The following is a 72,089-nucleotide window of genomic DNA, read 5'->3' on the forward strand; positions in this document are numbered from 1 at the left end:
AAACAGTTTACAGTAAAACAGAAAGGAAGTACATAATGAAATATAACAGAAACTTGCATTAAATAAATACGGACCAGTCGTTCTACCAATACTCAGCTATAACCAATCCTTAAGGGAGTTTCAACATCATAGTAATGAACCTCAGCAGAAGTGAATACATAAATAACCACTGATGTGGCATGCATCCCGATCCTACCATATAAACAATAACAATATCAATATTCACCCTTATCACTCCTTGTTGCGGCATGAAACCCGATCCCACCAGTCCACCCTTATTACTCCTTAATATATATCACCCTTATTCCTCCTGTTGCGGCGTGCAACCCGATCCCACCTTTCCACACTTATTACTCCTTGTTGCAGCGTGCAACCCGATACCACCAACTATCACATTCACCCTTATTCCTCCTGTTGCGGCGTGCAACACGATCCCAATATATATAATAGCACAAATCAGAAGATAATGACAAGTGTTTCACAAATCAACTCAAATCCTCCACAACACGTATTCCTCAAACCAACACAATGTAATATCACTACAACTATAAAACTTTACCAGTTAGAACTACACAGCGAGACTAACCAAAGTTTACCATGAAGCACCGATAACCAACATAAACCAACAGTGTAATATAAAGGAACTATGGAATAATTAACAACACTGATAGAGAAACAACATTTAGCAAGAAACATTTAGACATGGAATCATCAATAAGAAAGTAGCAATTAAGGTAGGGAAGTAATATATGGGGAAACGGGGAAAGGAAACAGGCTAAACAGGTAATTTGGCGACGCATAGGTGCTGGTCACCACGCCTAAACTCCACACACATGGTATTTCACATAGCAAGCAAGTCACGGATCCCTAATTCCTCAAGTCAAGGTTAAACCAAACACTTACCTCAAGCCAACGGGTATTTCAAAGCTCAATCAGCGCTTTACCTCTCGATTCCACCACCAATTCACTCGTATCTAGTCATAATTAGCTTAATAACATCAATAAATGCTAAATAACTCAATTCCAATGCATAATTATAGGTTTCCCAACATTTTTCCCAAAAAGTCAAAAACCACCCCTGGGCCCACTAGGTCAAAACCCAAAATTTGGACCAAAACTCAATTACCCATTTACCCCCGAGCCCGGATGTACAATTGATTTTGGAATCCGACCTCAATTTGAGGTCTAAATCCCCAAATTTCGAAATTCCTAAATTCTACCCAAAAATACCTAATTCCACCATGAAAAAACCCTAGATTCAAGGATGAAATCTTGTAAATAGAAGAGATACATTGCAAGAAATGAGTTAGAGATCGTTTACCTATGATTTGGAAAAGAACTACTCTTTAGAAAATTGCCTCTTGAAGCTTAGGATTTGAAAATATGAGAAATGAATTGAAAATCCCGTCCCAAACTCATTTTGAACAGTTGCAGGTATCGCATTTGCGATCACAGGTTCGCAAATGCGAACTCGCAAATGCGACCAATGCTTCGCAAATGCGAAGCTTGGCCTGGCATGCTATCTTCGCAAATGCGAACAATTGTTCGCAAATGCGGCCACTGTTCAAGTCGCAATTGCGACGATGAACTTCGCAAATGTGAAGGTCTGATCGCATATGCGATGATTCTTCCCAAATGCGGTGCTCGCATTTGCGAGCCACACTTTGCAAATGTGAAGTTTGCAGATCTGCAACATACCAGAAGATTCCTTAAGTCTCAAAACACTCTGTAGCCTATCCAAAACTCACCCGAGCCCTCGGGGCTCCAAACCAAACATGCACACAAGTCTTAAAACATCAGCTAACTTGCTCATGCAATCAAATCGCCAAAATAACACCCGAAACAATGAATTCAACACCAAAACACATGAAATTTTCAAGATAGTTCAAACTTCTATTTTTTCTTCAACCAAAGGTCCGAATCACATCAAATTACTTCCGTCTTCCACCAATTTTCACTGATAAGGTTTAAATATTATAACGGACCTGTATCGGGCTTCAGAACCAAACTACGGGCCCAATACCAACAATATCAAACATTATTCAAATTCTAAAAACCATCATATTTTCAGTTAACAATTTTTCTTCAAAAGTTTATTTCTCGGGCTAGGGACCTCGGAATTCAATTCTGGGCATACGCTCAAGTCCCATATTTTAATACGGACCCTCTGGGACCGTCAGAACAAGGTTCCGAGTCCGTTTGCCCGAAACATTGACCAAAGTCAACAAAATCATCTTTTAACGCCAAAAATCATCTTTTCTTAAATTCTTCATATAAAAGCTTTCCGGATACACGCCCGAACTACGTACGCAAATCAAGAAGAAAGAAAATAAGGTTTTCAAGGCCTCGGAACATGGATTCGGATTCTAAAATAAAAGATGACCCTTTGGGTCATCACAATATATTTGTGTCTGTTGGGGGGGGGGGGGGGGGTGGGGGGGGGGGGGGGAGGGGGGAGGGGGGATGGTTTCATGCCGCAACTGAGAAGAATTATATCTATATAATTATGGATCAGGTTGCGTTTCGCATCGCAGAAGAATTGATACTTATATATATATATATATATATATATATATATATATATATATATATATATATATATATATATATATATATATATATATATATTTGGATCGGGTTGTGCGTCACAGCGGAGAAGACTTATTGTATTTTGTTTGACCGTTGTTACCGTATCGTGTTGTTTTGGAAAGTTGAGCAAAAGTGTTGTTTTGGGGCCCTCTGTTATGAAATATATGTTCCAGTTTTCATGTTATACTTGCCTTCTCTGTTTTGTTGTTATTTCATTATATTCGTATAGGTTTTTAATGAGTGGCTTGTTATAGCCTCGTCATTACCTCGTCAAGGTTAAGCTCGACATTTATAGAGTATATGGGGTCGGTTGTACTCATGCTAAACTTCTCCGCTTCTAGTGTAGATTGTGGAGTTGGTCCCAACAGCGGTTAGTGGATGCTTGCTCGGATTATATGATTATGGAGACTTGAGGTAATAGTTGCACGGTGTCCGCAACCCTGAAGTCCCCTTCCTTTTCCAGATCTATTGCTTATTTTTGTTTCAAACATTTGTACTTTTGTTCAGACTTTGGTTGTAGCACTGTTAGAGTGCTCATGTACTTGTGACACTAGATTTTGGGGTTTGATTAGCCAGCGTTTGGATTTAATATATCTGTTTTTAAATTCTACAGCTTTATTTCTTATTAAATTGCTTTCAAGTGGCTTTTAAAATGATTAGTTGTGTACTAATGTTGGCTTCCCTAGTAAGTGGACATTAAGCGTCATCACGATTCCGAGATTGAGATTCCGGGTCGTGACAATAGTAGTACTAGAACAATCAATAATATTAAAAGTAGCATCAGCAAGAGGTTTTTTTAATAAAACATAATCAACCTCTAATTGTTTAAACAAAATCAAAAGCTTATGGGACCAACACTTATAATTATGTTCATTCAAAGGCTCATGCTTTGACATGCCATCAAGTATTTTGTTCTGTGAAACGTCCATTGATCAGTACTATATTAAATCGCTTTTAAAATGTTCGTAAATAATTGAAAACATTGATCAAGAACAAAAGAAAGAGAAATAACTTACGGAAAAAATATTATGACGTGGCAATCCACTGCTTTGAAAATGATTTTTGCCCGACTGCATACAAATCGTTTAGATCGATCGCTCTTTAAATTTCCAAAGTACTCCAAAACATGTGCACTCATGGTTATAAGTCTGGAGTTTGCACAAACAATTGCCCAAAGATCATTAAAGAAGAAGGGAGGAAGAAGGTCTTTTTGTGGTAGATAACTTCGCAAAATAGCTCCTTTTTATAGGTGAGTTGCTGGAGTTGTTACAAAAAAGAGAATTAAGTAGGGGTCACAAAATAAAAAAGTTGTTACATAATCCATGTTGCAGTTATAAGGAATTAAAGAATAGTTGTTAATAAATCATTTGTTTATAATTCAATTTGAAGAGAATGAGTTTGTGGACGTATTCAGGTAAGTATGAATTTAGACACATTTCTAGTAAGCGAAAAAAAGTAAAAATTATTTTAGAAAAACCAAATTTGACATACGTCTCACATATATCTCGCGCGTAGGGAGGGGAATAAATCGGTCCGTTTTGCCTTCTGGCCAAACTTTTCTTGTGTACGAAGCCATTCCTTTTTGCTATCTCTTTACTAGCTCAATAATGAATTACTCAATATAAAGAGAAGAAAATATTTGTTCATAACCGATGACGGGCACTTTATCTTTCATAAAAGATAAAAAAATGAAAAACAAAAGTGACCATAAAAGAATCATGGACTTTGCATTACCTTTTGTTAGTAATACCAACACTACGTTTTGACCAAGCAGCATGCTAGAGAATGCATGGCACATAATATAAGAAATTCACCGTTTCTTTCTAGAAATTTCTAGTGTGACTCACATATAAGGTAATAAATTATTTACCTTGTCTTCCAAAGGAAATAATAATCAGATAATATTCTGTAGTTATGCCATTACTAAAAAACATCTGTTTACCGACGTAACAGTACCGACGGACTTTTCTCCGTCGGTATTTCGAAGGACTTTCTGACGGAATCTCTCGATACTTTTGAATTTTTTATTTTTTAATTTTTTTTAAAAAAGAACCGACGGAAGTCCGTCGGTATATAATGATATTTTGACCGGTCAAAATTTAAATGGGTGTACCGACGGATTCCGTCGGTAATTTACCGATGGACTCCCTCGGAACATTTTATATTTAAAATATATAATATTATTGTACATAATTATTTTGTTTATCTTTTATTACCGATGGACTTCCGTTGGTAATTTAAATATATAATATTATACATAATTATTTTTTTATTTTTTGTTGCACAATACCGAGGGAGGCCGTCGGTAAGTCCCTCGGTAAATATTTACTTAACTATCTTAGTGGTTCATTAGCCTATTTATTGAAATTTACACTAAGTGGAGGTAATTACACTACTTAAAAATATATTATTGGTAATTAGCTTAGTAATTTATAATTACACAAAGTAAAATTGAATTTGTAGTATCCTTAACTACATTGATTAACCTATACATTAATCAATACATACTAAGAAGAAGTGTACTAGTCGTTTTCATAAGAAATATTAGTGATGGTTTATCTTATAAATTGATAATTACTGTAAGCAGATGTGTATTAATAGTGTCCTTAAGTAATGTTAATAATTGATTATACATATTGATAATATACTAAGCAAATGTGTATTAGTTGTATTTAGCTTGTAGATTGATAATTACATGAAGTATAAGTTTATTAATAATATATCTATACGTAATGTTGGTGATTGATTAGCCTACATACATTGATAATAGCACTAAGTATTAGTGAACTAGTGGCATCCTTATAGAAGTAACGTTAGTGATTGATTAGCTTATACATTGATAACTATACACTAAATAGAAGTTTATTAATGCTATTTGTGAGAAATATTTGTGATTGTTTATCCTTAGTTTAGTTTGATAATTAAAGTAAGTAGAAGTTTATTAGTACTATCGTTAAGTAATATTAGTGCTATCGTGAAGCAACGCTAGTGATTCATTAGCCTATACATTGATAATTATGCTAATTAAGTAGAAGTGTATTAGTATAGTCTTTAGAACTATTACTGATTGATTAGCTTTATGCATTGAGAATTACACTAAGTATAAGTGTATTCGTAATATCAGTAAGAAATGTTAGCGATTGATTAGCTTATAAATTGATAATTACATAAAGTTGAAGTGTATTAGTGACAATTAGCTTATAAATTGATAATTACATTAAGTATAAGTGGATTGGCTGATGATCTATTCTAAATTGATAATTGATGATAGGCTATAATTACGTATTTTAGTCGCTTATTATACTCAAATTTACTGCACTTTAATTGAGTTTGAGCTTTAATCGCTAGTGTCTTGCACTAATTATGTGTTTTATGCCTTGTAGGAGTGATTCCGAGCTATGTAGATGTTATGGAATGAATTCAAGTGATTTGGAGCTTTGAAGTCTGAGTAAAAGCCCAATGAATTAAGGCGGGATCGTATTCGGGGATCAACAGATGATAGTTACATTGATAATACACTAAGTAGAAGTGTATTATTTGTAATTAGTAAGTGTATTAGTTGTAATTAGCTTATAGATTGACATTACGCTAAGGGGTCGTTTGGTAGGGTGTATAAGAATAATGCTATATGTGCTGTATTAGTAATGCATGGATTAGTAATGCATGTGTTAGTAATGCAAGCATTAGTTATGCAGAGATTATTTTTTATACATTGTTTGGTGTGGTCAAGTGACGAGGTAGCAACACTCGTAAGTTTACATAGCATGAGCAGGAGTTGAACGGCTTGTCAAGTGAGTTTACATAAGATTGTTTGAGAAAAATTGAGGTTTGACTTGGGAATTTTTGTTTCCGTATTAAGTTCAGAGGCTTATGTCCACTTTAGGTCTTTGCACCTCACTGATAGGTGTTGAATTATTCAATTCTAACTCTGTGTGTATTTTTTTCACTTCTCTTTTGTGGATTACAAGGTATTGGGACATCCGCCACCGTGCAAAATGAGGAGCTTGAGGAGATGCGGCGAACAATTCAACAACTTTCTAGGAATTGTGCGGATGAACGAGAAAAAAGAAAGCATGATTAGAAGATTAGAGACACACTTAGGAATGACATTGACTCCCTCAAGGCTCAAGTGAACCACTTAATCGGCTTGCCCCGCTCTCCGCCAAAAAGCCACATTTATGAAGAGGATGAAAGTGATGGAAATAATACAAATTATAAAAAAGAAGAGGGGGAACCCGAAGATGAGTGATTTTATGTTTGGTTGGATTGTTGCTTAGTTGGATGTTAACTTTGAATGTTACGTTTTGATGTTTTGGATAGTTTTGATGATTGATGGGATAATTTGGATATTCGGATGCTTGATGGGATAATTTGGATATAGTTTATAAAGTTTTTTGTTGTTAAGTTGAGTTTTTGTGTGGTTGCATTTTAGTTTGTATTGTAATATTCTGTTGGCAGGTGGTGCAACCAAATATAGGCAGTGCCTGCCAAAAATATACCAGAATTATCGAGGGACTTACCGACAGAGTCCGTCGGTATTCTTGAACCAAATTTTCAGATTTTGTTGAAAATACCGACGGATAGCCATCGGAATATGAATTTATTCATATTTTTATTTTTATATTACTAAATCAAAATTCTAAACTTACCGATGGTGTCCGTCGGTATTATTAAATTATTATTTTTAATGTACCGACGGATATTCGTCGGTATTGATATTATTATTATTATATTATTTTATAATATACCGACGGATATCCGTCGGTAAGTAAAATTATTTGACCAAATCCTGTAAGGAATGTACCGATGGCTTCCCGATGGGGTCCGTCGGTACTTACCGATGGATTCTGTCGGTACATTTTACCGAGGAAGGATTTACCTACCAACCACTTACCGACGGATTTCCGTCGGTAAAGCTTTGTTACCGACGGAAATCCGTCGGTAACTTGCGTCGGTAAACAGGTAATTTTTAGTAGTGTGCATATATGGTAGTTTCTTTGATGGAAAGAAATTACTATATATTAAGAGTCCCTAGGGCTAAAGTATTTGCCTAAGAGTCCCTAGCCTACCTATAAATACGCCTGTGACTCCATCGGTCTGGCATCCTACGATAGGCACAGGCTAGAAGGCTCCCCAGGTTTTCTGTCAAAGTTTTTACAAGGCGATTCCACAACACTTAAACAATTATGGCTGAAAGTACGTTCCTTGTTTAATTTCCGCTGCGTTAGCTCTGTGTTTGTATTGGAATTTCAACATGTGGTATCAGAGCCTGCCTTTTAGCTATGTTGTTCAGTGTCTGCTGATGATGATTACGAATATGATGTAACATCCAGTACCGTCATGTTTATGTAACTTGGATTTCTCTATTCTATAGGGAAAACCTTAGGTTTTTTGCTTTCCAGTATGTTGTCGTTGGAGTCGTTTGTGATTTTGTTAAGAAAGAGGCACTGAAAACTTAATAATTTTGTGTTTTACCTATGAAAAGAATCCATAATACATCGTCTTGTATTAACTGGTAGCCAGAAGCTTAATTTTGTCTATATTTGAAGTTGGCCAAGAACCTTTGTTAGGTGAGTGTTTTTGTCAGTTTATTTGAATGTTAGATCTATATATATATATATATATATATATATATATATATATATATATATATATATATATATATTGTGGCTTAAAGCTTTTCTCTTCTTTGTAATTTAGCAATTACTTGGCTATATTAAGTTTCCTGGAAGGCTAATATGTCTACTGTTTGGATATATGTTAATCCATTTAGTTCAAGTGAAAATATGCACCCAAACAGTATATATTGTGAGATTTTCTCACCTTGGATATGAACCAATTATTGTTTTCTCGGTTATATAGTATTATTGAACTGTCTCATTTCGGATCCTTGCTCGTTCAAAGTTTGGGTGAAAGCTTTAATTAGGAGAAAAGTATTTATGTGTAATCTGACATGAATATTTTTCTTGTGTTCATTCAAGTTTTAAAGCCACAAAATGTATTCTATAAACTTGTCTGTCACTTTGTTATTTGGCAGCTATGAATAGTTTTCTTATTATTTCAAGTGATTCTCATAAATTAAGATTTATTGTAACAAGAATTACTTTCTGTTAAAGGGACTTTGTAGGCATTATGCTTATATTCGGTGTGTCCATTGTGAAACCAATCAATATTTTCTTAAATTGATAATTGATGTTACTTATTCTGAGATGTCATTTTTAAGTTTTCTTTTATGTGATGTACTTAGGAGTAGCCACGGCATCTTGATATAAAAGAAATTAAGTTGTTTAATCATATAAAGTTTAGTGATTAAAATTATAATGACATCTACTTAGTCCAATTATCTCATTAAAATGGCAACTCGGCCCTACAGGGAGGTAACCATTTTGGTGGGATTAATTGGAATGAGATAGTAAACCTTTAAGTTGGAAATAATCTTATGCCCACAGGTACGGATTAATATTTGTATATCTTGGTTTACTAGTCTAATAAAGTAAAGTAAATTCTTTGCATGGGTTTCAACCTCTGCCCATAGGAAGGTTTAGAATTTACTTAGAATCGGTATTTTACGCTATTCACCTTTGATGGATTGTACTTCATAGCTTATGTATGTTATCCTTGTTTTGCAGTATTTACAGCTTTTCGTACCGCTATTTTTAATGAGAATGCTCGAATTCCAATGCTTTCTGGTGACAATTATACTGAATGGAAGGAGAAAGTCCTTCTCACTTTAGGGTGCTCGGATCTAGACCTGGCACTCCGTATGGATGAACCACCTATTCCCACAGAATCAAGTACGCCAGCTGTTAAGGCTAATTATGAGCGGTGGGAGCGATCTAATCGCTTAAGTTTAATGCTCATAAAAGCTCACATAAGCCAAAGCATTAGGGGTTCTATCCCTAACAACAATAAGGTCAAAGCTTACATGAAGGCAATTGATGAACAATTTGTAAGCTCTAACAAGGCATTGGCCAGCACCCTTATGAAGAGGCTCTCAAGTATGACTTTCGACAGAAGTCGTACAGTGCGTGAGCACATTATGGAGATGAGAGACATTGCTGCTAAACTCAAGTCCCTTGAGGTGGATATGTCTGAACCATTTCTTGTGCATTTCATTCTCAACTCCCTTCCTGCGGAATATGGTCCGTTCAAGATTTCTTATAACACACATAAGGATATATGGTCAATCAATGAACTTTTGACCATGTGTGTTCATGAAGAAGAGAGGTTGAAGCATGAGACGCCTGAAAGTGTTAATATGGTGACTCATGGTAAGAGAAATGCAAAGAAGGGCAAAGTGTTCCCATGAAGAAGAAAAGCACCTTTGACAAAGATGCTTGTCGTTTCTGTAAGAAGAAGGGACACTGGAAGAAGGATTGCCTGAAATACAAGAAATGGCTTGAGAAGAAAGGTAATTTTACCTTTGTATGTTATGAATCTAATCTTACTGAAGTTTCTGATAATACATGGTGGATTGATTCTGGTGCTACAATTCACATTGCCAAAATTATACAGGGCTTTCTAACTCAGAGGAAGCCGATAGGAAGTGAACAATACGTCTATTCTGGCAATAGGACGCGTTCACGTGTGGAAGGCGTGGGGACTTATAGGCTCATTTTGAAGGATGGTTTTCACTTAGATTTAGAAAATACTTTTTATGTTCCAGAATATTATAGAAATTTAATTTCTCTTTCAAGACTATCGATTAGTGGATATGATTTGAATTTTCATTATCCTTGTGTGAAACTTTTGAAAGATAATAAAGTTATTGGTTTTGGAAATTTGAATGGAAATTTATATAAACTTGAGCTAGACCCCACATTTGAATGCGGCATGATAAAGAAATTGGCACTAAACGATGTATTATCAATGAGAAATCATCTAGTCTTTGGCACAAGAGATTGGGACACATCTCTATTGATAGAGTCAAAAGGTTGGTTAATGATGGAGTTCTAAAAGCTCTTGATTTTTCTGACTTTGGGACTTGTGTGGACTGCATAAAGGGTAAGCAGACCAACAAATCAACTAAAGGTGCCAAAAGGAGTTCTCAATACTTGAGATCATACATACAGACATATGTGGGCCTTTTCCTACCCCTTGCTTGAATGGTGAGAGATATTTTATCTCGTTTATTGATGACCATTCAAGATATATGTATCTCTATTTTCTGTTTAACAAATCAGAAGAACTTGATGTTTTTGAAGTTTACAAAATAGAAGTAGAGAAACAAACTGATGATCAGATCAAAATTGTAAGATCTGATAGGGGTGGAGAGTATTATGGTAGGTACACAGATAAGGGACAAGTTAAGGGTCCATTTGCTGAGTTCCTTGAAAGTGAAGGTATAATTGCTCAATATACCATGCCAGGAACACCACAACAAAATGGTGTGGCAGAAAGAAGGAACCGGACATTAATGGACATGGTAAGAAGCATGATTAGCAGATCAAATTTACCTTTATCCTTATGGAGTGAAGCCTTAAAAACCGTTGTGTATTTTTTAAATAGGGTTCCATCCAAGGCTGTCTCCAAGACACCTTTCGAGTTATGGAAATGATGGAAACCTAGTTTAAATCATTTACACGTTTGGGGATGTCCAACTGAAGTGAGGGTTTATAACCCACAACTAAAGAAGTTGGATGAAAGAACAATAAACGGTTATTTTATAGGCTATGCAGTTAACACTAAAGGATTTAGGTTTTATTGTCCTTCTCATTCTCCTAAAATTTTTGAGGCTAGAAATGCTAAATCTCTTGAGGAACATGAAGAAAGTGGGAGTGGTTTAACTCAAAGGGTGGAATTGGAAGAAATAAGGGAACTACCTGTGGTACCTTTATGTATTGGAAACTTGAGTGTTGCTCAGAAAAATTCTCATGGATTATCTGAACAACAACAAGTTCAAGATCCACCACCACTTGAGGAGCCACATGAAGATCAACCCGCTTTACCTGAACCCACTGAAGAAGTGCCTGAACCAGTGGGAGTAAGAAAATCCTCAAGAGTTCGAAAATCAGCAATTTCTAGTGACTATATTGTGTATCTCCAAGAGTCTGATTATGATATTGGACTAAAAGATGATCCATGATCGTTTTCACAAGCCATGAGTGGAGAAAACTCCACACTTTGGTATGATGCCATGAAAGAAGAGTTAGAATCCATGGCTAAAAATAAAGTCTGGGATCTCGTCGAATTACCAATGGGATCCTCTACCATAGGTTCCAAGTGGGTCTTTAAAACTAAAAGAGACTCATCTGGTAATATCGAACGATATAAAGCCAGACTTGTAGCCAAGGGTTTTACTCAAAGGGAAGGCATTGATTACCATGAAACCTTCTCTCCAGTATCAAAGAAGGATTCGTTGAGAATAATCATGGCATTATTAGCTCATTTTGATTTAGAGCTACATCAAATGGATGTGAAAACAACTTTCTTGAATGGAGATCTTGAAGAGGAGGTATACATGCGTCAACCTGAAGTATTTTGTGATAAGGACAAAAGTCATCTTGTTTGCAAGTTGAATAAATCCATTTATGGGCTAAAACAGGCTTCCCGCCAATGGTATATTAAATTTCATAATGTTGTTTCTTCATTTGGATTTACGGAGAACATCATTTGCGAAGCTTCTAGCTCTAAATAATTGAAATTCTGGTATGGCAGGAATACTGTCGACCATTACGAGCGATAGCGAAGCCAAGCCGTATAAAGGCGAGCAGCCCTTATAGCAATAGCAAACGGCCTACTTATAGCCTATCAACATGTCAGTCAATATCAGTAGGGGTGATCAGTGTATATACCTTAAGATAAGTGGGAGCAAATATATTTTTCTAGTCCTATATGTGGATGATATTTTGCTTGCAAGTAGTGACTTCGGATTGTTGCACGAGACTAAACAGTTCCTTATCCAGAATTTTGAGATGAAGGATATGGGTGAAGCCTCTTATGTCATTGGCATAGAGATTCACAGAGACAGATCCCAAAGATTACTTGGACTGTCTCAAAAGGCCTACATTGAAAGAACTCTGGAAAGATTCGGGATGAAAAACTGTTCACCTATAGCAGCACCCATAATTAAAGGTGAAAAATTCTCGTTGAATCAATGTCCACAAAATGCATTGGAAAAGGAACAAATGAAAGACATTCCCTATGCTTCGCTTGTTGGGATCCTTATGTATGCACAGGTCTGTACTAGACCTGATATTGCTTTTGCGGTAGGAATGCTTGGCAGATATCAAAGTAACCCTGGTCTTGACCATTGGAAAGATGGTAAAAGGGTCTTGAGATATTTGCAAGGAACCAAGGATTTTAAGCTCACATACAAATACTCTAACTCATTGGAGGTGATTGGATATTCAGACTCTGATTTGGGTGGATGCAAAGACACTGGTAAATCCACTTCAGGATACATTTTCCTTCTTGCTTGAGGTGTTGTGTCTTGGAAAAGTGTCAAGCAGACCATTGTTGCAACATCCACAATGGAAGCTGAATTTATAGCATGCTATGAAGCTACATCACAGGCGTTATGGTTGAAAAACTTTATTTCCGGCCTTAGGATTGTCGATTCCATATCAAGGCCATTGAGAATCTTATTGTCACGACCCGGATTTCCCACCCTCGGGAGTCGTGATGGCGCCTACTAATGAGAGCTAGGCAAGCCAATTTTAATTACCTTTCCATTTATAACATAATTCCTTATAACCATTATCGGCAATAATACAAAGTAACGAAATTAAATAATAAGCGGAAGTCTCAATATTATAGAAAACTGAATAAAAATGCGGAAAATCCCAACAAAAGCCTCTACCCAAGACTGGTGTCACAGTTTCACAGACGGTCTAAGAATACTACACATAAAGGTCTGAAAGAAATAAACTCGACACTGTCTCCAGAAATACATGAAAGAAACAGGGATATAGATGAAAGGAGACGCCAGGGCCTGCGAACGCCTGCAAGTCTACCTCAGGTCTCGCTGGACTGAAGGTCTGCTCTTACACTACTGCTGCTGCCGTCCGAAGCCTGGATCTGTGCAAAATAGCACAGAGTGTAGTATCAGCACAACCAACCCCATGTGCTGGTAAGTGCCTAGCCTAACCCTGGCAAAGTAGTGACGAGGCTAGGACCAGACCACCAAATAAACCCGTGCAGATATATATATACAAGTACAATGGAGAAGTATCAAGAAAATAACAATTTAAGCTGGGGAAGGGAGCATGCTTCAGGGGCAACAGTTAGAAATAAAATATCAGGATTAATAAAGAGTACATCTCAATTTAACTTCTAGCAATAAATGGAGAGATAAGGCAACTTTCATATCCAACTCATCTTGTTGCAGGCATGCAACCGATCCCATTTCTCAACATCTCGTGGTAGGCGTACCACCCGCTCCCATTTCAATTAAAAATCAACAGTTCCTCCACAAGAAATTTACTCTAACAAACGTAACAAGTAATAGGTGTTCATAAGACAACAAGTACACGAAACTTATGATTCACTAAGGAAAACAATTAATGACAAGTAACACGATAAAGGGAAATGTCAACGTAAAAAATCATGAAAATAATGGAATAAGACAAGTAAACAATATGAGAGGGGGAGCATGCTGTGGGGAGGAAACCATATTAATAGTAAATCCAGAATAACAATCTAAGGGCAGCTTGGAATTTACAGCGGACGAGAAACTAATCCCCAAAATAAACACACTTGTATCAATAATTATTGCGGCGCGCAACCCGATCCCAATATATAACAACACTGTTGCGCGCGTGCAACCCGATCCATAAATATCATTGTTGCGGCGTGCAACCCAATCCGTAAATATCATTGTTGCGGCGTGCAACCCAATCCATAAATATCATTATTGTGGCGTGCAACCCGATCCATATCATTTAACATTCAATGCACGGCATCACCCTTCGTGCTTTAACACTCTTCCTCACCCAATCAACAATCACAAACAAGGGTAAGGGAAATAATAAAACAAGAATAGAAGCCCCGGCAAGGGTACACAAACCAACAAATAAAAACCCGGCAAGGGTACAACATCAATAACCACAATGTCCCGGCAAGGGAATAAATTATTAACCCTTCTCTTTCTTTCACTTTCATCTCATATTTCACATTATCACTTGAGCCCACGCTCCATGGAGTTACTTATCTCATATACCTTCACAATTAGTATTTCAAGCCGAGCCAATGCTCCACGAAGTTCCAAGATTACAATTTCTTTCACAAGGTCTTTACAACATATATAGAAGTCATCAATTAAGCATGGAAGGCATAACAACAACCAAACTATCCGCAAATAAGGACCCACGGTCATGCTAGACACCAATGTCACCATGCCTATACATCGTACTTGACAATTAGCAAGTTACAAGTAAGACTCAACTCCTATTCCCTCAAGCTAGGGTTAAACCAAACACTTACCTCGATGCCTTGAACTCAAACTCAAGCCTCAACTATGGCTTTACCCCGTGATTCCACCTCCAATCCGCTTGAATCTAGCCACAAATTACTTAATTGCTTTAATAAACGCTAAATGAATCAATTTGAATGCATAAAAATGAATTTCCCAAAGTTTTTCCCAAAAATTCCAAAATCGCCCTCGGGCCCACGTGGTCAAAACCCGAGGTTCGAACCAAAACCCGTTTACCCATTCCCCCAGAAACTCAAATATGCAATTTGTTTTAAAATCGGACCTCAAATTGAGGTCCAAATCCCCAATTTTTAGAAAACCTAGGTTCTACCCAAAACCCCCAATTTCACCCATGGAAATCATTGATTTTAAGTTGAAAACATGTTAAATGATGTTAAAGATTGAAAATGAGTAAATACCAACTTACAAATGATTTGGAAGAAGTCTTGTTCTTGGAAAATCGCCCAAAGAGGTTTGTGTTTTGGAAGAATGTTAAAATGACTCAAAAATTCGGCTAAGTGTAAAATATGCAGGTCGCAGATGTGGAAAATGTGAACTTGGGTTCGCAATTGCGAACCCTGCAGGCATGGGAAATGCGACACCTCTGTTCGCATTTGCGAACTCAGGCCTGTCAGGGACCCTTTGCATTTGCGAATAAGGTCTCGCATTTGCGAGCCCTTGACCTTCGCAATTGCGAGGTATGGCTTCGCATTTGCGAACATTGGAAGGCCTGGGCTGGTTTCGCATTTGCGATCCAGCCTTCGCATTTGCGTGAGCTGGACCTTCGCATTTACAAAGACTGGCTTCGCAAATGCGAAGCCTGCAGATCAGAGATACCAGATTTTTCAAAAATGCAAAAATGCAATCCGACACCTATCCAAAACTCACCCGAGCCCTCGGGGCTCCAAACCAAATACGCACACAACCTCAATAACATCCTACGGACTTACTCGTGCGATCAAATCGCCAAAATAACATCAAAAACAACGAATCAAACCTCAAAATCACAAATTTTTCCTCAAACCTCATAAACTTTCAAATTTAGAGTTTTAAGTCCGAAACACGTCAAACGACATCCGATTTCAACCAAACTTTACAGAAAGCGCTTAAACCATATATAAGTCTTGTACCGGGCGCCGGAACCAAAATACGGGCCCGATACCACAGTCTTTTAATCAAATTTCATTTTCATTTTCCTTAATCATTTCCAGAAAATAATTTCACACAAAAATTCATTTCTCAGGCTTGGGACCTCGGAATTCGATTCCAGGCATACGCCCAAGTCCTATATTTTCCTACGGACCCTCCGGGACCGTCAAATTACGGGTCCGGGTCCGTTTGCCTAAAATGTTGACCGAAGTCAAATTTAATCAATTTAATATCAAAATTTAGCATTTTTATCACAGAATTCATATTTAAGCTTTCCGGCTACGCGCCCGGACTGCACACGCAAATCGAGGCAACCCTAAATAAGATTTTCAAGGCCTCGGAAGCACGGAATGAGTAAGAAAACAGGTGATGACCCTTTGGGTCGTCACACTTATGTGACAATTCAACTACAGTGTTCTTCTCTAAGAACAATAAAAGTGGCAGCCGAAGCAAGCACATCGACATAAAGTACTTGATGGTTAGAGACTATGTGAAGAAGCAAGATGTGAATTTGGAGCATGTTAGTACTACCTTGATGATTGCTGATCCTATGACTAAAGGTTTGCCGGCTAATATTTTCAAGGATCATGTAACCCATATGGGGCTTGGTAACTCAATTTAGTTTGCTTTGCTCTCTAACAGTTTGTTTAGACATTATGTTTATTTTGATATACATGACAGTGCACACTTTTGGTTTCTCATTTATTATTTGTGATCATTGGATCAATAAAGTTGGACTCTGAATGACTTCTATTAAGTTCATTCATAAAGTTGTTAGACACTTTGCTAGAATATATTGTGTATTGTAATACATGGAAGGAAGTGTTTGTTTGAAAGCATGACCGCCATGATTCGTGTAATAATGTATTCTAGTTAAAGTGATTGTTGCATAACTTTTAGTTGAGTGATAAAGTTTATGGCCATATTTTATGTTTATCTCTCATAAAGGATTATCTGATTTTAAATATGTGGGCCAAGTGAGATAATGTAAGAAATTTACCGTCTCTTTTTAGAGATTTCTAGTGTGGCCCACATATAAGGTAATAAATTATTTACCTTGTCTCCCAAAGGAAATAATATATCAGATAATATTCTGTAGTTATGCATATATGGTAATTTCTTTGATGGAAAGAAATTACTATATATTAAGAGTCCCTAGGGTAATTATAATTTATGGAGAAATCCCTAGGGCTAAAGTATTTGCCTAAGAGTCCCTAGCCTACCTATAAATACGCCTGTGACTCCATCAGTCTGGCATCCTACGATAGGCACAGGCTAGAAGGCTCCCCAGGTTTTCTGTCAAAGTTTTTACAAGGCGATTCCACAACACTTAAACAACTGTGGCTGAAGGTACGTTCCTTGTTTAATTTCCGCTGCGTTGGCTCTGTGTTTGTATTGGAATTTCAACACAAAATACTAGAGACAAATTTATGCACTTGTGCTCACATAACAAAACAATATTCCTTCATGCACTTGTTCACCCAAACGTCACGTGATTCGCTCATGATGGAGGGTGTGCTGATGACTGCAAGTCAAAAAATAAAAAGACTGATGCTTCTAAGTTAGCAAGTTTTTGAAAGCGTTATATGTTTCACATAGTACAAGCACTTTTAGACGATATTGGCATTGCCCAAGAAATTAATTTGAAAGATCTTTGGGACCATTACTGACAATATATACTTGTTATAATTTGGGCTGTGATAATTTAACACAATTTAACACCGATCACTTCGATCCTGAATTTTGGGTGTGTTGGTTTTTTAAAAGATGGGGCAGCAAAAGGATTTAAAGTATTGATTGAAAAATGTCTCTCAATAATTTTAATTAACCAAGAGGGCTTTAAATAGCCAATTAGGAACATAATCTGCAGAAAAAATCTGCATAAGAGGAATTTAAAAATCCCAAAATCTCAATAAACCTAAAAAATCTAACCGAAATTTAAAATCAAAAAAATAAATTTATCATAAAACTAAGTAACTTATTATGCTAAAAAAGTTATTGCAGTAACTGAAAGCAACAAAATTTCAACACTCCTCCTTTGCTTCAGTTGCTGTAATTAAAAAAGTTGCTCCTCCTCAATTCTTGCTTCGGTTGTTTGTCCTTGAGGATTGTTTTGAGCATCGCTGAAATTGCACACTTTTGTAGTGCAGTTCTTTTTCTTTTTTTCTTCTTTCTTTTTCGTCTTATGGTTCTGTGCATGAAGAACACCCTTAGTGACCTTGTCTTATCTAAAATCTCTTTTGAAAGTATTTGATTCTGGACAATGATAGGATTTTCAGAGATTGTTGGTAAGCATTGTTCTTCCTTTACAACATTCAACAAATCATAGGTTTTAAGATATGATTTTATTTTCACTGAGCAAATTCGATAGTAACCGCTAGTGAAAGTTTGTGGGGCATTCAAAGAGAGACCGCTGCTTGCCATGTTTGAAAATGGGTTTAAAAATTGATATTGGTTAAAAATGATTTGAAAATGGTTCTTTGGAAGAACTCATAGATACCGTAAGACCAATGAAGCTCTGATACCACTGTTGGTTTTTTAAAAGATAGGGTAGTAAAAGGATTTAAAGTATTGATTGAAAAATGTCTCTCAATAATTTTATTAACCAAGAGGGCTTTAAATAGCCAATTTAAAAACAGAATCTGCAAAAAATCATCAAAAACCTAAACTATCTCAACTAACTTATCCTATTAATTCAAATTTAAACAAAGACTCCTCCTTCTACTAAACCTACTTATTATTCTGGTAAATCAAATATGAGCAGTAACAAATGCAAAATCCAACAAGGTGTCTTCTTCCACAATATCCTGGCAATATTTGATTAATATGTATATGTGTTTGCTGAGCTTATGCTATCTGTCGAATATGTGGTCCTTGCTTAAAGCTGATGTTCCACTTATGGAATTCCAAATCTAAGGACCCTGATCACGCCCAACTATGCCTTCTAGAAAAGAACTCTGTGGACGTTGCAAATATAACCCGAGTATTACGCCCAGGGTCGAATCCACAGAGAGTTAACCTATCAACCGCTATCTTCAAACCCACCAAGTATTCAGCACCAGCTTCTCAAACATTCAAATTCTCAGTTGAGTGTTCTTTAACAACTAGCTTGCAAGTAACTAAATGGCTGTAACTAAATTAATAAGGTTGTAAACAATTATGAGGAAAAGCTAAGGCAATGATTTCCCCTATTGATGGAATCCCTTCTGTTTGTGCTCATACAAATTTACCCACACATCTCTATCAATCATGAACGCTAATCTTACCGCAAATCTCTCCCGAGTAATCACAGTAATCTACTATTGCACTCTCCCGAGATACACTAACTTGCTTTATTTAATCCCAATTCAATTTAGATTGCACCCAAGACTTCGTTATTCCTAATCCCGCCTTTAAACCCGCAATTATAGATTCCTCTAATAATCTAGGAGTGGTGTTGTTCAACAATACCCTAAATATGCACTCTTTTCCAAGTTATGCACACTAAATAGGTACAGCTAATTGAGGATCCTGTCAATTAACTACAACGAACACGAAGTTGAACAAATAAAGATTAAACTAGCAATTTGTATTCACATAAACAAGAAGTTCATCACCCAATAGGTTCCATCAAAGCCTTAGACAAGGAATTTAGCTACTCATAGATATGGGAGAATAAACTACACTTGAATTCATCATAAAAATCAAAAGAAAGGAAGAAAGATGTTTAGAGTACTTGCTCCCAATTGTATTCCTTGCTAAGAAACCTAAAAAATCAATACATGCCTCTCTTGGGCGAAGTCTAGTGTTTTAAATAGGGTTTAGGTCTAAAAATCCCGTGTTTTACACTTAAGTCCCTGAAGTTTACTGTGCCCACCGCGGTTCTACCGCGGTCGCGGTAGAACCGCGGCCAAACGCCCTCGCGGAATCTTCAACTTTCAGAAACTGTCTTCCACCGCGGTTTCACCGCGGTCGCGGTAGAACCGCGGTGGAACTTGTACCCGGAAATTTTGGCCTGTTTTGAATGGGATACTTGGAAAATTCAACAATTGGCTTTTTTCATCAATAGTTGACTCCAAAACCGCTCCTTAGCCTTCCTTACACCTATATCACCTGCAAATCATGAAAAGCACTAATAAGAGCATTTTGTTGTCATTTTTCCACATTAAAAGTTCACAAGAAGGTGATTATTTGGTGCGTGATTATAGTCAAATTCACCTATTATCATACCCCAAAAAAATGAAAGATTCATCCATACGTAGAATCAAGACATTCCTTACTAACAATTCACTGCGAGAACATGACATTCTCTATACAAATCTCTTTATATACCCCAACTTAAAGCATATAGATCTTTACGATCAAGTATAGTAGAAATAAACAACCATATATACAGATGGAACCTTCATATATCAACATTATTAGATGCTTCTTCATTTGGTTGGTCGATATTGAGATAAATTTTTTCCCCTTTATTTTCCAGCCTCATAATTTAACGATGTGACGCGCTCCTTTTCTCCTCGTGATCCATTATAGCTTCACCACTTTGTGATACAAAGATGCATGAGGTTGCCACGTGATCAGTTTACCATCAAAGTTAACTCTTTTATGGTACTATTGCTTTGTTATTTATATTATTGCCAGTTAACTTTTTTCATGCTGCTCTAGTTGTTATAAGAAAAGCCAGATGAATTCAGTGTGAACTTCTTCTTCCCTGTTGTGCATAAGATTTAGATCTTTAGTGGCGAATGAACTCAGATTCCAGACAAAATCTTGAGTCGCAATAATGCAGCTAGTGGAGTTCTTGTGAGAAGAGATGATTCAGACTCTATGGAGTATTATGTCGTATTAGAGGACATGTACGAGTTGTTCAATGTGGGAAATACGAAAGTTTATCTCTTCAATGTCATTGGTGGGATGTGGCTCACTTAGGAAAAGATATCGTTTCACAAATATGGTTTCAAAAGAGTGGATACTCGTTGTGCATTGAATACAAATGAACCATTTGTGTTCAACGGTCTCATTCTAATAGAAAACAAGTTACTTCTTCACTGGTCAAACGCCATACAAATCATAAGATGAAAATTTATCAATAGGTTTTGAATTGAAGAAAAGCCTACAACTTCAGACATATATCGGTTAGTTGCTTCGTCGTTCTAATTAATACTTAGAGACTGAAAAATGATGTTCTTCACGGTTTCCACATGCTCTGTTATGATTCTCAGTGGATGTAACAGCCAAAATAATGTCTTGGTAATCTTATCTTGCTTCACTAGAACCACTAAATCTGCATTTATCGTGTGCAGGTGGCATACTATCTATAATTTTCATTACTCTTTAATTCTTTCGATAGTTCTTGCGACCATGCGCGGGTTATTCTAAAATGTGAATCTATATTTATATTTTTATGTGATGTTACAGCATTAATTTGGAATCCAAATTCGAGATTCTCCTTGGCTGCTATCGGAAAGGATTTGGAATTGAGCATTCATCCATACTCTCGGTAAAATTTGAAATGACAGGATTTGGACGAGTTAAAGGTGAGGTGGGAAGAGCCATGGACGTGGCAATGTCGGAGGCAGTGGTAGTGGAAGAAAGGATTCCCGCTAAGGTGGTTCAAAATATTATACATAGAAGCACAAAATGAATTTTGCCTTATATGTAAATGAACTTTCCAGCCCTGTCGGAGGAATACGTGACAATTTTGCAGTGACGTCATCCTTTATACCTAATCCACCACTACGCCGAGCGCTTGAGCACACATCTCAGCCACATTCACAAGCATCTCTAAAGACAGGACAATCAAGAAACCCTCGTGAAGGACCTTAGAAAATGCGCATCTCTCACTCCGTAGATTGAAAATAGTGGTGCAGTTTAGTTCTCTGTTTATTGAAAATTTTCAGGTTTAGTTTCTGCTCTTATTTGAGTTAGTTTCATATGCATTTTCACTAAAGTATAGCTAACAACTAAATTGTACAAAACACAATTTGAGTGGCTCTTAATCAATACTGCAGTAGGAACTGTTTGTAAGTCTAGGGGTGGCAAATGGGCGGGTTGGGCTGAATTTGGGCGGGTCAAAGATGGGTTAGGTCAATAAATGAGTCATTGCCCAACCTAGCCCAAAGTGTACTTGGGCTAATATGGGCTGGGTCAAGATGGGCTAAACAATGGGTTATAGCCCAACCCACCCAACTTGACCCTTGTTTTATAATCATACTCATCTTACATAAAAAGTCTTTTACCTAAAACGTGAAAGTTGAAAAATATTTTGCGGGTGGGGTTGGGGTGGGTGGGTGGTGCAGAAAAACGAAAAAGCAGAAAACTGAAAATTAAAAATACAAAAAAAAAAAAGAAGTAAAATTGGGGCAACTAAATAACTTTCAAGAAAGTTGGGTTGAGATGCCTTTATTTTAGGTGAGTTTCATGAGTTGTATTTGGGCTGCTTAATGGGTCAGAATGAGCTATAAAAGATAATGGGTTAACTTGGGCTCAGCCCAAATAGATCCATGAGCTAAAATGTTTGTAGCCGAAACCATTAATCTCTAGACGAATTGAGCGGGTTGGATGAGTTTCGGCTCAAATTGCCACCCTGCATACAACTACTAGATAAACCCAAAAAAAATGGCTGAAAAAGAATGAGAATAGCACCCTGATAAATATATCCTCTTTGTTATAGGTAAAGATCACGCTTGCAAAATTCATAATATCTTATATATATTCACCATCGGAAATACATCAATACAAGGAGAGTGCATATATAATATATTCTTCAAACAAAACATTCTTTATTTCACACAGAGCTAGCTAGAACTAGCTAATATTGCCAAATACTCATTACACACACAAAGATATGTATATGTGTGTATTAACATACATGCATACATACATACATACACAAACACACACAACACACACACATATATATATATATATTACTTGAGAAGGTGACTCTCTATATCTTTGGTCACATGTAGAAGATAACCCAAGAAAACGAGAGGCTCTGGGGTGTCTTCAGTTTTCTTCTGGTACTCAAGTGTCCATGTAGTCCATTGTTGGTCATGGGATGTGGTAATAGTGAAGAAATTGTACAACTCTAACAGATCTCCTCCAATCACTTTCCAAGTGATTGATTTCTTCTGATAATCCGCGGCTTCGATAACTGATTTACAGATCTTATCATTTCCATCTATAATCAATAAAGTTCGAAAATACACGAGATGTTACTCCATGTTCAATTATCCAGTTCCTCATATAAAAGATATAAACATTCAGAATAACATATTTTCTCCTCTTCTTTTTTTTTTTCCCCGTTTTTTTAATTTTCATTTTCTCCTAAATTTATTTGTAGCTCACGGAGATTGGACGTGCTATATTTTTTCATGAATAGAACTATCGTTAAAAATCTCAAAAGAACATTTGGCATTTTAGAAAACATTGAATTAATAGGGGAAAAAAGCTTAAAATTGATTATATTGTGTTTGGTATGACAAAAGGAATTTTCTTTGACAAATACTTTTAAAAAAAATATTTGGTAAATTTTTTTCAGTACTTGGTAATTGGTGAGTGAAAAATATTTTACGTATATATTATATTGAATGCTAGTAATAATATTAGCAAATAGAGTGTTAAGAAGTTTTTGACTATTATCAATAATATGTCTAAGTATTAGCTGGAGCAAGTAATATGAAGTTAAATATTAAGATAGTTATTAGAAAAGTGAATTTCGTAAACAAGATTTTCCCCTTTTGATGTAAAACATTTTATGGTAACCAAAAACATCATCAAATAATGTTTTCACGAAAGCTATTTTTTTGAATAAAAGCTTCTTGACATACTAAATACACCCAAATGCGAAAATTTATACAAGTAAATAATATATATGTATAGAGAGAAGAAATATCAACTACATACCGTCGCTATATTTCCAGCTAACAATCGAACCAACTTTTATGGTTTCACCTTCATCAATTACAACTTTGTGGACCTTACCAGGACTTATATCAGATATATAATGAGTACTGGTGTGTAAAATGTCATGAATCGGGTGTCCTCCACACTTCACCTCTACTGAAGCAATCAACTTGCCTTTTACACCCATATTTTCTTCTTTGATATAGAAGAAACGTTTTGAAAAGGAAGTGGTGACAAAAAGTTGAGAGACTGTAGGTTTTATATAGATTGTATTCTTAGTTATTATTATTGTTATTAAATATATTATGTTCTAGTTAGCTGCATGAAAAGTTGGTATTAAACATGATCCATGACAACTCATGTTTTTATTAGTGGAGATGGAAGATTAATGTCAGCTCATTACGTGTACAATTAGGTCTTGCTAAGTTAGTGTTGTCCTTCACCATAAAATTTTAATCATTTGACTTATCTATCTATTTATATCTATATCTATATCTACCTATATTTATTATAAAAGCACGAATATTACACATTAAATGTTGAACGACAAAAATATCTCCGAAATATTACCGACTTTTTACCCTTCATATTTAAATATGTCTTCAACAATAATGTCCAAAAAATGTCAAAACAATTCATTAGTTGTAGAATTCAAGTATTTGTATACTAAAGCACTAAACTAACGGGCCTATTTGTATTATAAACAAACAAAAACTTCAGCTCTAGAGTTGAAGTTCGCCAGTTACAAAACAAAAACTTCAGCTCTAGAGCTGAAGTTCGCCAGTTACCGAACAATAACTTCAGCTCTTCGCCAGTTACAAAAACAATAACTTCAGCTCTAGAGCTGAACTTTTTGTTTGTTTATAATTTCATTTGCCACACCATCTTGACCAAACTGAAAGAAAATTAATTAGCAAGTGTTGATCATATTGATCGATCGGTCAGGTTTCTTCCTTTTGAGATTGTCAAGCAGCTCGCGAGATCAGGCATTAAGGTTATCTTAACAGCCAGAAACGAGAAGAGGGGAGTGGAAGCAACATCCTTGCTGAATTACAAAAGGTTTTTCAAATGTTGTTTTCCATCAGCTTGATGTTCAAGATGCTCTGAGCATTGAATCTAAGAACTGATGATAACAACAATTGCAGCAGCCACAGAAGTAGCAATAATAATAATAATAATAGTAATAGTCATAATGATGCTAGTAGTAACTGGTTAGGATTTTCTCTCTCACCCCACGTGAAAATGGAGGTTACTTCTTGTGAACCTCAACACCAACATCATCAGTTCAATAATCCTGCTGTTCCATTTAGAAGGATATCCAGTTGTAATGGCTCCAATATATTTTCTGCTTAGCTGAGATTCTCCTGTATATGATTCAAGAGAGTTGCAAAGCAAGGAGGAGGAGAAAGGGGGCTGAAGTTATTTAAAAGGTGGGTACAAGTTAAAAGTTTTTTAAAATAATGGGTAGAGGTTAAATGGGGGCGACCAAATAGGGCGCCCCGTGCAATTTTTAGCTCCAATGCCAGGGCCACAGCTTAAATGTTTGTTTACAGAAAGATTTTGCCTAAAATTTAAAAGAAATTGCCCTTTAGCTTACTTACGTTTTACATTGGCGTTGGCAAAAAGGAGTTACTTCAGTTTTTCCTTTACTGATAACCAGTAGCAATGTATTTTTTTCTAATTTGTCGAATTAACTGAAAACAAGAAATAATTAGGCTTACAGTAGGCATAAGGAAGTTGATGAAAATCAGGAAGATGAAAAGTGGATCATTGGACGCCATCTATTGTTTGTTAGTTGAGAGATAAACGTTTATATGTTAAATAGAGGCTTGGAGAGATTAGATAATTAGTAACTTATAATTGTGAAGCTCCAAAAGAAAAGTATCCAGGAAGGGTACTTTAATTTATTAAGAGTTATGAGATATTTGGGTGAAAAGTTCTAATGTTTACACACACAAAACAAATTGTAAACATGAGCAGGGAATTGTATGGGCATCACAATTCTTTTGGTTTTATCCGATAAGAGACATCGGTTTATACTATTAGAAACTAAAGCAAGTCTTTCAATATTACACTTAAAAAATTATTCAATGTAGTATAATCTACACTGTACCATGATGTTTATTAATATATTTTGGTCTATCGATATGTTGAACAGATTTGTAGTTGAAAGTTATTTTCAACAACGGTATAAATATTTTTGCAATATATACCCTATGAAAAATTTATTATTTAAAGATATTTTTTGAATATTTGGGAAGGGATTTCGCACGTATACAGAAACTAAGTAGCACATATTCTAAGACTAGTTTTTAAAAAGGGAAAGGTCTAAATTTTCCCCTAAAGTATTCGATTGGGAGCGGATTTGTCTTTCATAAACAAAGTAGCCTATTTGTACCCTGCCGTTATACAAATAGTTCAGATTTACCCTTTTCGTCTAACGAAGTTAATTAAATTAAATGCCACCTCGAATTTTAATTAACTCTTAATCTAACTAGTAGACCCACCCCTCCTCCCTTTCCTCCTTTTCTATCGGTAGCAACGTCAAAAAGACCACGATCTCATGATCAGCCATCGGAGTTATATTTCTATGTCGTGACCAACAAAATCAAGGTTGTCGTCGGTGAAAATATTTTCAATGATGGAACTCTCCTTTTTTAGTTATGATAAAGGGCTTCATGGGGTGATGAAGATGTGAAGCTGTGGCAATGAACTCTCCTTTTTTTGATTTTGACGGTGGTTGAAAGTTTGTGAGAACTAAATTGAGACGAGGAAGAGGTCCTCATTTACCCTGGGAAAATGAAGAGAAAAGTGGAAGGAAGAAGAGTGAAGGGAGTAAGGGAAAGAGGGGGCGGCTATGCGTTAAAAATTTTAAAAAGTGAGAGAGGATGATAAAATTAGTGTTTGATAGATATGAGGGATTTAACTGAATGTATTAGAATATTTTTAAGTAAAAAACTAATTTTAATTTGTCTAGTTCACTTGCGTTAGCCAAAAAGGTTAAATATGAGCCATTTGTGTAACGACAAGGTACGAATAAACCACTTTTTGTGGAAGGATAAATCTACTCTAAATAATACACTTTATGGGTAAATTTAGAAATTTTTCCTTTTAATAATGTGGAAGATAAAGTTTACGGCTTGCCATAAGGGATTCATCTTATAGTCAAGTTTGAGACTTTCAACTAAGAGATTCTTACTCAAGTCTCACAAAAGTATGAATTAGTTTTACTATTACTGTTATTTTAAAGTGGTAATTGCTCTTTATTTTTTATGTTCTTTTAGCTTTAACTTCATAAATATATTTTATATATTCAAGGTAGAAAAAGAGATGCAGATTTGAATTACATGGGACACGATGCATGATTCATGAGATAAGTCAAGTAGTCTATTAAGATTCTTTTTTCATGTTATTAAGCATGAGGAGTTAAGTGGGAGGTACAACTTTAAAACCAATCTACCTAATACCTTACTCAAAGCGAAAAAACGTGAAGAAAAGTCGTTTATAAGAAATTTTTTATCCTTAATGAATTACAATACTTAAAAAAATCTATTTAAGTAGAAAGAGATAGATACGTGATTTATAAGGGAAAATGATGCTTGTCCAATGAAACATTTTGTTCATGGTATTGATGGTAGTAATTGGTGAGGAACAAACGTTATATAGAAGAACCAATCTAGCTACTTACCTTACTCCAAGCAAAAACAAAGCACCGTTGTATTTGGCTATAAATATATATTTTTTTAGTACATTACATAATTACATTTTGATGTTTAATGTTAATATGTGCGACGTTTGAGCTTAATTAAGTAATTTTTATGATCCTACAATCACTGAAATATGAAGATGAGTGAAAGTAGCACACAAGGATGTCGTAAATATAAGAAAAGAGTACGAAAAGGCAAAAACTGGAAGAAGCATGGAACCATGCACCAGATCAAGCGACGTGGCTCCTGGCGACCAATATCTCGCGCTCAGGCTCGTGAGGCGAGGTTCCCAGTGTGCCACAGACTGGGCCTCGCGAGGTTTGGTGCCTAGTACTCCCCCAGTACGTGAATTAAATCATTCCTGCTTGGTTTTGGACTTGGAGACTCCGACTCTAACCTATAAATACTTCTTAAACATGCTTAGTGAAAGGTTGGACGATTTTTTAAGGCAAGCAGGGCTTAGGAACGCAACAGAGCATGGATTTCATTGTTTCTTCCATCCTCCATCTCGTACTCATAGCTTTTAACTTTAAAAAAAAATATTTTGATTGTTGCTACGAACATGAGTGGCTAGAGACCCCTTTGTCCTATAGTTATGGGTTGTTATTGACTATTATTGATTGACGGTTGATGATATTATACGATTCTATCATATTAACATTTTTATCTAATCTTGCGCTCAATTATTTTACTGCATAGCTAACAGTAGAATACTATCTACGAATTTATAGTTGAACTCGAAAGTGGAAACTAAAGATTGCATATAAGATTGAATTGACTATATTCTTGAATCCAGGCATCAGATAATGTATTCACGATTAGGATTGACGTATTTTAGTTGCCTTACTTGGTTATTTTTTGTCACAACACAAAATTTCCACCCTCGGGACTGAGCCTAACATTTCACTTGATAGACCAGCCAACGTTAGATATAACTATTAACCATTTTTAACAATACAAATCAATTTACCATAATAAAGCTGAATAGTCTGAAATAAGGTAAAAAACAATAAACAAAAAATCCAAATATAATTCTAAAACTGGTATCACGAATACATGAGTGTCTAGAGTACTACAAATAATAGTCGGAAAAAAACAACATAAGTGTCTAAATCAAGATAACAGCTAAAAGGATATAGAAGTGGACATCAGGGCTACGAACGCCATGCAGATATACCTCAAATCTCCGCTAGTAGTCAAATCTGGGCGACCTTACTGAACACTGCCGGGACAAACTCTGGTATATGCAAGAGAAGTGCAGCGTGTAGTATAAGGACAATCGATCCCATGTACTCTCTATGTGTCGAACCTAACCTCGACGAAGTAGTAACGAGGCTAAAGTGGGCCATTTACAATAACCTATACGCAGTTATAATAATAATAACAGGGAAAGAAAATAGGAAATGCAAGTAAAATAGTTAATTTATGGAAAACGAACTCAAACCTCACTATAAGAAAGCCCAGAATAACAAACCTCGTAATGTCATATAACATTTCTCGAACTAACACAAAATCAATAACAAGTTCAACACGCGCAAACTATTGTTGTGTGCAACCCAATCTCACTGTAACATCCTTTATCAATATTTGTGAAGATCTGATAGGTCATTTTGAGTTATAGCCCTTATTTCCGTATTCTGAGACCTTGAATATCTCCGTTTAGCATTCCTCAATTTACGTGCACAGTCCATGCCTTTTTTGCGAAAAACTTTTATGTGAAAAATTGAAGAAAATGTAAATTTTAGCTTTGAAAATGATTTGAGTTGACTACGGTTAAAGTTTTATGTAAACGAACTCAGATTAGTGTTTGATAGTCCCGGTATCTTAATTTAGGACTTTGGCGCATGCCCAGAATTGAATTTGAAAGTCCCTAACAAAATTTAACGTTATTTGTTGAAAACTAGTAATGTGAAAGTTTAAAGAATTCCTAAGTTTGACCTTAGGGTGACTTTGTTGCTACCGGATTCAGATTTCGGTTTCGGAACTCCGTATAGATTCACTTCACTATTTATGACTTGCCAGCAAAATTTGTGCAAAACAGAGTTGATTTGACGTGATTCGAATAGCAGTTGTAAATTTCAAACTTCTTAAGTTTCTTTGAAAATCTCATACAATTTGATGTCCGATTCATGGTTCTAGGTGTTATTTTGGTGCTTTAATCGTGTGAGCCAGCTCATATGATGTTGTTATACTTGAGTGCATATTTGGTTTGGAGCCCGAGCGGCTCGGGTGAGTTTACGACGTGTGTTAAATGAGTTTGGTTGAGGTTGGAATAGCTGGTGCACTTTTGGTGCTGGTGCTCTGCTGTAGATCTCGTATTTGAAAACTGTTCGCATATGCGAGCATGGGCTGGATTGGGTGGTTTCGCATTTGCGAGGATTATGTTCGCAATTACGAACTGTCAATGATCGCAATTGGGATCTCAAAGTCACATTTGCAACTCAGTAGTCCTTGAGATGTCTTCGCATTTGCGAAGGTTGGGAGTTCGCATTTTCGAACTAAGTGTCGTTGTTGCGACTCCTGTGGCCCCAGATAGGTTTTGCTTTTGTGACGCTTTTCACGCATTTGCGATTTTCGTAATTGCGAATAAGACATATCAATTGCGACATCCGCAGCTGGATAACGGAGGGGAAAACGGGACTTAGCTCATTTTTCACAATTTCTCAACCCTAAACACTTTAGAGGCGATTTTCCAAGAGATGTTTCTTCCCAAAATCATTGGTAAGTAACTTTAATCCATTTTCTTTCAATTACCCATTTAATTTCATGATATTTCAACATCAAAGCTAAGTCTTCCATTGTAGAAATTAGGAATTTGGGTAGAATTGAGGATTTTTATAAAATTGAGATTAAGACCTCGAATTTGGGTAGGATTTCAAAACAAATTACATAACCGGGCTCGTGGTGAATGGGTGATTGGGTTTTTGTCTGAATCTTGGATTTTAACCAAGTGGGCACCGCGTTAACTTTTGTTGATTTTTTTCAAAATCATTAAAGATTGAATTTTTTCACTCGTGGGTTGTTTCTAAAGTCTATTCTAAATTATTTGAACTATATTTGGTTCGATCACCTCCAATAGTAACCTGCTTGACATCATCGTGCCACACCATATCCTTAAGGACTAGCAAATGGGGGCTGTCATACTGACGCATTCTCATGCGCTCATACAAAGAAGACCGAGAGACCATGCAAGCTAGAACATGACTGGGCTCCAAAATATCTAACCTCATGAATTGATTGGCCACGACCTGAACATCTGATGTTAACGGCCCCTCACCAACTAGAATATATGCAGGGTTACCCATACTCACCGCCATTCTACTCAAGGCTTCGCCATATTGGCCATCCTGGTTGATACAAAATGGTTATATCATAGTCTTTTAACAGCTCCAGCCACCTCCGCTGCCTCAAATTGGGATCTTTTTGCTTGAACAAATACTGATCCGTGTTTACCTCACATGACAAGCCGTAGTGGTAATGCTTCCAAATCTTCAATGTTTGAACAATGAGTGCCAGCTCCAAGTTGTCAACAGGGTAATTCTTCTCGTGAACCTTCAATTTCCGCGACGTGTATGCAATCACCCTACCATCCTGCATCAATACTACACCAATCCCAATAAGAGATGCATCACAATACACTGTATAGGATCCTGAACTCGTAGGTAATACCAACACTGGAGTTGTTGACAACGCAGTCTTGAGTTTCAAAAAACTCAACTCACACTCATCGGACCACCTGAATTGAGCACCCTTCTGGGTCAATCTAGTAAATGGGGCTACTATGGATGAAAATCCCTCCACAAACCGGCGATAATAACCCGTTCCGAATCTCCATGACTGTAGTAGGTCTAGTGCAGTTCTAAACTACCTCAATCATCTAGTGTGAGCACGTGATTTTTGCCTGACCAAAAATACTCCTACAAAGTCACAAAATTGATTTTTCTAATTTATGTTAATTTTTATGAAATTTTTAGGAATATCTGTTAAATTGTTTGCATTTAGTTACAATTTGTGCGTATTTAGTATTTCAAAAATCATACCCTAAAAATGTTCAAATTTCATGAATTGCATCTTTAGATTGATATTTGCATTTAAGACTTAAGTTATTAATTAATTGCATTACTAAGTAAAATCGCAAATACGGTTCATTTTACATAATTAGCTGTAGTTTTAATTAAAAATTGGTAATTTTTCTTCCATTAGTTTTAGCTTAATTATTTATTTTAATTCTAGAAATAGATATTTGTTTTAATTCTACATATCAGATTTTATTTAGGATTTAGTTTAGGTTTTAATTTAATTTTATAAGTTAAAGTTAAGAGAAAGAAAAAGTCAAGAAAGGGAGAAGGGTTGTCTCCATGTTCAGGCCCAATTTGCCATAGCCCAGTTTTGTGTCAACCAGCCCCAGCCCAATCCCCCTACCCGGTCCAGCCCCCCCTCCCCAACTTAATAAAACGACGTCGTTCAGTAGCGTTCGTCTCGCCCGTTGATTCCATTAGATCGGAAGGCTCGAAACTAATCCTCCTCCCCTATGTAAGTGTCCTAAACACCCCCCAAATCCAGGGACCCTCGCTCATTCTGTCTCCCTCACCATAACCTAAAACCCTTAGCTGCCCAAATTCCCCATCCCCTCACTGCCAGCCGCTGCATAACAAAAATCGCCTCACGGCGGTGGCGACGCTCCAAACCTGTTCAAATTAACACCAGCCAACCCCCATCTCCTCATCTTTCTATATCTCATAACAGTTCCCTTCAAACAAACCCAGAAATCCCCAAATTTCAGATCTAAAGTCGAAACCCTAATTTTGTTCTGTCTCAAATTTTCCGTTCAATTTCGGTCTATTTGAACCCAAGACCTACATCAGACGATTGTTCTTGATGAGAGAAATCGATTGATGTTAGTCTCAGTTCATTTCACACCACTAGGATTTGTCCGAGTTTGCGACTGTCTAATTCAAATCAAGCTTTGGGTAATTTCTCTCTCCGTTTTTCTTTTTATTTTTCTTGTCTTCTTTCATAATTGTAATGACCCCACCGGCCGTTTTTAGAATTCACGCCCAGATCCCCTATTAACTGCTTCCCCTAAGTTTATTTTTGCTATTTTGGTTTGCCGGGACGTTCGGTGTTGAGTTTCGAAGAGTTTTGGGGCACTTAGTCCCTAAATGAGAGCTTAAGTGTTGAAAAGTATTCCGTAGTCAGAACAGTGTAAAGACAGCCTCGGAATGGAAATCCGATGGTTCCGTTATCTCCGTTAGGTGATTTTGGGGTTGGGTGCGTGTTCGGAATGTATTTTGGAGGTCCGTAGCTAATTTAGGCTTGAAATGCCGAAGTTCGAATGTTGGAAGTTTCCGGTCCGATAGTGAGTTTTTTATCCGAGGGTTGGACTGGAATTTCGAAAGTTGCAGTAGCTCCGTCGTGCCATTTGGGATGTGTGTGCAAAATTTCAGGTCATTCGGACGGGTTTTGGTTAGGTTTTTGATCGAAAGCGTATTTTGATGAAATTTGAAGTTCTTACGCTCAAATCCTTGATTAATTCGAGTTTCCGACGTTGTTGTAGGTGGTTTAAGGATTGGTACATGTTTGAATGAGGTTATGGGATTTGTCCGTAGGTTTAGTTGAGGTCCCGGGGCCCTCGGGTGTGTTTCGGATGCTCAACAGGTCATTTCCTCCTATTTTTTTGAACTGATGTTGCTGCTTCTGGTATGCCTTCATCGCGTTCGCGAGATGACCTTTGCGTTCGCGAAGGCTTGTCTTGGCCAGCTGGAATTTCCTTCTTCGTGTTCGTGACGCTATCCTCGCGTTCGCGTAGCTTTGGCCTTCTTCTTGTTCGCGTTCGCGTCCTCCTCCACGCGATCCGAGACGTTGGCCTGAGGGGCATTTTGGTCATTTTGCCTAATTTTGCGCTTTAGCTTTGAATTAAATAGTAGAATCAGTTGCTTCAGATGTTATTTACAATGTGTGATTTAATTGAATAGATTTGGGCCATTTGGAGTTGAGTACTCGTGGCAAGAACGTGGTTGCTAGTTGATTTTAGCCGGTTCGAGGTTAGTATCTTGCCTAACCTTGTGTGGGGGACTTCCCCTTAGGATTTGAGCCTTCTTTGTTGATTGTATTCCTTGTACGCGAGGCGACGAGTGCGTGCTCGGATTTATTTGTGGAAAATTGCCCCTTATAGGCTCTTAGATCCTTGTAATCACCGAATATGAAGTTGTTCCTGATACGATTGAGTTCCCTGTTATTAGTTTCACCTCTACATGACTTACTTGGAATTTATCTGCCCTTTTTGGTTATGCTTGTTTCCTAATCGACTTTTACTTGTTTAATTGTAGACATTTACCCTTCTATAGTCATATTATCATTCCTAACTACTTGTCTTTATTTGGAAAGCATTATTTCTATCTCTCGTGTAAATAATTGGTCTTAATTGGAAAGAAGTTAGATATCCTTTGTTTAGTTGATATTTTCCTTAATTGTAATTATTTGATTCATGTTGACTTCCTTGTTGTTGAACTGAGTATTATGGAATCGTTGTTTCGTATTATTTCTCCCTTGTTGAGTTGTTCTTATTGCGCTTAGTATTTCCCTGTTACGGTTATTCCTTGTGAGTTAGTTGTACCGTCTTTTGGTGAACGGAATTTTTTGAGTTGATTCTCTTGCTTTGTTCCTGTATATATTGTCATTTGTTGTGTTGTACTTGACATTGTGATGCATGTGTGGCGAAATAAGGCGGTGCTTATTATATTATTATTTGCACACGTGGCGAAATAAGGTGGGCTATGTCAGGGATTGACTGTAAAGAACTGTGACGACCTGTGGAGGCATTCCTATCTTGTTGATATTGTGATTGTGGGTTGCTTGCCTGTATGAGCTTTATCGCTTGGAAGTTGTGAGGAAACATCGTACGTGCGGTCCGTTCTCCTTTTCATGCTTTCTAGTTGGTAGAATTCTTGTTAAAAACAATTACACAAGCATACACGTAGTTGGGCACCCCATTAGAGGTGAATTCCTTCCGATTTTGCTAAGGGTGGAGATACGCCCTCGTTTATCCATTATATATGTGAGAGTGGCCCTAGTTAGCCAGTTAGTTGTCAGCATGACCATGAGATTGATGGGGCACAGGATGCCAAGTGTTAGGTTTCAGATGTCGGGTCTTCGTGAGTTATGGTTTGTCGGAGACTTGGTGAAATTGTGGAAAAAGTTGAATAAGACCTTTGTGAACATCATTGTAGGATATGAGCTATTGACTTGTTTTCCCCTTGCTGTGCTGTGACCTTAGGATTGGATTGTGATTTTTACCGTCATTTCGTATCATCAATTATTATATTCTCGTTGTTACTTGTTGTATTTTCCCTTATTGTGAATTGTAGTGTTCTTGGTCATTCATGCAGCCTTTACATATTTATATGTCGTTTCCATCATTCCTATGATTATACTATTTATTGACTGGTAGGTGCCTTGACTGTTCCTCGTCACTACTCCACCGAGGTTAGTCTTGATACTTATTGGGCACCGCCGTGGTGTGCTCATGCTACTCTTCTGCACATTTTTGTTGTGCAAATACAGGTACTCCCGCTCAGTTCTGTCAGCCTTGGAAGGAGGCGTATCGGTAGTGACTTCAAGGTATATCTGCTACGTCCGCAGACTGAGGAGTCCCTTTCCAGCTTTCTGTAATAAGTATAACTCTTCCAGTATTTCTCCTTTGTATAGATATTCTTGAGTCAGAGCCTCTTATGTATCCCTTAGCTTGTGATTTGTGAGTTTCCGGGTTTTGGGAGATTGTTAGCTTCGAGAATTGTTGTGGTGTGTGCCGAGCGGCACCTTAAATACCGTTTTATTTTACTAGATCGGTTTTATTTACTTTCTTCCGCAACTATGGTTTATCTTCCGCATTGTTAGGCTTACCTAGTCGTAGGGACTAGGTGCCATCACGACATGTTCACGGAGGGCGAACTGGGGTCGTGACAAGTTGGTATCAGAGCTCTAGGTTCATAGGAGTCACAGATCACAAGCCGGTTTATTAGAGTCTCGTGGATCGGTACGGAGACGTATGTACTTATCTGCAAGAGGCTATGTAACCGTTAGGAAAATTCCACTTCATTTGATTTCCCTGTCGTGCGAGATTTTTGACATCTACAATCCTAAACCTCTGTCTTCTACTCTCTCACAGATGGTGAGGACACGTACTACCCGAGGCGATCAGGCACCCGCGCCCCCTACTGCAGCCGTCGGAGGTCGGGGCCGGGGTAGAGTTCGAGGACACGCACGTGGTGCAGCGAGAGCACCTGCGCGAGCTACCGCCGAGGTACCACTAGCAGATCTAGTCGGAGTCCAGGCACCTGACACGCCTACTGCTACCACTACTCCAGCCCTTCAGGAGACTTTGGCACAGTTCATGAGTGTGTACACCACTTTGGCTCAGGCAGGATTGCTTCCCCTTGCTGCAGCCACATCCCAGGCCGGGGGAGGAGCACTGACTCCAGCCGCCCGTACTCCTGAGCAGCGAGCGCATGTTGAGCAGGTCCCAGAGATTATTCCCGCGCCGCCTACGGCACCAGTTCAGCCCGAGGGCATGGCAGTGACTTCCGAGTAGGAGCAGATGAGACTAGAGAGGTTCAAGAAGTATGATCCTCCGGTGTTCAGTGGATTAGCATCAGACGATGCCTTGGGGTTTCTTGATGAGTGTTATCGTATTCTCCTTACTATGGGTTTCTCTGGATCTAGCGGGGTTTCTTTCACTACTTTTCAGCTTCGAGGAGCCGCCTATGATTGGTGGCGCACCTATGAGTTAGATAGCCCAGACGAGGCAACTTGGACTTGGACCCAGTTTTCAGATATGTTTCTGAGTGAGTTTATTCCTCAGAGCCTCAGGGATGCATGGCGCACGGAGTTTGAGCATTTGCGCCAGGGTGCTATGACTGTCTCGGAGTATGCTGTCTGTTACACCAGTTTGGCTAGACATGCCCCAGCCTTGGTTTCTGCTGTTCGCGAGAAGGTTCGCCGGTTCATTGAGGGGCTTATTCCCAGCATCAGATCCAGCATGGCTCGTGAGTTAGAGATGGATATTCCATATCAGCAGGTGGTGAACATTGCTAGGAGGATAGAGGGTATGCATGCTAGAGAGAGAGAGGGAAGGCAGGGTCACGAGGGAGAGAGCAGGCGAGATAGGGAGAGAGAGTTGGAGGAGGCGAGGAGGCCTCGTAGACCGGGGAGGTATACCGGTCCTTATTTTGGAGGCAGGGTGCGTCATGGTAGAGGTTTTGCGGGTCAGCCAATTCAGTTCGCGCTTCAGGCTTTGCATGGTGACTTAGGTGTTCATGGGTCTCGGAGTACCCGTATCGCAAAGTTCCCACCGCCTCGTCAGCAGAGAGGGTGATTTGAGTATGGAGATACTAGCCACATGATGAGAGATTGTCCCAGACTTTGGACCGGTGTGTCCCAGCGAGGTACTCAGGCAGGTAGAGGGCGCCCAAGAGGGGGAGGCCCGGCTCGTTGATGTGTTTCATATAGTAGGCTTGAGGCCGGTGCGCCAGTTGAATGTCATTCAGGTACGGATTCGGTTGTTATAGGGGGGCGCTATCTGTAGTTCATCACAGTTCTGTTTATCGGGGTGAGTTCCCTTATTTTGTTGATTCCAGTTATGGGTGCATTTCATGATTTGCACTCTGTTTATGTGATTATCCCGTTGGTAGGTTTATGAGTGATAGCCGTGTCTATCGTCCGTTTCCAGCTGTTGTCGAGAGTTATGAGGCTAGTAGTAAATTCATGTTGTCTGTTTCGGTAGGTTTTATGTGATCTCTGAGTATTCTTGGTTGTGAGCTGTGATTACTATGCTCCACCGGTGTGGGAGCCAGCCTGTGTTGTAATCTGTAGACAGAATTGATAGTCTCTAGATGGGTTGATGTGTGCCCTACGTGTGATTCAGTGTTGAGGATGGGACCATCGTGATTCCAGGTGATTTTATAGGTTGAGACCGGGCTGTGTACTGCGGTGAGAAGTTATATCAGTATAAGATCATTGTGAGTCTTTTATATGCTTTCATTCTTTCTTGTTAGATGTTTTGTCGATTTGTGTTTTAGAAGAATCTGTGCTAGTTTGATTTGTTTGTTAGTCCCCTTATGTGTTTCCTTTCTCGTATGCAGTCATTTCAGTTTTATGCTTCTTGAGTTTTAGCTTGTGGGGTGTGTACCCGTTGGCGTTGGCTGAGACTTGGTTGTTCGAGTGCTTGTTATGCGGATTTCATGGTTATTGAATCACTGCCAGTGCTGTGGAGGTTTGAAAAGAGTTCCTATTGGATATGAGGCTTATGGCCGGTACGGATTTGATCTCAGGCAAGTATTGCTATCAGAAATGTTATTGTGGGCCTATGTGTGATGCGTCATGTTATGTGGTTGTACCCTGTATGTGTTGGTTGACAAATATCAGACATGGATTTAGGATCGGGTCTTTTGGAAACGGATGGAAGGTGAGAATTCTGGCTTGAAGGCCTATTGGTATTGCTAGAAAAGGTTAAATTTCAGTTGAGATGGTGTCGTCAGGCTTAAGTGGATTGGGGTGACGTAGGATCACCCGCGGGTGTATGTTGGAAGTGCGCACTCAGTGACTTGAAGACTTCAGGTATGTTCTCTATGCTCGTTCGAGGACGAACGGTTGTTTAAGTGTGGGAGGATGTAACGACCCGACCGGTCATTTTTAGAATTCACGCCCCGATCCCTATTAACTGCTTCCCCTAAGTTCATTTCTGTTATTTTGGTTTGCCGGGACGTTCGGTGTTGAGTTTCGGAGAGTTTTGGGGCACTTAGTCCCTAAATGAGAGCTTAAGTGTTGAAAAGTGGTCCGTAGTCGAAACAGTGTAATGACGGCCTCGAAATGGAAATCCGATGGTTCCGTTAGCTCCGTTAGGTGATTTTGGGGTTGGGTGCGTGTTCGGAATGTATTTTGGAGGTCCGTAGCTAATTTAGGCTTGAAATGCCGAAGTTTGAATGTTAGAAGTTTCCGGTCCGATAGTGAGTTTTTGATGCGAGGGTTGGAATGGAATTTCGGAAGTTGCAGCAGCTCCGTCATGTCATTTGGGATGTGTGTGCAAAATTTCAGGTCATTCAGACGGGTTTTGGTTAGGTTTTTGATCGAAAGCGTATTTTGATCAAATTTGAAGTTCTTAGGCTCAAATCCTTGATTAATTCGAGTTTCCGGCGTTGTTGTAGGCGGTTTAAGGATTGGTACAAGTTTGAATGAGGTTATGGGATTTGTCCGTAGGTTAGTTGAGGTCTCGGGGCCCTCGGGTGTGTTTCGGATGCTCAACGGGTCATTTCCTCCTATTTTTTTGAACTGCTGTTGCTGCTTCTGGTATGCCTTCATCGCGTTAGCGAGATGACCTTCGCGTTCGCGAAGGCTTGTCTTGGCCAGCTGGAATTTCCTTCTTCGCGTTCGCGACGCTAACCTCGCGTTCACGTAGCTTTGGCCTTCATCTTGTTCGCGTTCGCGTCCTCCTCCACGCGATCGCGTAGAGTAATTCTGGAGGAGGACCAGTTTCTTCATCGCGTTCGCGTGTAATCCTTCGCGTTAGCGAAGCTTCACGTTCCTCTTCATCGCGTTCGCATTGTCCAGTCGTGTTCGCGTAGCTGCATGACCCCAGGCCTTCGCATTCGCGTTCTGCCCCTCGCGATCGCGTAGGGCATTTTTGGCAACTTCAATTTTTCTTCTTCGCGAACGCGAGACTCCCTCCGCATTCGTGATGCATTAAATGTCTGGGCAGACAGATTTAATCCCAAATTCGAGGGTTCACCATTTTTATGCCATTTTGACTTCTAGAGCTCGGTTCTTGGCGATTTTTGAAGGGATTTTCACCTGGGCGATTTGGGTAAGTGATTCTCACTCGATTTAGACCAATTTCCATGAATCTCCTCTTAATTTCATCCTTTAATTTCGAATTTTGGTTAAAAATTGGGTAAAACTTCATAGATCAAATTATTGAATTTTGAGTGGGTATTTGACCTCCGATTTGAGAGATTTTTATATGGTTAGACTCGTGAGGGTACGAGGGTTCTGAAAATGTAAAATTTATCCGATTCCGAGACGTTGGCCTGAGGGGCATTTTGGTCATTTTGCCTAATTTCGCGCTTTAGCTTTGAATTAAATATTAGAATCAGTTGCTTGAGATGTTATTTACAATGTGTGATTTAATTGAATAGATTTGGGCCATTTGGAGTCGAGTACTCGTGGCAAGAACGTGGTTGCTAGTTGATTTTAGCCTGTTCGAGGTAAGTATCTTGCCTAACCTTGTGTGGGGGACTTCCCCTTAGGATTTCAGCCTTCTTTATTGATTGTATTCCTTGTACGCGAGGTGACGAGTGCGTGCTCGGATTTATTTATGGAAAATTGCCCCTTAGAGGCTCTTAGATCCTTGTAATCACCGAATATGAAGTTGTTCCTGATACGATTGAGTTCCCTGTTATTAGTTTCACCTCTACATGACTTACTTGGAATTTATCTGCCCCTTTTTGGTTATTCTTGTTGCCTAATCGACTTTTACTTGTTTAACTATAGACATTTACCCTTCTATAGTCATATTATCATTCCTAGCTTCTTGTCTTTATTTGGAAAGCATTATTTCTATCTCTCGTGTAAATAATTGGTCTTAATTAGAAAGTAGTTAGATATCCTATGTTTAGTTGATATATTCCTTAATTGTAATTATTTGATTCATGTTGACTTCCTTGTTGTTGAACTCAGTATTATGGAATCGTTGTTTTGTATTATTTCTCCCTTGTTGAGTTGTTCTTATTGCGCTTAGTATTTTCCTGTTACGGTTATTCCTTGTGAGTTAGTTGTACCGTCTTTTGGTGAACAGAATTTCTTGAGTTGATTCTCTTGCTTTGTTCCTGTATATATTGTCATTTGTTGTGTTGTACTTGACATTGTGATGCACGTGTGGCGAAATAAGGCGGTGCTTATTATATTATTATTTGCACACGTGGCGAAATAAGGTGGGCTATGTCAGGGATTGTCTGTAAAGAACTGTGACGGCCTGTGGAGGCATTCCTATCTTGTTGATATTGTGATTGTGGGTTGCTTACCTGTACGAGCTTTATCGCTTGGAAGTTGTGAGGAAATATCGTACGTGCGGTCCGTTCTCCTTTTCGTGTTTTCTAGTTGGTAGAATTCTTGTTAAAAACACTTACACAAGCATACATGTAGTTGGGCACCCCATTAGAGGTGAATTCCTTCCGATTTTGCTAAGGGTGGAGATACGCCCTCATTTATCCATTATATATGTGAGAGTGGCCCTAGTTAGCCAGTTAGTTGTCAGCATGACCATGAGATTGATTGGGCACAGGATGCCAAGTGTTAGGTTTCAGATGCCGGGTCTTCGTGAGTTATGGTTTGTCCGAGACTTTTTTGAAATTGTGGAAAGAGTTGAATAAGACCTCCGTGAACATCATTGTAGGATATGAGCTATTGACTTGTTTTCCCCTTGCTGTGCTGTGACCTTAGGATTGGATTGTGATTTTTGCCGTCATTTCGTATCATCAATTATTATATTCTCGTTGTTACTTGTTGTATTTTCCCTTATTGTGAATTGTAGTATTCTTGGTCATTCATGCAGCCTTTACATATTTATATTTTGTTTCCATCATTCCTATGATTATACTGTTTATTGACTGGTTGGTGCCTTGACTGTTCCTCGTCACTACTCCACCGAGGTTAGTCTTGATTCCTACTGGGCACCGCCGTGGTGTGCTCATGCTACTCTTCTGCACATTTTTGTTGTGCAGATACAGGTACTCCCGCTCAGTTCTGTCAGTCTTGGAAGGAGGCATATCGGTAGAGACTTCAAGGTATATCTACTACGTTCGCAGACCGAGGAGTCCCTTTGCAGCTTTCTGTAATAAGTATAGCTCTTCCAGAGGGAGAAATGAGATCGTGACAATAATCGTTTTCTTTTCTACTTAGCTTGCATGGTTTAGGTTAATTACATTGTGTTTTTCTTTGTTGTTTGTTTGTTTGTTTTGTTTTGTTTATGCTTATTTGAATCATATGAACATGTATGTTTAATGAGTTATAACAGTTTTCCTTGTATGAGAGTGGTTGATGGTAATAGGTTCTTGATGATTTCATTTTAAATATGGTTCATGCTAGGTTTAGGATTAGTCTAAGTTTTTAAATGCTTAGTACCCCAGGTTTAACTGCACACTGTCTTGTTGCTTTTCGATGTTTGATTTGATTCTGATTTTTTTTCTTTGACTTGTTTCTGTTTGTCCTAATTTGTAAACCATTAGAAACTTGTAGGAGTTAATTGAATTAAAAAATCTAGGAGGGTCTTAGAAGTTTTAGAAAGAAAAATATCTGGAAAGGGGAAGCTTCTAGAAGGGACAGCTGATTCTCTGATTTTATTATTTCTCACAAGGTCACACACCTCACACTCTATAAAAGGAGTAACATTCCCTCATTAGATAGGATTTGCATTTTCACTAAAAGAACAGAAACAGAAAAACAAAAAAAAAAAAAAATTTCCAGCCTCTATCCTTACCATTTTACTACTAATTTTACTTCAAGAACGATGGGATTTCTGATTTGAGTGGGTAGTTGCTGTGTTCTTCTGATTCTCTGCTATTGCTTAGTTGCTACTGCTTCTTCTTCATTAGCCAGAGCTTTATTTTCTTCTGTTTTTGCTATTTCAAGGTACTAATCTCAATCCTTGTTGATGTACCATCTATTTAAGTGTCATAATATCAAAAAGCTGCATTCCTGGTTTAGTTGTATGTGATAATGAGTTTCATTTCATGTTAGTCACTGATTTTATTGTTGTAGATCTAATTAGTATATAGTTTTGTGATTCCAAGTTGAAATGATCTAGTAGAAGTGTAGTGGAACAAACTTGGTTGGTACATTAATACTTGTAGCTTTCTTTTAAAAGATGGATATGTGAAGTGCTGACTTTAGGGGTGTTGTTTGAAGTTGTTTTTTTTAGTTAAAATCTTGTAGTGTCAGCATTAGTTCTAAACATACAGCTAATGTAACTTCTTTTCTTTTCTTTCCTGCATGTGTGATGAATAACATGGTGTCTATTTGAGGTCATTAAGGGCTGTTGTTGCTAATCATGGACTATAGTTTTTGGGTCTGGCCACTAGTTGGCCAAATCAGCAAGTTCTAAGCCAAGAGTTAGGATTCTGCTGTTAGTGTTGTGCTGAAATTAATGGCTCCATGTGGTGGGCTAAAGTTTTGGTGGATAGATCATATCCAAATTGGCAAATGTTCACTAGGCTAGCAATTTCATGGAAAAGTTGTTATAGAAGTAATTGGTATTTTCTCTTTGAAGCTTGGATTCTTGTATAATGATTTAGTTGTAATTCCCAAATGTTAAATATGCATGTCTTCCGGTTAAGGTAGTTTGTAATTGTTTTCATTTAGTATCAATTTGCTTTAAGTATATAGATATACTGTCTTGGATCCAAATTTAAGTGTTACTGGTTGTTTTAGACTTAATGAAGGTAGCTGGCGAATCTACTCACGTGGTTATTTACTTATATGCTGGAAATACAACTTGTAGTTCTAACTTTAATTGCTATTGATTTCAAAGCTGAAATTAGTTGAAACTTCCTCTCTTAGGCGTACTATATCATGATTCAAGGATGCATTATTCAATTAATTTTGTTCAAGTTAGCACCACTGTTTCAAACAGCGTGTTAATGCAACGAATTGGTCCTATAATATACTTATTCATCATGTTGATATTCAGAACTTAGTATAATGTTTGGTGGTTGTATATTTGGAAAACGTGAATGTCAAATGAGGCCTCAGTACATTAAGGGCCTTCATCTCAAAATAGTTGGGCCTGGTATTTAGTCCAAGTGAGACAGCCTGATCAAATATAAAGCCTGATGTGTCTCTGGTTCCTTGTTTCGCTTCTGGGCTCAGTTTTGTGCCCAATCAAGCATTAATAGCACCATTCTTAAAGGTGTAGTCAAAATAACGCATTGGGCTTGCTACTGGCCCATCTTTTCATAATAGCTAAAATCATACATATCTTTCTCCAATGTTATATCCATAATTGGTGGCCTCGCAATAATCTCAAATTAGTTTTAAGAATAACCATGAACATTCGTAGTTTGCTTTAGGCGCGTTTATAATAAAATTATCATAACTGCGGGTACGGTTCCCATGACGTAGTTGTGACACGTAATTCCCAAAATTCGGGTGCATATTTCATGTGACTTGACTAAAACTTCAAATAAATTAATATTAAAAATAAACATGCTGTAAACCGCGGGTGCATTTCATGTGACGTGATTCGCAATGTGTTCAAAAAAGACAAATTTACGACAATCATGCCTTGTTCCAGAAAATAATTCCATAAACACTAAAAGCAGTTTGAAAGTTAAAAATGCATGTAGGTTTAAATTGTGTAAAAATCAGATAATTAGGCCAATTGTTAATAGTTGAGCGATCGTGCTAAAACCACGGAACTCGGTAGTGCCTCACACCTTCTCCCAGGTTAACAAAATTCCTTACCTGGATTTCTGTGTTTCGCGGATTGTAAAACAGAGTCAAACTTCCTCGATTCGGGATTTTAAACCGATGACTTGGGACACCATAAATTATTCCAAGTGGAGACTCTGAATTTGAATGTAAATAATTCGGTTTCGATTATTGTCACTTAAATTGGAAAAACTCCCTATCCCCCTTGGGAAAAAGGAGGTGTGACAGCTCTGGCGACTCTGCTGGGGAACGAACCCAAAATCTCTGGTTCAAGGTTCAGAATTTGCTTAGAATAATTGTTATAGTTGGCTTTTGTTATTATTTGGATTTCACATGTTTGAGCCTAATGTGCTAAATGTCGCTTTTTACCGCTTTGATATTGCTTGAACTGTATATAAGCTGTTATGAAACCCTCTTCTCTGTGAGTCTTTTAAATCATTTGGGAAGCGTGCACTTCGTGTAGCTTCTTTTCTGTTAGAGTCATATCCCAATTTTAGAACGAGGTTCTGATTAGTTGCAAAGCCGGTGAAGCTTCTGTATTCCCGGTACGCTGTCCCCTCTCGGCTCGAGTTGTCCGCTCGGGTAAGCCAGGTCTAGAACAATACATCCAGGTTTTAAACCTAGAATAACATAGTCTCATGCCGGATCCCTAGTAGGAACGCTTATTTGCATCACGTGCATTTGACTTTAGGGACTCAACATAGGGGTTGGGTCCGTCTAGGACAAGTGTACCCGAAATAAAAAGACCATCCTGATGCATTTTACGTGCTACTTGTACATTTATTTGCTTCGGCTTGCATGTTGACGGGCTTTTAGAATAGAGAAGAAAAATCAAGGAAAACCAAGATTGAGGTAAAAGAGAGAAATCACCCATTTCTGAAAATCACGGTATCCAAAATACCCCGAAATTCTGTCCAAATTTTGAAAAAATAGAAAAAAAGAAAAAGAAAAGCCGTTTCCAGATAAATCATAATTTCCTGTTACGTTGAAATTTACCGAACTATGCGGGTTTGATTCTCACCGGATATGGGATACGTAGGCAACCCTCATCGGGTCCAGCCCCGCTATTGCAAAAAAAAATAAAAAAAATATGAGATAGCATGGCAATAAAAGAGGCAACAACTTCAGTTAAAGCTCATAAAAGTTTAATTGGCAATAAGGGTAGAACATGAATCAATTAATTACAATTAAGGCACGTAAGGGTGAATTTAGTAAATGGAGGATTTAACATGACAAAACAACTTCATATCTAACGAACATAAGAACCTAAGAGACCTAAACGGTAAAATTTCCACAATTTAGCCTGAGTACGTACTCGTCACCACGCGTACACGGCCTTCACATGACACAATTAACACAAATGACTCAAATTCTAAGGGGTAGTTCCCCCACAGAAAGTTAGGCAAGATACTTAGCTCAAAGAAGCTAGACCGATACTCTAAAATGACGTTCTCGAGTTAAACAACCTCCGGACGGCTCAAATCTAGCCAAAATAACTTCAAATCATAAATAAAACGCATAGGAAACAATTATGGATAACAAAGCTTCGATTTTTAGTTAAAACTAAATAGTCAACCCAAAATTCAACTCTCAGGCCTGCACCTTGGAACCCGATAAAATTTATAAAATTTGAACACCCATTCAATAACGGGCCCTACCATATAGGAATTACTCAAATCCGACCTCTAATCGCCTTTCAAATCCTCATTTTACATTTTTGAAAGATTATATAATTTTTCCCCAAATTTCCAACTGAATTCACTAACTAAATGATTAAAATTACAATGGATTCATGAAGTATAATAAGATTCAGATAAAGAACATTTACCCCAACGAATTGCTTGAAAACTCACGAAACATCGCCAAAATGTGAGGTCTACAACTCCAAAAATGAATAAATCCTCAATGCCTCAAAATACATGTGATGCTGAGGCTTGATCGCACCTGCGACACAACTAGCCGCTTCTGCGGCATCGCTTTCATGTCCAAAGAACCGCACCTACGAAGTCCACTGGCCAGCTGACCCCTCGCACCTGCGGGCTCTACTCCGCTTCCGCGCAATTGCTGGTGCGAAGCCAAAATCCGCCTCTGCAAAAGGCTTCACTTCTGCGCTCCAAGTCTCCGCACTTGCAATGTCGCAGGTGAGCAAAATCTCCCGCTTCTGCGACCTCACGCCAACCTCCCAATTCCGCTTCTGAGATCAAGGTTCCTCTTCTGCAGCGTCCCACCTGCGACCCAAAGTTTGGCAAGTGCAACCACACCAGGACTCTGCCCAAAACCAGCCTTAACCAACATGCTCCAAACGATCTGAAACCCATCTGAACCACTCGGGACCCTGTCCGAATATACCAACAAGCCTCATAACATAACACGGACTTACTCGAGGCCTGAAATCACATCAAACAATGTCGAAACTACGAATCCCACCTCGAATCAAACATATGAATTTTCAAATCTTCCAACTTCTGAAACTCGTGTCAAAATCTTACATGAATTTTTGTTTTAGTACTTTTCATTCACTTTGCTTAGGTTCACGAATTGCTTCAATAAGTTATATGTTAAGGTTTTATAATTTAGGTGTAACATTATTTGTTGATTTCATCATTATAGGCCATAAAATTTTTAAAATTCATGAAATTTGCTAGTGTTGTCATTTTTTTTGGGTATTAAAACTTGACCATTTACTATACTGAAGATAAATTTAATAATTATTATAATAAAGTAACCAAACTGATCATTGATCACTTAAAGTAATATTTTCTTTTGAAAAAAATTATTTTTGGCCACTTAAAACTTTCCTAGTTCTTTGTTAATTAAGCAAAAGAAAAACTAATCTTGTCATACTACATGCATATCAAAAATATAAATTCTAGTTGATATGGAAGGATAAATGAGCAATCTAAGTTTGGAAAATGGAGATTATAGTTAATATTTTTTTTACTTTTTTTAAATATTTAAATTTGAATTTTATTAATTTTTAGCCCACGGGCCGGCCAGGCCCAGCCTCGGTCAAGCCTCAAGGGCCAGCGGGCTGACTTGGGCCGGGCTTATAAGCCTCACTTTTAAACGGGCTAAAAATATCCCAAACCAGCCCTACCTAAGTAGCGGGCTGGGTTGGGCTGGCCTCACGGGCCAAGCCCATTTTGACGGCTCTACTCAAATCTCGCATGCAAGTCCCAAATGACATAGTGTAGTTAATTCAACTCTCAGAATCGAGGTCCGAGCCCGATATCATCAAAGTCAACTCTCAGTTAACCTTCTCAACCTTCCAAATCTTCAACTTTCCAATTTTCGCCAAAATGCATCAAATCAACATACGGACCTCCAAATCCAAGTACGGACATACGCTTAAGTCCAAAATCACCATACGAAGCTATTGAAATCATCGAAACACCCTTCCGGGGTCGCCTACACAAAAGTCAAACTCCGGTCAACTCTTACTACTTATGTCTCAAAAAGAAGAATCATTCTTCCAAACTGATCCCCAATCATCTGAAAACCAAACTCGACCAAACACACAAATCATAACACACAATATGATGCTGCTCGAGGTCTTAAACCACCGAACGGGATGCTACTTTTCAAAACGACCAGTTGGGTCATTACTTTTTGCTATCTCTTTACTAGCCCAATAATGGAATAACTCAATATAAAGAGAAGAAAATATTTCTTCATAACCGATAACGGGTACTTTATCTTTCATAACAGACAAAAAAGTAAAAAAATAGAAGTGTCTTTGACTTTGCTTATTAGTAACACCAACACTATGTCTTGACCTGTCACGACCCGAATTTTCCACCACTGGGACCGTGATTGCGCCTAACATTGTACTTTCTCGGCAAGCCAATATTATAGAATATTTCACCTTTTTCCTTTATCCTTTAAAAATTAAAACTTAACAAAAGTAAATCAGCGGAAATAAATGCGAAAGAACATAGTTTAAAAGATTATCTTTATGCTAACAACGAAAACTATAATAAATTCCACCCAAAACTGGTATCACAACTCATGAACAGTCTACAAATACTACAAATATTGGTTTCAAAGAAGATATACATCTGTCTTGGAGGAAAAGTAAAACAGAATGCAGTAAAGATAAAAGGGCATGATGCTAGGGCATGCAGACGCGTGCATGACTACCTTAGGTCTCCTATGGACTGAAGGCAGCAACCTCGAACTCTGATCAACCACTAGCTCCGTAATCTGCACAGGAAGTGCAGAGTGCAGTATCAGTACAACTGACCCCATGTACTGGCAAGTTCCGAGCCTAACCTCGACGAAGTAGTGACGAGATTATGGCGGTGCATCATAACATATACAACCCCCAACAGTTTATACTAAAGCGGAAAGGAAATAGGGAATGACACATAATAGAAATTTACACTAAATGAATACGGAAACAAGTCGTTCTACCAGTACTCAAGTATAACCAATCCTTAGCGTGTTTCAACATCTCAGTAATGAATTTCAACAGAAATGAATACTTAAAACAATAACTGATGCGGCGTGCATCTCGATCCCACCATATAAACAATAACAATATCAATATTCACCCTTATTACTCCTTGTTGCGGCGTGCAACCCGATCCCACCAGTCCACCCTTATTACTCCTCAACACATATCATGCTTATTCCTCCTGTTGCGGCGCGCAACTGCCACGACCCTAAAACCGACCCGGTTGTGATGGCGCTTATCGTGAAACTAGGCCGGCCGACACAACTCCCGAATTAACCATTTAATTAATAAAAATCATTTTTAAGCCTTTATTAATCAGATATCTCATAATGTAAGTCTAAATGAACAATGCGGAATAAATACACAAGCCCGACATCAGGGTGTCACAAGTCACGAACAACTACTAAGGTCTGAATACAATGAAGAGTCTGAAAATATACTGAAACAATCTAAGGAAGACAAGAGGGAGAAGAGCAGGGCTGCAAACGTCGGGCAGCTACCTTGCTAACTCCGATGATCTGCCACTGAGCAATCAACACCTGCTACCGGGTTCAAAAAAACCTGAATCTGCACACAAGGTGCAGGGAGTAATGTGAGTACGCCAACTCAGTAAGTAATAAAAGTAAAAGCAGCCGAGCAATAAGAAAACACATGAACCACGTCCTAACGCTACAACAACCAGTGTAAGTCCAAAACAATGCAGTAAAGAAATAAACTCGTAAAAACAGCTCAGTTTAGTAAAACATTTTTAAAACATCTTTTAACAGTTTCAAACGAGTGATAAAAACAGTGAGTAAAAATGATAGAAACGTAACAGCCCCTCGGGCAAATCATCTATCATAAACTGCCCATCGGGCATAATATCAACAGAACCAGCCCCTCGGGCTACCTCACAATCACTCGTAATCAGCCGCTCGAGCATCACATGAATCCAGAACCATCCCTCGGGCAACAAAATAAAACAACAACAGCCCCTCAGGCTACATCACATCACTCACACTAGGTACCCGCGCTCACTGAGGGTGTACAGACTCTAGGAGGGTCCCCTTACGTCCCAAGCACAATAACAAGCTATCTTGTGGCATAATCAAACAGGCTCTCGGACTCATATCAATCACAAGCCACCTCGTGGCATAATAAATCAGGCCTTCAGCCTCTAGTATATCACAAATCACTACCACATGTTGCGGCGCGCAACCCGATCCCATAGTATTCTCACAACATAGGCCCTCGGCCTTACTCAATCAGAGTCTCACAAGCCACACGGGCAACAGTAAAACATGATGCTCAACCCAAAGTATCATTTAAAATATCAAAAACGTGTAAAGATGGCTGAGATTGAAAACAATAGAATATAGCATGACTGAGTACAAATACGAAGTCAAAACAGTGAGGAATAGTAGTAGAATCCCCTAAGGGTCCAAACAGTTGGCACGAGGCCCAAATATGGCATTCAGCCCAAACATGATGATAGCAAACAATTTTCAATCAAATAGGCAGTTAAACAGTCATACGGGACGGATTAAGTCACAATCCCCAACGGTGCACGACCCCACGCTCGTCATCTAGCGTGTGCGTCACCTCAAAGTAGCACAACGATGTGATATCTGGGGTTTCATACCCTCAAGATAGCATTTACAATCATTACTTACCTCTATCCGGTCCAAACTCTAGCCCGCGATGCCTTTGCCTCTCGAATCGGCCTCCGGATGCTCCAAATCTATCCAAAACAGATTTATACCATCAAAATATGCTAAGGGAACAAAGCCAATTCGAAAATAACCAATTTACATCAAAAATCCCGAAATTGGCCAAACCTGACCCTCGAGCCCACGTCTCGGAATTTGACACATTTTACATCAATAGAACCCTTATTCCGCCACGAGTTCATGCATAACAAAAGTATTAAAATCGGGCCTGAAATGGCCCCTCAAATCACCACTCAAAGCTCTCCAATTAACCAATCCCTAACCCCCAAATCTACCACTGATTTTCCCTTAAATTTCATGCTAAACAACGATAAAAATCAACATAATAACAAGCTTAGGAACCAAGGACCTTATCTCATTGAATCCCTCTAAAAATATCCCTTGAAATTGCTCCCAAACGCTTCACCCTGAATGAAATATTAAGAAAATGGCCAAAAATCGCGAATGAAATCTTTTATACGTTCTGACCCAGGCTTCTCGCACCTACGGTCCCTATACCGCACCCGCGGTACTGCATCTGCGGCCAAAGCACCGCATCTGCAGTTTTCACTTAAAACTCCAAGGCCGCATTTGCGCAAAGAAATCCGCACCTGCGCAATTGCAGGTGAGACCAGGACCTCGCTTCAGCTGTCCCAGCCTATCCCTCTCCTGGCCACTTCTGCGGCTCCAAAATCTGCTTCTGCGAGTCCGCACCTGCGGTCTCCCAGCGCAGGTGCGGTTATGATAGCAACAGAGAACTTCAACTGCCAAACCCAACTCAAAATCACCTGTTAACCACCCGAAATCACCCCGAGGCCCCCGGGACCCCAAACAAAGCGCAAATAAGTCATATATCAATATCCAAACTTATACCAATCTACAAAACACCTCAAACTACATCGAATCAACCAAATAACATCGGATTCAAGCCTAAGGTTCCAAAATCTTCTGAATTCCACTTTTGATCAAAAAGTCTATCAAACCACCTCCGATTGACCTAAAATTTTGCACACACGTCACAAATGACACAACGGACCTACTCCAACTTCCAGAATTCCATTCAGGCCCATATATTAAAATCTCACCTATCAACCGAAAAATGCCAAAATTCCAATTTCGCCAATTCAAGCCTAAATCTACTCCGGACCTCCAAAACACATTCCGATCACACTGCTAAGTCCCAAATCACCTAACGGAGCTAACCAAATCATAAAAATTCAAATCCGAGATCATATACTAACAAGTCAAAACTTGATCAAACCTTTCAAATTTTAAGATTCAAATTGAGAACTGTCCTTCCAAAACCATCCCGATTACCCTGAAAACCAAAACAAACGGGGATAGTCATGCCCGAGAACTGGCGAGCAAAGTGCAAAAGCTCAAAACAACCGGTCGAGTCATTATAGCAACCCCATCCCACCTGTCCACCCTTATTACTCCTTGTTGCAGCGTGCAACCTGATCCCACCAGACAATCATATTTTACTTTCTTCCTCCTGTTGCGGTGTGCAACCCGATCCCGATATATATATCAGCACCAATCACAAAAGAATAAAGGCAAGTGTCACAAGTTAACTCAAATCCTCCACATTACTTATACCTCAATCCACACAATGGAATATCACTAAGATTATGAAACTTCACCAGTGAAAACTACTCAGCGAGACCAACCAAGGTGCACCATAAGGCACCAATAAACCAATACAAGCAAACTGGGTAATAAAACGAAACCATGAAACAATTAAATACTTCAATAAAGAGAACAACACTTAATATGAAGCAATTAGACATGGAAATATTTATGAGCAAGTAGTGATTAAGGCAGGAGAGCAATATATACGGAAACGGGGAAGGAACAGGCTAAAATGATAATTTGTTGGCGCATAGGTACTCGTCACCACACCTATACGCCACACACATGGAATTTCACATAGCAAATGAGTCGGGGATCCCTAATCCTTCAAGTCAAGGTTAGACCAAATACTTATCTCAAGCCAACGGGTATTTCAAAGCTCAATCACCGCTTTACCTCTCGATTCCACCACCAATTCACTCGTATCTGGCCATAATTAACTTAATAACATCAATAAATGCTAAAGAAAATAATTCCAATGCACAATCATAGATTTCCCAACATTTCCCCTAAAAAGTTAAAAATCGACCCCGGGCGCGCTTGGTCAAAACCCAAAATTCAGACCAAAACCCGATTACCCATTCACCCCCGAGCCCGGATATACAATTGGTTTTGGAATTCGACCTCAAATTTGAGGTCCAAATCCCCATGTTTCGAAATTCCTAAGTCCTACCCAAAACACCCAATTTTCCGATGAAAATCCCTAGATTTTGTGATGAAATATTGCAAAAAGATGAAATAGATTGAAAGAAATGAGTTAGAAATCACATACCTATGATTTGGAGAAGTTTGGGTCTTTGGAAAATCGCCTATGGGGGTTTAAGTTTCGAGAGAATTGAAAAATGGGTGAAAAATCCCGTCTAAGTCCCAACTTAACTGCTGCAGATGTCGCAATTGCGATTGGAGCTTCGCATTTGCAAAGTTTGCAAATGCGAGAAAGACATCGCAACTGCGAACCTTGCGCATTTCTGCTACTATCGCAAATGCGAACTATCTGGTTGCAAATGAGAAGTTCCCCCTGCCCGGAATTCTTCACGAATGCGAATAATAGTTCGCAATCCCGAACCTGACCAGGCCCAGCTTCCTTCGAATTTGCGATTGAAGCCTTGTGATTGCCAAGTCTGTGAAGCTCGCAAATGCGAAGCCTGATCTCGCAATTGCGAGATCAGAGGCCTGCAACTCAGCTGAAGCAAACCAGCAATTCCCTAAATTAAAAAATCATTCTGAAGCCTATCCAAAACTCACCCGAGCCCTCGGGGCTTCAAACCAAACATGCACACAAGTCTTAAAACATCATATGCAGTTGCTCGTGCGATCAAATCGCCAAAAGAACAACTAGAACTATGAATTCAACACCAAAACTCATGAAATTCTCAAGATAGTTCAAAATTTCTATTTTCTTGACAAAGGGTCCGGATTACATCAAATCTCTTCCGTTTCTCACCAAATTTTACAGATAAGGTCTAAATACCATAACAGACCCATACCGGGCTCCGGAACTAAATACGGGTCCGATACTAACATGATCAAATCTTATTAAAATTTTAAAAACTATTATATTTTCAGTTAAACAATTTTCTTCAAAAATTCATTTATCTGGCTAGGGACCTCAAAATTCACTTCCGGACAAACGCCCAAGTCTTATATTTTATTATAAACCCTAAGCGTCGGAACACGGGTCTGGGTCCGTTTACCCAAAATATTGACCGAAGTCAACTAAAATCATCTTTTTAAGCCCAAAAATCATTATTTCTTAAATTTTTCACACAAAAGCTTTCCGATATCGTGCCCGGATTACGCACACAAATCGAGAAGAGATAAAGGAGATTTTCACGGCCTCAGAACATGGAAACAGATTCTAAAACAAAAGATAACCTTTTGGGTCATCACATTCTCCACCTCTAAAACAACCGTTCGTCCTCGAACGGACATAGAAAAGTACCTGAGTCGGTGAAAAGATGGGGATATCGGCTTTGCATATCATACTCGAACTCCCAGGTAGCCGCCTCAACAGGTTAACCTCTCCACTGCACACGAACCGATGGGTAACTGTTCGATCTCAACTGACGAACATGCCGGTCTAGAATAGCTACCGGCTCCTCCTCATAGGTCAAATCCTTGTCCAACTAGACAGTGCTGAAGTCTAACACGTGGGATGGATCGCCGTGATACTTCCGAAGCATGGACACATGAAACACTGGATGCATAACTGATAAACCTGGCGGAAACGCAAGCCTGTAAGCCACCTCTCCCACTCGATCAAGGAACTCAAAAAGTCCGATGAACCTAGGGCTTAGCTTGCCTTTCTTCCCAAATCTCATCACACCCTTCATGGGCGACACTCGAAGCAACACTCACTCTCCGACCATGAATGCCACATCACGATCCTTACGATCAACATAACTCTTTTGCCTAGGCTGAGCTGTATGAAGCCTATCCTGAATAATCTTAACCTTATTCAAGGCATCCTACACTAGATCCGTACCCAACAACCGAGCCTCCCTTGGCTCAAACCACCCAAATGGCGATCGACACTGTCTAACATATAATGCCTCTTAAGGAGCCAACTGGATGCTCGACTGATAAATGTTGTTGTAGGCAAACTCCGCTAACAGTAAGAATTGATCCCAAGAACCTCCAAAGTCAATAACTCATGCTCGAAGCATATCCTCCAAAATCTGAATGGTACGCTCGAACTGTCCGTCCGTCTGAGGATGAAATGTTGTGCTCAATGCGACCCGCGTAACCAACACACATTGTACTGCCCTTCAAAAAATGCGAGGTAAACTGCGTACCTCGATCAGAAATGATAGACACGGGCACACTATGAAGACAAACGATCTCACGGATATAGATCTCTACCAACCGCTCCGAAGAATAGGAAACTGTCACAGGAATGAAATGTGCTGACTTACTCAGCCTATCCACAATAACCCATATTGCGTCGAACTTCCTCTGAGTCCGTGGGAGGCCAACAACGAAGTCCATAGTGATATGCTCCACTTCCACTCAGGAATATCAATCTTTTGAAGCAAACCACCAGGTCTCTGATGCTCGTACTTTACCTGCTGACAATTCAAACACCGAGCTACGTATGAAACAATATCCTTCTTCATCCTCCTCCCCCAATAATGTTGCCACAAATCTTGATGCATCTTAGCAGTGCCCGAGTGAATGGAATACCAGGAACTATGGGCCGCCTCTAGAATCAACTCACGAAGTCCATCCACATTAGGCACACAAACTCAACCCTGCATTCTCAAAACTCCATCATCTTTAACTGAAACCTGCTTGGCACCATCGTGCCGCACTGTGTCCCTAAGGACAAGCAAATGAGGATCATCATACCACCGCTCCCTGATATGCTCAAACAATGAAGACCGAGTGACAGTGCAACCTAGAACACGGCTGAGCTCTGAAACATCCAACCTCACAAACTGGCTAAAGCCTGAACATCCAAAGCAAGCGGTCTCTCACCGACCAGAATATACACAAGGCTGCCCATGCTGGTTGACTTCCTACTCAAAGCATCGGCCACTACACTGGCCTTCCCGGGATGATACAAGATGGTGATATCATAGTCTTTCAATAGCTTCAACCACCTTGTCTGCCTCAAATTGAGCTCCTTCTGCTTCAACAAATACTGCAAACTCTTATGATCCGTGAACACCTCACACAACACGCCATATAAATAATGCCCCAAATATTCAGCGCGTGAACAATCGCTGCTAGCTCCAAATCATGAACTAGATAATTCTTTTCGTGAATCTTCAACTGCCGCGAAACATATGCAATAACCTTTCCATTCTGCATCAATATCGCACCAAGTCCAATACGAGATGCGTCACAATAAACTGTATATGCCCTGAACATATGGGCAACACCAACACCGGCGCCGCGGTCAAAGCTGTCTTGAACATCTGAAAACTCGCCTCACACTCGTCCGACCACCTGAACTGGGCACCCTTCTGGTTCATCCTGGTCATCGAGGCTGCTATATATGAAAACCCCTCCACAAACCGACGGTAATAACCTGCCAAACCCAAGAAACTCCGGATCTCTGTAGCTGATGTGGGCCTAGGCCAGTCCTTGACTACATCTATCTTCTTCAGATCCACTTGAATACCCTCTGCGGATACAGCGTGACCCAAGAATGCAACCGAACTCAGCCAAAACTCACATTTCGAAAACTTAGCATATAACTGGCTGTCTCTCAGAGTCTAGAGGACGACTCGAAGATGCTGCTCATGCTCCTCTCGGCTGCGGAAGTAGATCAAGATATCATCAATGAAATCAATCACGAAGGAACCCAGATAGAGCTTGAACACCCCTTCTCGACTATACGCTGAGCCTTCATAGAAGAGATAACCCTGCTGGTAGAATGACTAGGAGTCCCTCTCCACTCCAATCGAGGCAACCCCGGCAATGCTAAGGTCATGGTCTTGGCGTGACAATCCAATATGGCATGATAAGGTGATAGCCAATCCATCGCCAAAATGACATTGAAATCCACCATATCGAGAAGTATGAGATATACACTAGTCTCAAGACCCCCAATAACAACCACACACGAACGATAGACACGATCTACAATAATAGAATCACCCACCGATGTGGACACATATACGGGTGCACTCAAAGAATCACGAGGCCCAACCAAATACGAAGAAAATAAGAAGACACGTTGGAGTATGTAGACCCTGGATCAAACAGAACTGAAGCATCTCTACTACAAACCATAACAGTACCTATGATAACTGCATCGGAGGACTCAGCCTTAGGCCTGGCTAGGAAGGCATAACATCGGGGCTGGGCCCAACCACTCTAAACCATATCCCTTGGATGGCCTCCTATTGGCTGACCTCCACCTCTAGCGGCCTGGCCTCCACCTCTAACAGCCTGACCTCCACCTCTAGCTGGCTGAACCCTACCTCTGGCTCTCTGACCCCTACCTCTAGTTGGCTGGGCAGGCGGTGCCGGAATCATGGCATGAGAACTCTGCTGTTGTGACTGAACAAGCACTAGTCTCGGACAAGTCCTCCGGACATGCTCATACTCACCAAACTTAAAGCATCCATCTCAATACTGCGGTTGAGGAAACTGATACTGACCCTGACGGGTCGGCTGACCACAATAATAACTCCGAAGAGGAGGTGCTCTGATAGAAGCTGGCAGTGCACTATAAGTTGGCTGTCCTAAAGAAGGTACATAAGGTCCACAACCCCCTGAAGCTCCATGAGATATCTGAAGTTCTTTACGAAACAGTCTAGGATGATGGCCTCTACCAAAAGTACCCCGACCTCCAGATGAGGCCCCACTGAATCCACAGGAGTGATGAGGTCTCTTGTCAGACCCCTGACCACTTCCCTGAGCTAAAACCATCTCAACTCATCTGGCCACAATGGTTGCATCCTGGAAAGAAATCTCGCTCCCTGTCTCCTTAGCCATCTGCAATTTGATAGGCTGAGCGAGTCCCTCAATAAACCTCGTCACCCTCGTGGTGGGAAGTATAAGAAGAGCATGACGGGCCAAATCCACAAATCTAGTCTCTACTAAGTGACGGTCATAGAACCCTGCTGAAGGCTCTCAAACTACCTCCGATAGTCCTCTCTCTAAGTGATAGGAAGATACTTCTCCAGGAATAGCTGCGAGAACTGGACCCAAGTGAGAGCTGGTGACCCGGTTGGTCTGGCCAAACAATAATCTCTCCACCATTTCTTGGCGGAACCTAACAAGTGAAAAACAACAAAGTCGACCCCATTGGTCTCCACTACCCTCATGTTCCGTAGAACCTCATGGCAACTGTCCAAATAGTCCTAGGGATCCTCTGAAGATGTACTGCCATAGGTAGTACTAAAAAGCTTGGTAAACCTGTCCAATCTCCACAAAGCATCAGAGGACATAGCTGATCCATCACCGGTGTGTGCTACAACACCCAACAGAACTACCCCTACTGGCTAAGTTGTTGGAGTCTGAAACTGGGGAGCCATCTGCTCCGATGTGTGAGTAGCAGGAGTCTATGCTCCTCCCCCAGCCCGAGAGATGGCTAGTGCTACAGGAAGTATACCCGGCCTGAGTAATACTCTCCATAAGGTCCACTAGACGGACCAAAGCATCCTAAAGTACCAGGGTAGCTATAAACCCCTTTGGAACCTGAGATGGCCCTGCTAGAACGGTCTGGGCCGGAACCTCATCATCAAACTCTACTTGAGGCCTCACCGCTGGTGCTGGTACTTGAGCTCTAGGCTGAGCCCTGCCCCTGCCTCGGCCTCTAGCACAACCTCGGCCTAGTCCTCTGCCCCTTGTAGGAGCTGCCATTGGGGGCTCGGGCTGCTGATCAGCTGACGAAGCGGTACGTGTTCTCGCCAGCGGCGAAACAACGGAGTAGAGAGTTTAGTTAGCATTGAGAGATCAAACCGCATGATAGAGATGAATAGAAGTGAAACTGTTCCCAACTTTGTAGCCTCTAGGATAAGCATAGACGTATCTGTACCGATCCCTTAGACTCTACCAAGCTTGTCTCTGAATTGTGAGACCTAAGCAACATAGAGCTCTGATACCAACTTATCACGACCCGAATTTCCCACCGTCGGGACCGTGATGGCGCCTAACATTGTACTCGCTAGGCAAGCCAACATTACAGAATATTTCACCTTTTTCCTTTATCCTTTAATAATTAAAACTTAACAAAAGTAAATCAGCGGAAATAAATACGGAAGAACACAGTTTAAAAGATTATCTTTATGCTAACAATGAAAACCGCAATAAATTCCACCCAGAACTGGTGTCACAACTCACACACAGTCTACGAATACTACAAATATTGGTTTGAAAGAAAATATACATCTTTCTCGGAGGAAAAGTAAAACAGAATGCAGTAAATATAGAAGGGGACGTCAGGGCCTGCGGACGCTTGCAGGACTACCTTGGGTCTCCTATGGACTGAAGGAAACAACCTTGAACTCTAATCAGCAACTAGTCAGTAATTTGCAAAGGAAGTGTAGAGTGCAGTATCACTATAACCAACCCCATGTACTAGTAAGTGCCGAGCCTAACCTCGACGAATTAGTGACGAGGCTACGGCGGGGCGTCACAACATATACAACCTGCAACAGTTTATACTAAAGCGGGAAGGAAATACGGAATGACACATAACATAAATTTACATTAAATGAATATAGAAACCAGTCGTTCTACCAGTACTCAGCTATAACCAATCCTTAGGGTGTTTCAACATCTCAGTAATGTATTTCAGTAGAAATGAATACTTAAAAAAATAACTGATACGGCGTGCATCCCAATCGCACCATATAAACAATAACAATATCAATATTCACCCTTATTAGTCCTTGTTGCGGCGTGCAACCCGATCCCACCAGTCCACCCTTATTACTCCTCAACACATATCACACTTATTCCTCCTGTTGCGGCGTGCAACCCCATCCCACCTGTACACCCTTATTACTCCTTCTTACGGCGTGCAACCCGATCCCACCAGACAATCATATTTCACCCTTATTCCTCCTGTTGAGGCGTGGCAACCCGATCCCACCAGTCCACCCTTATTACTCCTCAATACATATCATATTTATTCCTCCTATTGCAGCGCGCAACCCCATCCCACCTGTCCACCCTTATTACTCCTTGTTGCGGCGTGCAACCCGATCCCACCAGACAATCATACTACACCCATATTCCTCCTGTTGAGGTGTGCAACCCGATCCCGATATTTATATCAGCACCAATCACTAAAGAATAAAGACAAGGTTTCACAATTTAACTCAAATCCTCCACATTACTTATACCTCAATCCACACAATGGAATATCACTACGATTATGAAACTTCACCAGTGAAAACTACTTAGCGAGACCAACCAAGGTGCACCATAAGGCACCAATAAACCAATACAAGCCAACGGGGTAATAAAACGAAACCATGAAACAATAAAATACTACAATAAAGAGAACAAGAATTAATATGAAGCAACTAGACATGGAAAAATTTATGAGCAAGTAGCGATTAAGGCATGAGAGCAATATATAGGGAAACAGGGAAGGAACAGGCTAAAATGATAATTTGGTGGTGCATAGGTACTTTTCACCACACCTATACGCCACACACATGGAATTTCACATAGCAAATAAGCCGGGATCCCTAATCCTTCAAGTCAAGGTTAGACCAAACACTTACCTCAAGCCAATGGGTATTCCAAAGCTCAATCACCGCTTTACCTCTCGATTCAACCACCAATTCACTCGTATTTAGCCATAATTAACTTAATAACATCAATAAATGCTAAAGAAAACAATTCCAATGCAAAATCATAGATTTCCCAATACTTTCCCCAAAAAGTCAAAAATCGACACCGGGCCCGCTTGGTCAAAACCTGAAATTCGGACCAAAACCCGATTATCCATTCACCCCCTATCTCGGATATACAATTGGTTTTGGAATCCAACCTCAAATTGAGGTCCAAATCCCGAAGTTTCGAAATTCCAAAATCTTACCCAAAACACCCAATTTTTCCATGAAAATCCCTAGATTTTTGTGATGAAATCTTGCAAAAGATGAAATAGATTGAAAGAAATGAGTTAGAAATCACTTACCTTTGATTCAGAGAAGTTTGGGTCATTGGAAAATCGCCTATGGGGGTTTTGGGTTCGAGAGAATTGAAAAATGGGTGAAAAATTCCGTCAAAGTCCCTACTTAACTGCTATAAATGTTGCAATTGCGACTGGAGCTTCGCATTTGCGAAGCTCGCAAATGCAAGAAAGGCATCGCAAATGCGAACCTTCCGCATTTCTGCTTCTATCGCAAATGCGAACCATTTGGTCGCAAATGTGAAGTTCCCCCTACCTTGACTTCTTCACAAATGCGAATAATAGTTTGCAATTGCGAACATGCCCAGGCCCAGCTTCCTTAGAATTTGCGATTGAAGCCTCGCGATTTCCAAGTCTGTGAAGCTTGCAAATGCGAAGCCTGATCTCGAAATTGCGAGATCAGAAGCCTGCAACTCAGCTGAAGCAAACTAGCAATTCCCTAAGTTCAAAAATTACTCCGAAGCCTATTCAAAACTCACCTGAGCCCCTCGGGACTTCAAACCAAACATGCACACAAATCTTAAAATATCATATGCACTTGCTCGTGCGATCAAACCGCCAAAATAACATCTAGAATTATGAATTCAACACCAAAACTCATGAAATTCTCAAGATAATTCAAAATTTGTATTTTATCGACCAAGGGTCCGAATTACATCAAATCTCTTCCGCTTTTCACCAAATTTTAAAGATAAGGTCTAAATACCATAACGGACCCATAACGGGCTCCGGAACTAAAATACGGGCCTGATACTAACAAGATCACATCTTATTAAATTTCCAAAAACCTTTATAATTTCAGTTAAACAATTTTCTTCAAAAATTTATTTCTCGGGCTAGGGACCTCGAAATTCTATTTCGGACATACGCCCAAGTTCCATATTTTACTACGGTCCCTCCGAGACTGTCGGACACGGGCCGTATCCTTTTACCCAAAATGTTGACCGAAGTCAACTAAAATCATCTTTTTAAGCCCAAAAATCATTATTTCTTAATTTTTTCACACAAAAGATTCCTGGTATTGCGCCCAGACTGTGCACGCAAATTAAGGATAGATAAAAGGAGGTTTTCAAGGCCTCAGAACACCGAAACGGATTCTAAAATAATATATGACCTTTTGGGTCATCACACGACCAAGCAACATGCTAGAGAATGTATGGTACATAACACTAGAGACAAATTTATGCACTTGTGCTCACATGAAAATAATATTGCTTCATGCAGCGTGTGACAATTGATACCAATACTTGCCATAATATTTAGATAGTTATGATAGTTCACCCAAAATTCATGTGATTCACTCGTGATGGAGGGTGTACTGATGACTGCAAGTCGAAAAATAAAAAGACTGACATGATTATAAGCTATAAAGTTTTTAAAAAATGGGTGCATATAACACCTTATGAGGATCCCGTGTTAGAAAGAGGACGGGGGATAAAGTGTTAAAAATAGTAATAAACTTGTTTCCATTTGTCCATATTTGTTTAGATTTGTTTACATTAATATAATATTTTCATATATATAGTTAGAAAAGAGTAAGGTGTGGACATGTGTGAATTTGTGTGAACTAGTGTAGGCATGTATGAACTAGTGTGTACATGTGTGGACTTAATTAATATGTAAACCTGAAGTTTAGGCTAGATACATGTAGGAGTTCTACTATAAATACCCATGTATGCTAGCCATTTGGATCAAGTGAAGTTGAATAGAAATCATCCTTCCTCCACCTCTCTAATAGTGAGTTTTGAGTGTTTGTTTAGTTGTCTTGCTCTCCCAAAAATTTCTAACATTTGGTATCAGAGTGTGTTGAGAGACAACCAAACTTGGAGAAAAGATGACAAACACTAATGGAACACCATTCCAAGTTCATATGCTCACAAAAGAGAACTATGGGAATTGGTGTATTCGAATGAAGGTCTTGCTTGGTGCCTATGATATTTTGGAACCGGTAGAGTCTGGAGTTGATGGAGCGGAAGATGCCGCTGCCACAAATAAGAAAGATCAAAAGGCACTCACTCTCATCCATTAAGGTTTGGATGAGAAGATGTTCGAGAAGGTTGTAAATGCGGCAACCTCCAAGGAAGCATGGGACGTTTTTCAAACTTCCTTTAAAGGTTTGGACAAAGTGAAAAAGGTTCATCTCCAGACCTTAAGAGGAGGTTTGAATCAGCATGTGAAAGAAAATGAATCTGTTTCAGATTACATTTCAAGAGTTTTGTCTATTTTCAATCAAATAAAAAGATATGGTGAAGAGTTGAAGGATGATAGGGTCGTTGCAAAAATACTACGATCCCTAGATTCAAAATTTGATTATATTGTTGTTGCTATTGAAGAGTCCAAAGACTTGGACACCATGACCATAGATGAACTTTCGAGTTCTTTGCAAGCTCATGAAGAAAAATTGAAGAAACCGAAAGAAGAATCGGTTGAAAAGGCATTGCAAGCAAAATATTCCTTCAAGGCGAAAGATGAAAGGCGTGGTTCACAGCAAAGAGGTCGTGGAAATGGAAGAGGTCGTGGTAGAGGAGGAAGAGATGTTAGTCAACCACCAAATAGAGATAATAAAAGCCAAGACTATAGTCAAAGAAGAGGACGTGGAAGAGGCAAAGGATGGAGACAATATCAAGGAAGGTATGACAAATCGAATGTTGAATGTTATACTTGTCATAAATTTGGACATTTTTCTGGGAATGTAAAGATAATTTGGAGGAGAAAAACAACTTTGTGGAGAGCTAAATGAAGATGAAGATTCCACTCTACTCCTTGCATGCAAAGGAGAAGAAAGTGTGGAAAAGAACAAATGGTACCTTGACTCCGGTGCAAGTAGTCATATTTGTGGAAAGAAAAATTTATTTGTGGAGCTAAAGGAGCTGAATGGTGGCCCAATCACTTTTGGAGACTCTTCGCGAGTTCAAATCAAAGGAAACGATACGATTTTAATTCTCTTAAAAGATGGAAGTCATCAATTAATCTCGAATGTTTTATATGTACCGGAGATGAAAAATAATATTTTAAGTTTGGGACAACTTTTGGAGAAAAATTATGATATTCATTTGAAAGACAAAAAGTTGTATATGAGAGATGAAAAGGGAAGATTGTTAGCCAAAGTACCTATGGCTAATAATAAAATGTTCATCTTATATCTTCAAAATGATTTTCCGGGGTCCTTGCTTTCATGTGCCAAAGATTCATCTTGGCTTAGGCATATGAGATTTGGTCACTTGAATTTTGATAGACTAAGGTTGATAAAGAAGGAAAGCATGGTGAATGGATTGCCAACAATTGATCATCCCAACCAACTTTGTGAAGGATGTCTCTTTGGAAAGCAAGCAAGGAAAAGCTTTCTTAAAGAGTCTTTACAAGAGCAAGATGCCATCTCGAGTTAATTCACATGGATGTGTGCGGACCTATCAAGCCATCTTCACTTGGTAAAAGTAATATTTTAGAGAAGGCATGGCAGAACCGCCACCACGAGAGGATCCTAAGCTACGAAGTCTCCCACCCCTTCTATGTCTAACAGGGGCATTGGAAAAATTATCTAAAATAGGAACTCTCTTAGGGTTAGGGTTCGAAGAAGACATGATGAGGAAGAAGAAGAAGTAAACAGAGATTTGCACAGTTCAAGTGTTCGAGAAAAAAAGTTTTATGTGGTAAAAGGTGAAAGGTAAAATTGTATTTATACTGATGGGTGACCGTCAAAAGTAAAAATGCAGTAATGGAAGGGTCACAATAATGGTAACTGGTACTTCATGAACAGTGGAGCCGAAAAGAAAGCCTGAGAAAGTGTTGTAAAACTGTGGAACCAATAAGANCCAATCACTTTTGGAGACTCTTCGCGAGTTCAAATCAAAGGAAACGATACGATTTTAATTCTCTTAAAAGATGGAAGTCATCAATTAATCTCGAATGTTTTATATGTACCGGAGATGAAAAATAATATTTTAAGTTTGGGACAACTTTTGGAGAAAAATTATGATATTCATTTGAAAGACAAAAAGTTGTATATGAGAGATGAAAAGGGAAGATTGTTAGCCAAAGTACCTATGGCTAATAATAAAATGTTCATCTTATATCTTCAAAATGATTTTCCGGGGTCCTTGCTTTCATGTGCCAAAGATTCATCTTGGCTTAGGCATATGAGATTTGGTCACTTGAATTTTGATAGACTAAGGTTGATAAAGAAGGAAAGCATGGTGAATGGATTGCCAACAATTGATCATCCCAACCAACTTTGTGAAGGATGTCTCTTTGGAAAGCAAGCAAGGAAAAGCTTTCTTAAAGAGTCTTTACAAGAGCAAGATGCCATCTCGAGTTAATTCACATGGATGTGTGCGGACCTATCAAGCCATCTTCACTTGGTAAAAGTAATTATTTTTTACTTTTTATTGATGATTTTCCTAGAAAAACTTGGGTTTATTTTTTGAAGGCAAAATCGGAGGTGTTTGAAACCTTCAAAAAGTTTAAGAGCATGGTGGAGAAGCAAAGAGGCTATCAAATTAAGTCACTTAGGTCCGATAATGGTGGAGAATTCACTTCAAATGAATTCAAGATTTTATGTGAGAAAAATGGAATTCGTCATTACTTGACAGTTCCGAGATCACCACAGCAAAATTGCGTCGTGGAGAGAAAGAATCGAACTATTCTCAACATAGCGAGGAGTATGTTGAAGAGAAAAAATATGCCAAAAGAGTTCTGGGCTGAAGCTGTTGCTTGCGTGGTGTACTTATCAAATCGGTGTCACACCAAAAGTGTTCGTGGAAAAATACCACAAGAGGCATGGAGCAGTTTCAACCCAAAAGTTGCTCATTTTCGAGTTTTTGGGAGCATCACATATGCACATGTGTCAGACGAGAATAAGTCTAAGCTTGATGACAAAAGTGAGAGGTATGTCTTCATTGGCTATGATCAAAGTTCTAAAGGTTATATATTGTATAACCCCAAAAATGGCAAGGTCACCATAAGTAGAGATGTTGAGTTTGTTGAAAATAATGCTTGGGAGTGGAAATCTAAAGAGCAAGAATACTCTTTTAGTCTATTCTTTGAAGATGATGAAGAAGAAGATGGGGAGCAGGCTATCACACCACCTTCAACACCTCTGCCACAAGATTAAGAAGTTAGGGAATCAAGCTCAAGTTCAAGTGAAGCACCTCACAAGAGTAGAAGTCTCTGTGACTTGTATAAAAACACGAAAGTGGTAAGAAATGACTTGCATGACTCATTTTTGTTTGCTGGTAGACAGTGAGCCTCTAAGCTTTGAAGATGCTTGCCAAAATTCCAAATGGAGAGATGCAATGGATGAAGAAATCAAAGCTATAAAAAAGAGTGATACGCGGGAGTTGGTCACACTTCTAAAAGGCAAAAGCACCATTGGAGTCAAATGGGTGTACAAGCTAAAGAAGAGTTCCAAGGGAGAAATAGAAAGGTACAAAGCAAGATTGGTAGCTGAAGGCTACAAGCAAAAGGCCGGTATTTACTATGATGAAGTATTTGCGCCGGTTGCTCGTTTGGAAACAATTCGCTTTGTCATTGCTTTGGCGGCACAAAATCAATGGAAAATCTATCAAATGGATGTGAAGTCGGCTTTCTTGAATGGCCTATTGGAGGAAGAGGTCTATATTGATCAACCTTCGGGATATAAGGTTGAAGGACAAGAAGATAAAGTCTTGAAATTTAAGAAGGCTTTACATGGGTTGTAGCAAGCCGCGGAGCTTGGAATAGTAGAATTGACAAATATTTCCAAGCAAATGGTTGTTCTAAGTGTCCCCATGAACATGCCCTCTATGTAAAGATTGCTAAAAATGGTGACATCTTACTTGTTTGCTTGTATGTAGATGACTTGATATTTATAGGAATAATCCAAAGATGTTTGAAGAATTCAAGAAAGAAATGGCTAGAGAATTTGAGATGACGAACATTGGCCTAAAGTCCTACTATATTGGAATTCAAGTAGCAGAGAGGAAGATGTCATTCTTATTTCTCAAAGAGAGTATGCAAAGGAAATTCTCAAGAAATTTGAGATGGAGAATTGCAATCCCGTAAGCACCCCCGTAGAATGTGGAGTTAAAATATCCAAACATGGAGATGGAGATAGAGTTAATCCCACATTTTTCAAGAGTCTTATTGGAAGCTTAAGGTATTTGTCATGTACAAGGCCGGATATTATTTTTGGAGTTGGACTCCTGAGTCGTTTTATGGAAACTCCTACTACCTCGCACTTAAAGGTAGCCAAACGAATACTTCGGTACATCAAAGGTACGGTTGATTATGGAATTCTTTATTCATCTTCTAAAGAATCCAAGTTCGTGGGATATTGTGATAGTGACTGGGTTGGTGATATTGATGATTGGAAAAGTACTACTGGGTTTGTTTTCTTTCTTGAAAATTCCGCATTAACATGGAATTTTAAGAAGCAACCAATTGTGACTTTGTCAACTTGTGAAGCGGAGTATGTAGCAGCTTGTTCGTGTGTTTGCCATGCAATTTGGCTAAAGAGCTTGTTGGAAGAACTTCACCAACCACATAAGGATGCTACAAAGATTTTGTTGACAACAAATCGGCTAAAGATTTAGCCAAGAATCCGGTATTTCATGAAAGAAGCAAGCATATCGATACGAGATATCATTTTATTAGAGATTGCATATCTAATAAAGTTGTGGAGCTTGAGCATGTGAAGTCTGGAGATCAAATTGCGGATATTTTCACCAAGCCTTTGAAGATTGACGCTTTTCAAAAGTTAAGGATGGCGCTTGGAGTAATGAAACAAGTTTAAGGGGGGATGTTAAAAATAGTAATAAACTTATTTCCATTTGTCCACATTTGTTTAGATTTGTTTACATTAATTTAATGTTTTCATACACATAGTTATAAGAAAGAGTGAGGTGTGGACATGTGTGAATTTGTGTGAACTAGTGTAGGCATGCGTGGACTAAAGTGTACATGTATGGACTTAATTAATACGTACACATGAAGTTTAGGCTAGATACATGTAGGAGTTCTACTATAAATACCCATGTATGCTAGCCATTTGGAGCAAGTGAAGTTGAATAGAAATCATCCTTTCCTCCACCTCTCTAATAGTGAGTTTTGAGTGTTTGTTTAGTTGTCTTGCTCTCCCAAAATTTCTAACATAAAGCGTTATATGAGATAAAACGCAATTTCACATAGTACAAGCGCTTTTAGAGGATATGGAATTGTGCAAGAAATTAATTTGTGAGATCTTTTGGACCATCACTGATAATATATACTTGTTATAATTTGGGCTGTGATAATTTAACACAATTTAACACCGGTCACATCAGTCTTGAATTTTGGGTGTCTTCTTCCACAATATTCTGGCAACATTTGTCGCGCCCTTGAAAACGAGAAAGTACCTTAAGGACATGTGAAAGTGGTCTCCTCCTGGTCCTCGGGAGCAATAAGATTTTTTTTGTAGCCGGAGTATCCATCAATGAAGCAATAAAAATCACGTCCGGCCAACCTATCAAGCATTTGATCAAGAAATGGAAGCGGGAAATGATCTTTCCGATTGACTTTGTTGAGTTTCCTATAGTCCATGCACACTCTCCACCCGGTAACGATTCTTGTGGGGATCAATTCATTCTTGTCATTTGTTACCGCAGTCATGCCCATTTTCATTGGGACACATTGCACCGGAGAGGTCCACGAGAAATCGAAAATGTGGTAAACAACCCAGCATCCGACCACTTGATTATCTCCTTCTTCACCACCTCTTGCACTGTTTTATTTAGCCTCATTTGATGTTCAATGGCGGTTTTGGCACCCTCATCCAAAATAATCTTGTGCATGCAAAAGGCGGGGCTTATGCCCTGGATATCCGCCAATGTCCAACCAATTGCTCTTTTCCTCCTTTGTAGCACCTCCAATGTGGACTCTACCTGCATGTTAGTCAAAGAAGAGGAAAGAATAACCTGTAAAGTGGAAGAAGGTCCAAGGAATTCATACCTGAGATGTAGGGTAATGGCTTTAACTCCAAAGTAGGAGGCTCCTCGATTGAGGGTTTTGTTGGAGGAGTCTTCTGGTTTTCAAGATCCAAAGATAGCTTTTGGGGCTCATAAGTGTACGATCCCATGCCTTGCAATGCATTTACACACTCCACATAGCCATCACTCTCCTCATCATTATCAAGGTTGAGAAAAACGGCTTCCAATTTGTCTTCAACATTCATTGTGGCACTAGCATCATCAACAATCACATCCGTCACCAAATCCACAAAAGAACAAACTTCATTACTATTCACTTGCCTCATTTATTTTCACACATGGAAGACCACCACCCACCCGGAAAGTGAGCTCACCGGCTTCCACATCAACAAGTGCCTTCCCCGTAGCAAGGAAAGGTCTACCCAAAATGATAGGTACCTCATCGTCCACTTCACAATCAAGAATCACAAAGTCTGCCGGAAGGATGAACTTGTCAACTCGAACCAACATATCATCAATAATACCCAAAGGTCTCTTCATTATTCGATCTGCCATTTGCATCCTCATGGATGTGGGTCTTGGTTGCCCAATTCCCAAAGTTTTGAACACCGAGTAGGGCATCAAGATGATACTTTCCTCGAGATCACTGATAATAGGTGAATTTGACTATAATCACGCCTTAAATAATCACCTTCTTTTGTAGTTTTAATGCTAAAAGTGATAACAAAATGCTCTTATTAGTGCTTTTCATGATTTGCAGGTGATATATGTATAAGGAAGGCTAACGAGCAGTTTTGGAGTCAAAATTGATGAAAAAGAGGCCAACTGTGAAATTTCCCAAGTAAACCACGCAAAACAGGCCGAAGATTCAGAGCACAGGTTTGACCACGGTTCCACCGCGACCGCGGTAGAACCGCGGTGGAAGACAGCTGCGGATGATTTCAGAATCAGAGAAGGCTTTTGGCTGCGGTTTGACCGCGATCGCGGCAGAACCGCGGCGAAAGCAGAAAACTTCAGGGACCAAAGTGTAAAACACGGGATTTTTAGACCTAAACCCTATTTAAAATATTAGACTTCGCCCAAGAGAGGCATGCATTGATTTCTAAGGTTTCTTAGCAAGGAAAACGATTGTGAGAGAATACTCCAAACATATTTCTTCTTTACTTTTGATTTTTATGATGAATTCAATCTTAGTTTATTTTCCCATAGCCATGAGTAGCTAAATACCTTGTCTAAGGTTTTGATGGAACCTATTGGGTGATGAACTTCTTGTTTATGTGAATACAAATTGCTAGTTTAATCTCTATTTGTTCAACTTCGTGTTTGTTGTAGTTAATTGACAGGATCCTCAATTAGCTGTGCCTATTATTTTGTGGTGCATAACTTGGAAAAGAGTGTATACTTAGGGTATTGTTGAACAACACCACTCCTAGATTATTGAGGAATCTATAATTGCGGGTTTAAAGCGGGTTAGGGATAACGAAGCCATGGGGTGTAATCTAAAGTGAATCGTGCTAAATAAAGTAAGCTAGTGTATCTCGGAGAGTGCAATAGTAAATTACTGTGATTACCCGGAAGAGATTTACGGTAAGATTAGCATTCATGATTGATAGAGATGTGTTTGGTAAATTTGTATGAGCAATAAACATTAGGGATTCCATCAATAGGGAAATCATTGCCTTAGCATTTTTCTCATAATTGTTTTACAAACCTTATTAGTTTAGTTTACAGCTATTTAGTTACTTGCAAGCTAGTTGTTAAAGAACATTCACTGAGATTTGAATATTTGGGAAGCTGGTTCTGAAAGAATTAGTGGGTCTGAAGATAGTGGTTGATAGTTAACTCTCTGTGGATTCGACCAAGGCGTAATACTCGGGTTATATTTGCAACGTCCGCAGAGTCCTTTTTATAAGGCATAGTTGGGTGATCAAAATTTTGGCGCCGTTGCCGGGGAGTTAACGGAATTATCAATTGCCATTGACAGAAATACAAAGATTCTTATTGTAGTCAGTTTTTCTCTCTACCAACTTTTTCATTGAAAATTTGACGGTTGTTGATCTGGGTGCACAGGTTTATGCCTAGAATTCTACGTAGGACTGGAGAACTACTTGAAGGACTTTCAGACCCCGAGAAAAACATTCCGGGGCATTGAATCATGCTAACAAAAGACTTAAACAACCCCAACAAACACACAAATTCGAAATTGACATGGGCGACATAAACGACCCCAACGTAAACGTCAGGAATGAGTAATTGGCACCTCCCGTGCCTGAGGTGGCACTATATGACTGGGCATAACCCACGCTGGACATCTACGCACTTACCATTGTTGTGCCACAATACAAGCTGAATCGTTCCAGAATTCACAAATAACCATGCTACACTTTGTTGCAGAACAAGGACTCTTTTGGGACCAAACAGAAGTCCTCAGCCAACACTTTGAAGAACCTTCCTGTCTATATGCCAAAACTCAAAGGCAAAGAACGTGACTCAGGAAGCAATCAAAGCTATTTTATTGTTTCCGATTCTCGGGTGATCAGGAGCTGCTTTAAGTTTGTGGCTAAACTTGCTCACCCATTAAACTCTATGAAACTTGGGCTGAGTTGGTTCAAGCAATTTCACAACAAGTTCCATCCGCTTCCAACAAAAACTGCTCAACAAAATTGATGAGATTGTAGTTTCAAACAGAAACCAATGGAGACACTACACGAGACATGCGGGAAGGTTTAAAGGAATATTGGTTTATGTGTCCCCACCATGGATGTTCCAGAACAGGATGTTGGGACAATGGTTTTAACATGGACTGTCAGACAGATGAAGAATATCGTTGATGCCTCTGCTGGTGGGGCATTCTTGAGCAAGACTTGGAGAGAAGGGTCAGAATTTGCTCGACAAGATGGCGCAGAATCGGGTTGGACAAAACTAGGAAACGCACCTATCACTCCAGTGGTGCACTCAGTGCCTCTTGATCCTTTCCTAATACAATGGCTTGAAAATATGGCGACTTCCTCCTTGACACAAATGAGCATCCTCAACCAAAAAGGTGGAGAATCAGGGCAGAAGCAGCAGGTTCAATATAGTAGATACTAACCAATGGGGGCTTGTGACACATCTGCAATTGCCAGCCCAATTGGTATCCTTGGAATACAGAGCATGATCAATCATCATCCAGCACTCTGAAATATGAACTAGTGGCTAACTATGGGGGTTCAGAGGCAAGGTAATCAGACTGGGGTCAGCAGACTCAGCAGCAGTACAGGCCACCTCACCACAGTATACCGCCGAGAAACATGGGAGGCATGAGCCCCCCAACACATGCCACGGTATCCTAGACCACAGGGTACAACACAAAAAAATAAAAAACAGCAAGGGTAACACCACCTCAAAGCAACAACAGGTGGAAGACAGGAGAAGGACGGGTTTGGCAAGACTTGAAGCAATGATGCAGGCAGGTTATTGGGTCCAACGCTAAGATAAATGAAAGGGTGGATGCATCATGATGCAGCTATCAAAAATATTGAGGTACAAGTGGGCCCAGATTTCAATGT

The 72,089-nt window shown here is 39.2% G+C and overlaps 1 protein-coding gene across 1 annotated transcript; it reads right to left on the minus strand.

The window, feature by feature from the left end:
• LOC109223068 (kirola-like) lies at positions 22,819 to 24,296 on the minus strand. Its single transcript, XM_019387327.1, has 2 exons — positions 24,041 to 24,296; positions 22,819 to 23,315 (listed from the first exon to the last, which is right to left on the minus strand). The coding sequence occupies exons 1-2, from the start codon at positions 24,225 to 24,227 to the stop codon at positions 23,062 to 23,064; spliced, it is 441 nt and encodes a 146-aa protein (XP_019242872.1). The 5' UTR covers positions 24,228 to 24,296; the 3' UTR covers positions 22,819 to 23,061.

This window comes from Nicotiana attenuata, chromosome 2 (genome assembly GCF_001879085.1).
Source record: "Nicotiana attenuata strain UT chromosome 2, NIATTr2, whole genome shotgun sequence".
NCBI lineage: Eukaryota > Viridiplantae > Streptophyta > Magnoliopsida > Solanales > Solanaceae > Nicotiana > Nicotiana attenuata.

Bases quoted from the DNA above. Each gene is read 5' to 3' on its own strand.
- LOC109223068 (XM_019387327.1), bottom strand. From the start codon at position 24,227: ATGGGTGTAAAAGGCAAGTTGATTGCTTCAGTAGAGGTGAAGTGTGGA. The intron at 23,316-24,040 runs GTATGTAGTTGA...TATTGATTATAG, and splicing joins TAGCTGGAAATATAGCGACG to ATGGAAATGATAAGATCTGT.